This window comes from Arvicola amphibius, chromosome 2 (assembly GCF_903992535.2).
Source record: "Arvicola amphibius chromosome 2, mArvAmp1.2, whole genome shotgun sequence".
NCBI lineage: Eukaryota > Metazoa > Chordata > Mammalia > Rodentia > Cricetidae > Arvicola > Arvicola amphibius.
Genome location: NC_052048.2, coordinates 140,940,019 through 141,012,107, shown reverse-complemented (window position 1 = coordinate 141,012,107; position 72,089 = coordinate 140,940,019).

Below are 72,089 nucleotides of genomic sequence, written 5' to 3'. Positions count from 1 at the left end.
GACTGAGGCTGAGGCCTGCCCTGGAGTGGGGTTGACACCTACCCAGTGGCACGCCACTGGAGAAAGCTGGCTTGCTTTCTCCCAGCAGGTATGGGTTCCAAATAGCTTCTTGGTTAGGAGTGGGATTTGTGTCCACTCCTCCTTCTCTGGGTTGGGATTTTACTACTTTAAAAAGTTCCTCAACTTCAGTAGATTATGGCCAAGGACACAGGACCTCTGAGGCTTAAAAAAGACCTTTGGAAGATTCTACATTCCTACGTCTCTGGGCTCCACAGATGTCCATGACTCTCTAAAATAGTTATTAAGGTCTCAATAAGCAACGATTTTTCAAAAGAAAAAAACTTCTGATAAAAACTTAACCTACCTGTCAAAAAACTGTTTATATTTCATTTGTTGTTCATTATTTTAATTTCATAACTAACAGGAATGCACACTTGTCAAAGAATTCAGAGAAGTACCCAGGAGTCGGTAGTCTTCTTACACTTCCCCCAACAGTCAGTTCTACTCTCTCTGTAGGTGGCTGGACAGTCTGATCTCCCCACACCCCCACACCCACACCCAACAGTCAGCTCTCCTCTCTCTGTAGGTGGCTGGACAGTCTGATCTTCCCACAACCCCACACCCACACACACCAGTCAGCTCTCCTCCCTCTGTAGGTGGTTTGACAATCTGATACTCCCAGAACCCCCCCCCCCCCACACACACACCAGTCAGCTCTCCTCTCTCTGTAGGTGGTTGGAGTCTGATACTGACCCTTTCCCCTGCTTCTCAGAAAAGGGTACACAAGTATGCACATATATTTCCTGAGGTTTGCTGGCATTCCAGATCCTATTTTCTTTCTTTTTATTAAATGGTTTTACTAGGTTCAGTGTTTTTGGATTTTTTTGCTCTCTGAGCAGCAATATGGTACAAATACCCCCAAATTGACCCTTCCAGTTCTGCCTTCTCATGCCCATGCTTCATAACAACCACTGTTATCAAATATCATAGTGTGACTTATCACAGTTCACTCAACCATGTGCCCTGGGCTGGACATTCTGTCTTTTCCTTCTCTTTGTTCTCTGCTACAGCCTGTGGAACAAGAAGTGCTATGCTAGATCCCCCTGCAGCAGCAGGACCAGGCTCTCAGTCTCTTTGTAATCTTAGGATTTATAGGCTGCTTTTCTTTTCCAACGACTGAACTAATTTAATAGAAAATCAAAATCTCTTGTAGGAATCTCTCCCACACTCTGACTGTGTGTGTGTGTGTGTGTGTGTGTGTGTGTGTTTACATGTACCGTGCCTACACCCTTTCTTTAAGTGGTGAGGCAGTTGCTCCTTGCTGGAGGCAGGAAGTATTGGGCCCTCCACCTTGGATCGCCTTTGATCACCCGTAGCTTCTCCATGCTGGGAACAGTCCTCTCTCATGGGCAGCCTCCACAACCCTGTGTGAACTTGCACTCCTCTGTAAACATACAGATGTGCGAAGAGCCTGGACGTTCAAGTCTGCTGTGAAACTGCATCCTATTTACTCAACCGGGGAGGTGAAATTCTAGCAGAATGTTAGTGGGAGGGCAGTCCAGGGTGGAGATACCACAGAGAGATTCCTCGTGGCTGCTAACCGCCTTCTGAAGCTTCACCACCCTAGGGAGGGGTCGTGTTTCTTACCACTTGGTAGAGCTGCAAGACTTAGGAAACAAAACAAGATACCCGGTTAAATTGAATTTCAGATATGCCACAAGCAATGTTTAGGGATTTGTATATTGTTATGTTATATAGTCTTTATGAATATGACACAGGATATATTTATATTGAAGCAGAATTAGAGTTTAACTAGGAATCACATATTTTATCTGGCAACTCGACAGGACAGAAGAAATTTGCTGCCTCCCTGTCCTACTAGTTCAGAACCTTCTTTGCTTTTGATACAATCAAAGGACTGATTAGCCTTCTTCTGTCGGGGCTTCCCGCAGATGTGGGTCAACTCTTGGTGGTCCAGACTGGCCTCTGGTTCCATAGAACTTGCTCCAGCACTGAACTCAAATGTGGTTATCTTACATCTATTGTATGAACATTCTGGGTTAAAAGGTCTCCATATTCCAAATTTCCTCTCCCATTTCAACCATGAAAAATGGCCCACTCCTTGACCTGTGTCTGAACTTTCCAGACTGTAGGCTTTGCGTTCTCCTCACTCTCCTGCATCTCTTGGGGTCTTTATCTACTGAAACTTTAGAGCAATCTAAGGCTATGGCATCAGAAGATCCAAATTTTTTATCCTCACTCTATAATCAGGGAAGCTACCACCTGCACCTCAATTTCCTTTCTGTGAAATGGACGTTGAGATGTCCAAGTTCACTTCTCACTCCAAAAGCTTTGTTAAACCTCTGCCCACCCCCCCCCCGACACACACAGTTTTCCTGGCCACATCCCAAGTCTGCATATTTCTCTAGACCTAACCCTGCCATGTCCCTGCTCCATTCTCTGCGTCGCTAGATTAGTTTGCTTTCTATTGTGATAAAACATTGACTGAAAGAAGGAAAATGTGTATTTATCTAGCTTAATTTCCCTGTCACAATCCGTCACTGAGGGAAGAAGTCAGTGTTGTGAGGAGCAGCGGGCTGTGTTCCTGCCGCCCAGCTCCCGGCCGCCTGGCTAGCTTATGCCCCAAAACAACAACACACAAATTGTGTTCATTTAAACACTGCCTGGCCCATTAGTTTCAGCCTCTTATTAGCTAATTCTCACATCTTGTTTTAACCCATATTTAGTAATGTGTGTAGCACCACAAGGTGGTGTCTTACCGGGAAAGATTCAGCATGTCTGACCTAGTGGCTGGCTTCATGGCAACTGTCCCAGAGAGAAGAGGCATGGCAATTGACTAACTTCTTTTCTTCCCAGCATTCTGTTCTGTCTACTCCACCTATCTAAATCCTGCCCTAGCAAAAAGCCAAGGCAGTTTCTTTATTAACTAATGAGAGTCCTCCATCAAGTCAGGAACTGTAATAAGACCCTGAAGGCAGGAACTGAAACAGGGACCATGGAGAGACATTGTTTATTGGCCTGCTTCCTATGACTTGCTCAGCTTGCTTTCTTAAATAACGCAGGACCACCTTCCCGGGGTGGTACCACCCATAGCTAGGCCCTTCAAAATCATTCATTAGTAGAGAAAAATGTTTCACAGACATGCTCATAGGGCAATCTGATAGAAGTCATTCCTCAATTAACGTTCTGTCTTCCCTGGTGACTCTGGCTTGTGTCAAACTGACCAAAACTAAACAGCACAGTTACCCCCATGTCATCTTGACACATCACTATTTAACCTATAACCTTTCCTTTTTTGTTTATCCCCTCAAATTTCATGTTACTATCACATTATAAAACATAACCCCACAATCTTTAAAGAAGTCAAATACTTTAACAGTTTCATCCTTGCTTTAAAATATTCAAAGCCCGCTGGGCGGTGGTGGCGCACGCCTTTAATCCCAGCACTCGGGAGGCAGAGGCAGGAGGATCTCTGTGAGTTCGAGGCCAGCCTGGTCTACAAGAGCTAGTTCCAGGACAGGCTCTAGAAACTACAGGGAAACCCTGTCTCGAAAAAAAAAATATATTCAAAGCCCAAAGTCTCTCAACTGGGGGCTCCCATAAAATAGAAGATAAATCATGTTCTTATTTTTTCCAAGAGGGAAGACCCAAGAGAGTTGCGGTGGAGGCCTCAGGACAGAGTCGCTCCTGAAAGCTGGAACTCACCAGGTCTCTTGTAAGACAGCCTGTTCTGCTTCTCTAAGAACTTTACTGTCTTACACCATAAACAAGCAGCACAGCATCTGATCAAGTAACACACTCACCCGTTTGTCAGAGGCAGCCACTGAAAATGTCTGTGTGGTATGAATTACTGCGTTTTTCTACATTAGCACAATTGAGCACTGTATAACTGTACCAGCTGTAGTGTGTCCCCTACCTGAAGAGCTATCGAGAGCTGATGACGCCAGGGAAAAGGGGAGGCAGATTTTTTATTTTTAAAACATGCTTCTAAAAATGTGTGTGCGCGCCTGCTTGTCTGCATTGGCACTGTGAGCATCCGGATGCCTGTGAAAGAGGGGTTAGATCCCCTAAAACTGGAGTTACAAGAGGTTCTGAGCTGCCTGAGGGGTTCTCGGAACTGAATCTAGTTGCTCTGCAAGATCAGCAAGGCTTCTAAGTGCTGAGTATTCTCTCCAGCCTTGGAGTCAGTTTTCCTTAAAGTGTCCCTCCCGGGAGTGTGACCATGTTCCGGTGGATAGCCCCACACCTAGGAATATATGAGCAGCACAAACTGAAGTCAGTGGACTCTTTAAAAAAAAAAGAGAGAGCCACAACTGGGAGAGAGGTGGGGTGAATCTGGGAGGAGTTATGGGGACAAAGGGAATGAATATGATCAAAATACACTATATACATGTAGGAAATTCTCAAAAATGTTAAGTAAATATTGTATCTTTTAAAATCTTCTCACAAAGAAAATCCCTCACCCAGAGAGCTTCAAGGTAGTCAAACATTTAAATAACACATTTAAGGATGAAGAAATTCTGTTTTTATACAAAGCTTTGCTTAATAAATAAATATTTATTTAAAAATTGAGTTAGAAAGAATGTTGCAGTAGGTGACGAGTTCATTTCCTGACCACCTAGCAGTTCAGACTCAAAATAATCACACAGAAACTATATGATTTGTAATACTGTTTGGCCAATAGCTTAAGCACATTTCTAGCTAACTCTGTCTTAAATTAACCCATTAATCTGTGTATCACCACAAGACTGTGGCTTACCAGATGAAGTTCCAGTGTCTGTCTCTGGCAGGGCTACGTGGCTTCTTCTAACTCCATCTTCTTTCTCTCAGTGTTCAGTTTAGTTTTCCCCACCTAGCTAAGTTCTGCCCTATCAACAGGCCAAGGCAGTTTCTTTATTCACCAGTGGTATTCACAGCATACAGAGGGGAATCCCACATCACCTCTCCTTTTCTGTCTAAATGAAAAGGAAGGTTTTAACTTTAACATAGTAAAATTGCATATACCAAACAGGTATCAAGCAAGAATTATGGTTATAATATTTATATCTACTTTATCTTTTTATCATAACTAAGAAAAACTATAACTATTTATTCTTCAACTCCATCAAAGACTCCAGAAGGATGTAATATTACCTAAGTAAACAGGAAGTACATTGTAAGCAACTTCCAAAACTCAAGAATTGACAAAGAAATCTCACTGCCTGGACAGTCACCCAAAGTTCTTCTGTGTCATTGGGGGCATCAATCTTCAGCCTACAGGCCCATAGTATCCAGCAGACTTTTCCACATAGCAGGAAATTTGAAGATCTGTTCTGCCTTGTAATGGCAAAGTCCATCAGTTCCTTTTTTCTGTGTCCTGCACAATACCTGGCAAACTCTTTCATGAAGCAGGAACCCTGAAGAACAATCTCACCTTTAGGCAAGTCCAGCAGTCATTTGTCTGTGGGTCCTGCATGTCCAGTTCATATAGCATAACATCAAGCAGTACAGGCAAGAGAAGTTTCTTACCCAAATGGCTAGCAAACTCCTTAAGGAGCTTCTTCAATGCCCATTCTCCTCTTGAACGAATTGATGCTGCTGGAGCAAATGTGTCTCACTGTCCCAAAGAATCCTAAATTCTTAAATATTTAAATGCCATATTTTGAAGGTCTCTGAAAGATTTGAAGAATACTTATCTAACTGAAATATATATATGTATATATATATAGAAAATGTAACTAAGATGCCTATATAATTTATCTATTAACCTGTATTTCTTAACTATACATTACATTTTTAAATGAGATGTATAAACACAATACCTTAATCAAGAGCAGAAATATACATATAACAAACTTGATCTTGAATTTGTATCAATAAACTAAGATCCATACCAATGCAAATCTTTATAGCATACCCCCTTTAAATGTAAACAAACATTTATAAACATTCATTTAGGGAATTTGGGCATACTTCTCTCCAAACTGCTTCCTGTTTTTTGTTGAGTGAAGTATTTTTGGGTATGTTTACAGTGACCTTTTGGGGGTCTTGGTACATCAAACCACATTAGTCTGGAATTAATCCACAGGTTCTCAGTTCTCATCTTCTGTGGAAACAAAAGAAGAACCTCTTTTCCAAAGCAACAAATCCTTAGGCCCAAATTTTGAAATCAACATACCTTTAAAATATATAGGTTGGTTTAGGTTAGCAATCCATACAATGAAATGTCTCTCTGTACTTAGTTCATTCACAGTCAAAAATTCAAAGAAAACGCAATAACATACATAATCCAGACTCTCTGTATATATTCCATCTTTATGTGGCTTATTTTTCTTTCTCTATTACTTTTTCTATAAATTTAATGTTTATTTTATTATCTTTACTCCTTTAATATATGACTGTCTGTACTCTTTTATATTACATTTACTGTCTCTTTACTCTTTTTCTTCTCTCTCCCAAACCTACATACATTTTTTAAAACACACTGTGTCTCATTTAGAGGTCTTTTATGTCTGAATCTGTCTTTATTGTATATATGTAATTATTTTCTGACCAGAAGCACTTCTTAAAAAGTTAACCGGCAGCATTGTTAAGGTAAACAAGGCCCTGCCTGCTTGCTCCACCCAGTCCCACATGGTAGAAGTCTGTTCATTGTCTCTGAGAGAATTCTCTCTGCCCCAGATCCAGGGTCAGGTCGCAGAAGGTCTGTGTCACCACTAAGCATGTTGTAGCACTCTGCTCACAGACCCCCATTGAAATGATCCATAGCCAGACCTCATCAAAGTTTGTCCAGTCCAGGAAGCTGCCATTTCAAAATCACTTGGGTTTTTTTTTTTCTGATACCACTGAATCAGAAAAACCTCTCTTAAAGGAGCTGCAGCATGCCACCAGCAAGAAAAGCCCATCAAAAAAAAAAAAAAAAACGCAGCTAAACTTTGCTTTTTAGTGTCTAGAATTCCTTTCCAAGCACTCTCAGGTTTTATGTGAATTTAGCTAGCACATGTTGAAGTGCCAGTTTGTTGTAATAGGCTACTAGTTCATTTCTCAACCACCCAGCAGCTGAGACTCAAAATAATCACACAGAAATTATATTATTTGCAATACTGTTTGGAAAATGGCTTAAGTATATTTCTATCTAACTCATAGCTTAAATTAACCCATCTCCATTAATCTGTGTATTGCCACGGGGCTGTGGCTTACTGGGTAAAGTTTCAGCGTCTATCTCTGGTGGGGCTACATGGCTCCTCCTGACTCCTTCTTTCTCCCAGCATTCAGTTTAGTTTCCCCTGCCTAGCTAAATTCTGCCCTATCAACAGGCCAAGGCAGTTTCTATATTCACCAATGGTATTCACAGCATACAGAGGGGGAATCCCAGAGCAAAAGGCTTCACAACTCATCTGATTTTAGCATTATCCTGCAATTTAATTCAATACTACACTAAAAGAATATTCTATCACAACCAAGAGAAGTTTATATCAAGAGTATGGGTTTAACTCACTCACAATTAAATCAGGGGCCAGCAAGATGGCTCCATGGGTAAGAGGGATTGCTGCTAACCCTGATGACCTGAGTTTGACCACCACATGGTGGAGAGAAAGAGCTGACTCCCACAGCATGCATGCCAGATGTGCATGCATACACACATATACACACAAACACATGTACAAAATAAATGAATACATTGATATTTTAAAATGTAATTAAATCAGTACAGTTAATAACAAAAAAGTTAAAAATGAAAGTCATGTGATCATATCAGTATGTGTAAGAAACAGCATTTGACAAAAATCAAGCATCTATTCCTTACTGAAAATGAAACTCTCTCCAGGTGTGGTGGCACAGGCTTTAATACACATGCCTGGGAGACAGGAACAGAAGCATTCTGCAAGTTCATGATCACCTTGGACTATACTATACTTGGTCTACCTCAAAACATCAATAAATAAATTAAGCAAATTCTCAGTGAACTAGGAATAGAAGGAAACTTCTCAGCCATATAAAGGATATCTACAAACAACTATATATTGAATTAAAACATCATAATTCTGAAACACTAAATGCATCCCTAAGATCCAGAACTTGATAGTATATGCCCCCACTTCCATCCAACATTGTACTGGAACTCTGACACATTTAGATTAGGCAATTAGATTAAAAAGAAAGAAAAGAATTGGCCTAGTAAAATACACTAAATAAAACCATTTTTAGTCACAAAAGATATGATTATCTGATTGTAGAAAACGGAAAACACAAAAACAAAACAAGGCCTGTAGGAGATCAGGGCCATAGTTCAGGGATACAGTGTTTGCTCAGCACACACAAGTCTCTGGGTACTATCCTCTCCCTCTCTTCCTCTCTTTTTCTCCCTCTTCCTCTTTTGCTCCCTCTCCCTCTCCATGCTAGAATCAATGACTAAAATCAACAAAAGTGTAGGATACAAGAAAAACAGACAAAACTTTATTGTATTTTTATATATTGGCAGCAAACAATCAGAAATTAACATTTTTAAATGCCATTCTGAATGTATATGTATATGTGTGCTTTTTCTCATGTTTTTTCTTTTGTATACATACACACACACACGGTGGAGTATTATTTAACTACAAAGAAGGAAATCATGTTCTTTGTGAAAAATTAAATTAAATTTAAAAAAGATCTACCTGGAAACCATCATGTTGAGTAAAATATGAAATTTATGTGTTATTGTTGCTTTTTTCATATTTGAATCTAGAATATAAGAAAAGACATGAACTTTAATATAGAGAGTTTCTGGAATGTGAAAAGTGATGGAAGAAAATGAGAGAGGAGAGACAAGAGAGGAAAATTGGGGTAGTGACTGTAATCAAACTGTGTTATATACACATCTGACAACGTCACAAGAAAACCTACTCTCTGGTGCAATTATTATAAGCTGTTTAGTCGGGGTTTCTGTTACTGTGAAGAGACACCATGACTGTGGCAACTCTTATAAAGGAAACATTTAATTGGGACTGGCTTACAGTTTCAGAAGTTTAGTCCATTATTGTTATGGTGAAAAGCATGGGGCATGCAGGCAGTCAGATGCTGGAGAAGGAGCTGAGAGTTCTACATCTTGATCCATAGGCACCAGGAGACTGTGTGCCACACTGAGCATGGCTGGAGCATAAGAGACCTCAAAGCCCGCCTCCACAGTAACACACTTCCTTTGAAAAGGCCATACCAATCCAACATGTCCACATCTCTTAATAGTGCCACTCCCTGTGGACCAAGCATTCAAAAACGTGAATCTATGGGGGCCATACTTACTCAAACCACCACATAAGCTAATAAAAATATTTTCAATATTGTTTTGCTCAAGAAACACAGCAATAAAATGACCTCCAATGACATTCTGCTCTACCCATAGACCAGTGTCTCACTCAGCTGTCATCAGAGAAGCATCCATCTGCAGTAGATGAGACCAAATACAGAGACCCATAGCTGGACGTGTGCAGAGCGGGAGACCTTGGAATGCTCAGTCCTAAGTGGGATGTCGTCATCAAACTCCATCCCTCAGGATGAGAAAGCTATGGAGAAGAGGCAGAAAGATTATAAGAGCCAGAGAAAACACCAAGAAAGCAACAAATTCCAGACACAGTAAGACTGTCACACATAAACTCACAGAGACTGTGGCAGCATGCACAGGGCCTGCCCAGGTTCAAGCCAGATGTGGCCCCAGCAATGAGAGGAAGTGGACACAACCCCCATCCCTAACCAAGAAGCTACCTCCAGTTGGTAACCACTTGCATTGGAAAAAATCATTTTCTCCAACCAAGTCTTACTAGGTATACAAACCTAAAGGCAGATTCCATGTCCAGCTGCTGTGGAATAATCCTGTGTAATGTGAAAACGCATTGCTCTCATTGTTAATAAAAAGCTGATTGGCCAGTAGCCAGGCAGGAGGTATAGGCAGGACAGCTAGACTCAGAGAGAAACACTGCAGTTCAGATCCAAGATTGTTGTACACCGTACATAACCAGTCTTCTACTCTCATAGAAACAGCATAGTTTCTTCAGAAAGCAAGGCTCAGGGCTCACTGTTTTCTAATCATTCCTCAGCAGGTATGTATCTCTGGTTGTATTTCTTAAACTTTCTGTCTGAGTTGTTGGTTTGAGTTTCATATCATTATCATAATATCATTAGATGATGTGGGGCTTGGATATAAGATAAAATGTTTAAACTGGCACTAAACATACTCCTGTCCCTTTGTAATATATGTATGTATACATATATACACATACATACAAAATACATTCTCATCATTAGCACATGAAAAATCAAAATACCAGTCAACTCTGAAAAAATGCTAATGATGTTTTGTTTTGCAGTATTAAATATTCAACCAAGATTTATACTCTTCATGTAAAAATAAACAATCATATCTATCTTGTGCAAATTTGCTTTCATCTTTGATATAATGGTAAAATTATGTGGAAACCAAATGCTTTAAAATTCACTTTTAGTGCCTTTGTGTTTGCGTGTGTGCAGGTGGGTGCGTGCATGCAAACGCATGTACACACGTGAGCAGGTGCATGTGGAGGTCAGAGGACAACCCCAGGAATGAGAAAGGATCTCATTGCCCTGGAGCTCAGGCCAAGCCGGGTCCTCCTGTCTTCATCTTCTTGGTGTGGGGATTACAAGTTTGCATCACCATGCCCAGCATTTTTTTATATAATGTAATTCTTTATTGATTCTTTGAGAATTTCACATCATGCACCCCAATCTCACTCACCTCCCAGTTCCTCCATATCCACTCCTCCCTGCAACATCACCTCCAAAACACCTCCCCAAAATTAATTTAAAACAAAACAAACAAAAAATCCACCTCACCCCACCATCTTTCCTGCCTCTCCAACACCTCTTCAGTCTTTCTAGTGGCACTGGGGGCTGAGGTGTGTCACACACTGTACCCTTTGTCCAATCAGCCCCACCTACAGATGTTCATTATAATGAGTCATTGGTCTAGTTCAAGGCCTCTGGCCTCTGGCACACCATCATCACTGGACCCTCACCAAAACTTCTCTTGGATATCCTGATGATGCCTGGAGTCATAGAGCTCCTGCAGCTACAGAACCAGTCTTTTCACATGCTTGAGCGGGTCACAGATGGGGTAGATGTTAGGGTGGGTCAACCCAAAGCCCAGGATGTGGGCCTGGGTGTTAGCTGAGCTGGTCAGTCTGAGCCACTGTGACTAACCCCCTCAGGCAATGTGTTGAGCCACCTCTCCTAGACCCATGCCAAGGGGACCAGCTTTCCCATGCCTGTGGTAAGGGGCGGGGCCCTCTCTCTTGAGTGCAAGTGGGATGCTTTCCCCCATGAGGGACTGGGGCTGGTTCTTCTGCTGCAGTGTCCAGCAAGGGGTGGGCATGCCCAGCATTGTACATGGTTTTTGAGGATGGAACTTAGGCCCTCATACAAGACAAACTATTTACTGACAGAGTCATCTGCCAACCCCTAAATTAAATTGACAATTTATTATCAGTAAATCTTTAATTTGTATGTCTATCCTATATATCTATATACCCAGGGCCATATAAAAATTTCTCAGGCAAGAAAGGGTCACAAACAGAAAAGGTTTTAAAAGCCCTGTTGCCAAGAAAGATGAGTACAAACAATCATAGGTGTTATAAATATATAAGACTTAAAGTAGCTGGACTTCTGGTATGCATGCAAGCATGAAAGTTAGTGCCAATTGTCACTTTGAAGAAATATAAAACCACTCAGGAACAGGACCTCTGAGCATGCTTATTGAGGTTTGTATTGATTACATTAAGAATACCTGACCAGAGAGGGTGGCACCATTCCCTAGATCCTGAACCATGAGAGAGTGAAGAAAGCTAGCTGAGAGTAGGCACAATCCATTCGATGGTCTCTGTTTGCTTATATGGATGTGATATGAACAGCTGTCTTGCCCTTGCCACTGGGACTTCCCTGTAGTGACAGACTGTCACCTGGAACTGAAAGTTAAAATAGCCCCACCCTAAGTTACTTTTCCCAGAGTATTTTGTCAAAGCAACCAGTGAAGAAACAGACACCAACTTCTAAGCAATCTGCAAACTCTTTTCCAAAGTGGTTGTACCATTTTATGCTCCCGTCTGCAGAGTCAGAGAATTCCAGTTCCTCCATCATCCTTACCAACACTTGACAAGATCAAGCTTTTAAATATTGCTGCTCTAATAGGTGTGTGATACATCTCATTGTGGTTTTATTTTGTACTTCTTTGGTGACTAATGTTGCTGAGAACTTGTTTTTATGTGCTTACATGCTGATCCTGTTTTGTGGAGTGCTCCTGTTCATCTTTGTAAGGTGTCTGGTCAAATCTTTATTGGATTGTAATTTTTCTTATTGTTGAGTGTTCTTTATACTCTAGATATGTCCTTGATCTGATATATGCTCTGCAAATATTTTCTCCTCATTCATGGCTAAGTCCTAATGCATAGATAATTTGTTCAAACACCTATACATGTTGTTATACAGATTTTTCTTAAATGAGATTAACATTTAACCCATGGTGTCCTAGAAAAAGAGATCTGTAATGTAGGTGGGCCTCGTGCCATCAGTTGATAGCCTTCAGGAAAAGGGTAATCTCTCTGAGGAACAGAAGTTCCGCAGGAGGCTGCTTCCAGCCTGGAGCATCCACCTTAGCTCTTCCCAGGCTGGCTACGGCTGTTAGATTCAACAACCTCTGTAACAGTGTGAGCCCATTTCTTCAAGATCGCTCACTCTCCCTCCTCCTGCCACCCACACCCACTCATTCCTGCATGTACTCATGCACAAACATACATATCCTGTTGGTTCTGTTCTTTTAGGACAGAGATGACTCCCCTGGGCAAACCTGCTCCCCTATCAAATAACTATTCATCAGATCTTATTTTAAAAATCTTCCCTCTTTGTTATTTCCCCCAACCCTAAACAGTTTTCTCATGAACGGTGCCCATCTAATCAGAGACTTTAACTGATAGACCTATCTCAAACCACTTGAACTCTGACTCCAAACTCTACCTTATTCTCTCCTGAGACCCCATCATGTCCCCATCAATGTGATACTTCCCCTTCCTGGAGTAAATAACCACTCATCTTTGTGAGGGATTCTGACATCTCTTGGAAACATCAGCAGTTGATAACTAAGATGCACTCAGTGAAGATAAAATTAATGAGGAAAGTTGGGGCATTACTAAAATCAGGAATGATGAAACCCAGATACCAGTAAGAGTGGGAAACCGTCAGGAGACCTAGGGCCGAGGGAACAAGGGGAAGAACGGTGTCACCAGAAGCCAGTGTAAACAGGATCTAGAGCCATGGGTTGTCCAGCAGAGGTCACAGCTGTGGAGATGAGGTGCCAGTAGGAATTGGGGATGGGCTCTGCCTCCTGCCTCTTTTGTCTTCTGCTTGCCTGATGGTCAGATTATACTTTATGAGAGGAGCTGAAAAGGACAGCAAATTTTGAAGCACCACCAAATAAGAAGGGACCAAGCAATTCTTTTAAAAACTGTGAACTGAGAAGCATTAGTCAAAGCCAAGGAAGTTGATTACGTTTGGGGGTGATGTGCCACATGACGGGTACTCCGAGAATAAGTGTGAACAAACCATGGGTCTGCGAGAAGACACACTGGCTTTTGAACTCCACACTGGTTCCTGCAAGCTACTTGTTTCCCATGCCTCCCTCCGTGTCTTCATGTGGGAAATGGGATTATTAGTCCATGTTTCTTTTGGCTGTTATTTTGCAACCATGTTTACCTACTTGCATGTTCCAATGATCTTCCCCATTTCTCAGGGCTGTGAGCCTGGTCCATAGTCCCAGAATCCCTCCTCCCCCCTCCCTTTTCCTCCTCCCTCCTCCCCCTTCCCTTTTCCTCCTCCCTCCTCCCTCCTCCCCCCTCCCTTTTCCTCCTCCCTCCTCCCTCCTCCCCCTCCCTTTTCCTCCTCCCTCCTCCCCCCTCCCTTTTCCTCCTCCCTCCTCCCTCCTCCCCCTCCCTTTTCCTCCTCCCTCCTCCCCCTCCCTTTTCCTCCTCCCTCCTCCCCCTTCCCTTTTCCTCCTCCCTCCTCCCCCGTCCCTTTTCCTCCTCCCTCCTCCCCCTTCCCTTTTCCTCCTCCCTCCTCCCCCGTCCCTTTTCCTCCTCCCTCCTCCCTCCTCCCCCTCCCTTTTCCTCCTCCCTCCTCCCTCCTCCCCCTCCCTTTTCCTCCTCCCTCCTCCCCCCTCCCTTTTCCTCCTCCCTCCTCCCTCCTCCCCCTTCCCTTTTCCTCCCCCGTCCTCGACCCTTCCCTTTCCTCTTTCCGGTTCCCTCCGCCCCCTTCCCTTTTCCTCCTCCCTCCTCCCCCTCCCTTTTCCTCCTCCTTCCCCCCCCTTCCCTTTTCCTCCTCCCTCCTCCCCCTTCCCTTTTCCTCCTCCCCCTCCCTTTTCCTCCTCTCTCCTCCCTCCTCCCCCCTCCCTTTTTCTCCTCCCTCCTCCCCCCTTCCTTTTCCTCCTTCCTCCTCCCTCCTCCCCCTTCCCTTTTCCTCCTCCCTCCTCCCCCCTTCCTTTTCCTCCTTCCTCCTCCCTCCTCCCCCTTCCCTTTTCCTCCTCCCTCCTCCTCCTCCTCCTCCATAGTTCTTGATAAAGAACACGGCCTGCTGATTACATGCCCTGTGTGAGATCGGGGTCTCCGGGCTTCAGCAGATGCGATGTTTCTCAGCAAAGTTAAGCTTCCCTTCTCTACTTACCAGCCTGGCGCTGTGGCCATGAACAATTTCCTATGACTCTTTTTTGTCTTTTCCTAAAAATATACTTTTTTCATACAATATATTTTGATTATGGTTTCCCCACCTCTGCCCGGCTCCTTTCCACCTACCCTCCCATCTGGATCCACGCTTTTCTGTCTCTTCTTAAAAAACAAAAAGGCCTCTAAGGGATAATGATAAAATACAATAAGATAAAACAGCAACAAAATGAAAACAAATCAGAATAGGCAAAACCACCAAACAAGAAAAAGAGCCAAAGAAAAAGCTCAAGAAATCCACAGAGACACAAAACTAGGAGTCATAGTATATACGCAAAGGACCTGAATGGGTTTTATTAATGCCTTGACGTAACGTCGCGAGACAAAGACCCTCCAAAGATGCCATTGTGTGCATTTTGTGTCGAGCTATGGAAAGTAGGTCTCACAGTTAGACTGCAGTGGCCAACCTGAGCACTGGTGGTCCCCCTGAGCTTTTCTTCTCTGACCCTTTTTTAAAGAAGCAACTCATTTCTTATTAAATCCCCTTCTGCAAGAAACACCTACAGTGGTTTCTGTCTTGCTGAGAAGCAGGTACTAGAGTGTAAGGCACATTCCCAAAGGGCACCACTTTGTAGAAAGGACCCTTGAGTTGATGGTACTTGGAAGTCCTTTGGCACACGCGTGGCTGTTTGTGCACAGTCTGCGGACCAGGAAACTTCAGAGCTCTCCAGAGCAACGGTCATTAACAAATTTGTTAGTCATCACGGGGAGGCTTTAATTTAGACATTTATTTAGTTAGAATGGGTTTCTACCAAGTTAAGTATAGAATTATAGAAAACATAAACTGAGGGGTCAGTGAGAAGTCTCCACAGGTAAAGCGCTCACCATGAGCGCTTGGTGGCCTGAGTTTGATTGAGCCTTGCAAGTGGAAGGAGAAAAGTGACTCCACAGACTTGTCCTCTGGCCTCCACACACGCACCAGGGCACACTCATGCCTCTCTCACATACACATCACACACATACACATCATATGCACACACACACATACACATCATATGCACACACATACACATCATATACACACACATACACATCATATACACACACATACACATCATATACACACACATACACATCATACACACACATATCATATGCACACACACATACACATCATATGCACACACACATACACATCATATACACACACATACACATCATATACACACATACACATCATATACACACATACACATCATATACACATACATACACATCATATACACACACATAAGTTTAAAAACTTTCCCCCTTATGTTTATTTTTTGAACGTGAGTGTTTTGTCTGGATTTTTGTCTGAGGCCCAAAGAAGGTGTCAGGGTCCCTGGGACTGGAGTTCCAGATGTTTGCGAACTGCAGTGTAGACGCTGAGAATAAAATCTAGGTTCTCTGGAAGAGCTGCCCATTCTCTTAACTTCTGGGCCACATCTCCAGCCCCTACACACATAAAAAATAATTAAGTATATAAGCTGAACTAGATGTCTTAGTGTAAGGGGTTAGCTCCTTGGAGTTGGTACAGTACATACCCAGATACCAAATTTTTAGCACAGAGAAGATGTATTACCCCAGAGCAAACAAGAAAGCAGGTGTCTTTTGCGGGAGTGGGTTTTTAAGGAGAAAAGGGAGGAGTCTTGTTAGGGTGAGCTGGTAAATCCTGATTGGACATATTAGCTAAATAATGAATTTCGATTGTTGGACCTTGGTATTTTGTCTCGGGAATGAATCAGTGGCCAGATAAGAGAATGGACCTTGGGCTAGCTTTAGGAATGTAATCTAGTGGTTTTTAACAAGAGGGAGAAGGATAAAAGGCAAAACCTCTGAGTGCCATGTTTGCCGTGCATGGGCCTGCTGGAGACCTTCACTTAGCAAGAAGAGAAAAGCTTAGAAAAGCAAACACGGGGTTGTGGAGATGGCTCGGTGGTAAAAATGCTTGCTGTTTGAACATGAAGACTTAACTCCAATGCCTAGCACTCTCATATAAAGTTAGGGGTGGTGAAGCCGGGCGGTGGTGGCGCACGCCTTTAATCCCAGCACTCGGGAGGCAGAGGCAGGCGGATCTCTGTGAGTTCGAGGCCAGCCTGGTCTACAAGAGCTAGATCCAGGACAGGCTCTAGAAACTACAGGGAAACCCTGTCTCGAAAAACCAAAAAAAAAAAAAAAAAAAGTTAGGGGTGGTGGCACATGCCGGCAACCCCAGAGCCTGTGGAGGGGAGAGAGCAGAAACATACAGATCCCGGGGCTCACAGGCTGGTCAGCCTAGCTGAAGTGGTAATGTCCAGGTCCAGCAGGAGACCCTGTCTCAGATGTAAATAAGGTGAGGAAGCCACTGAAGAAGACATCCTGATCTACACATGTTTTCTCTCCTTTGCACATATGCACACACACACAGGCACACACACATGCAAGCACAAATAAATAAATGCAAACAATACATTCAGGAACTCAGTGATATTTCCCTTTTCCAAGTGTCACTAATAGTCACTTCTCAAGACAGAACCCTGAATGGCCATGGAAACGCTGGTTCTGAGAGAACAAGTCATGGCTAAGGAACAGAAAGTACGGAGGAACTTGCATTGCTTTCCACTGGAGACAGTCATTCACGTATGCTAACACAGGATAGCAGGTGGCTCCTGGCTTCCCTCAGACCAGCCTTGCTTGCAATGCCAGGGCTTTCCCCGCTTATTGTAGAAGTCACACTGCCAACCCTCCCAGAGGAGGCTGATCTCTAAGGCAAGCTCCAGGGCTCTCCTGTGGCGGAGTCTCCCCTGGGGGAATCTCCTGTGGTGTTCCACAGTTTCCAGGTAGAGGAAGCCACAGACTCTGAGAGACTCAGAGGAAAGCCACCACCCACCCCAGTCACCCCAGAGTAGCTCGCTTTCACGCCTGAGGTTTCAAGGCCAAGTCTGGGTCTGACTGCCTCACACAGCTAATTAATCTTATCTCTCAGCTAATGAAACTGATTGCAAGGCGCTTTGTAAATACCCAAGGTACTCCCCAAAAGGTAAACACTGGTAATGGTCAAGATCAAAGTCTGAGGGATGGAGTACTGATATTATGGCCCGAGGGGCATGCCTGTCTGGGAAGAACAATAAGCACCGGCTGCCTTTCATCCCAGCATTCCCAACACTGGACAGTCGGTGGTCCCACACTTCCCTCAGAAGCCCACACTTCTTGATGCAACCAGGCCCTCCCCCACGACATTACCTCCCGTCTCCACACCACAAGCAAGATCACCAGTTATATAAGCGTAGCTCATGCCTACACCAAATGGCCTTTTATCCTCAGCATCCTCCTTCTGTTCCTTCCTCTGCCTCTCAGGACCCTGCCCAGTCCGGTCTCTTGAAGGAAGCATCACGTGATGCTCCCCACCCACCCACCCACCCTAAGAACTGTTAGTGAACATGCCTTGTATTCAGATGAGCGTTAACATACAACGTAATGATTTCTCAGTCTGGTGTTGGTGTGGAAGTGGTAGGCATTCAGCAGGAACTGTGCTTTGAACTCTAATCGATCTTTATACTCCACGGTGCACTGTGCTGCTGATCGCTCAAGTTCAGTGGGCTAGGTATACTACATGCATTTCCTACCCATATTTTCCATTTACGAAGGCTCTCCCAAGCAGCAAGCCCATCACAATGGAGGAGCATCTGTATCCATCAAGCATTTGACATGCACTGCCTCACTTCATCCTTGAAGCAACTCTATGAGGCAGGATTGTGCCTCGGTTTTATGGGAGAGGAAAATGAGGCAAAAGCTGCGGTTCTTCCCACTGCGTGCATGGTTCAGTTCTCAGTTTGTATAGCTCATCCACGCTCCACAGGAAAGCATGGCTGATTTACTCCCGAAACAGCTGGGGGAAATCTGTAAGATTTCTTGAACCAAGTAATCAGTACATTTGAAGTTCACTGTAATCCTCAAATTGTACCATCTGTGACATAAAAATCCATCACAACCCATATGTACGTGAGAAGATGTTCCCCATCACTAAAGCAAAGCCACCCTGTAGTACTGCCTCACTGCTATCAGGATGCATATTATTTTTTTGAGAAAAAGAAACAAGATAATTAGAATATAGAGAAATGCAGGGCTTTGGCATAAGGTGGCAGGATGTTAGCTGGTATAGGTTCTGGGGAGCAGTGTGGAAGCTTCTGGAAAAGTTAGTCCTGACAACCATATAACCCAGCAGTGACACTTCTGGAACAGAAAATGGACTCAAAGACGTATTAGCATTATGTGTCCATAGCAACACTATTCACAGTAACCAAAGGGTAGAGACTATGCAAATGTCCAATACATCAACGAGACAAATGAGATAAAGTGCAGGCATCAAAAAACCAAATAAGCTATTCACCTTTCCAAAGAAAAGATACTGATATACACTACACAGAGGCGAACGATGAGCAAGTCATTAACGCAGTAGTAAGTCGAAATGCTAATGCACGCTCCACAGAGGTGAACCGTGAGGATGTCATGACCATAGTAGTAAGTCAAGATGCCAAGATGCCGATACATGCTCCACAGAAATGAACCATGAGCAAGTCATGAACGCAGTAGTATGTCAAGATGCTGACACACCACACAGAGGTGAACCATGAGGATGTCATGAACACAGTAGTAAGTCTATCACAAAAGAATAAATACAGAGCCGGGCGGTGGTGGCGCACGCCTTTAATCCCAGCACTCGGGAGGCAGAGGCAGGCGGATCTCTGAGTTCGAGGCCAGCCTGGTCTACAAGAGCTAGTTCCAGGACAGGCTCTAGGAACTACAGGGAAACCCTGTCTCGAAAAACCAAAAAAAAAAAAAAAAAAAAAAAAAAAAAAAAAAAAAAAAAAAAAAAAAAGAATAAATACAGTATGATGCTGTTTATATGTGAAAGCTGGGCTCACAGAGCCACAAAATGGTGATTGCAAGGGGCTAAGGGAAAGGAGCCTTGGAATGTTAGTGTGCAATAGCCGAGCTTTGCTCTGGGAAGACGGAGGTAGATGGTTGCCCAACAGTGTACATGTACTTAAATGCCCCTGAATTGTACAAGTGGAAATGTAAGCAGGAGTAAAACTGGAGGCCAATATCCTAGATGAAAAGAGGCAGACAAATTCTTTTTTGTTTGTTTGTTTGTTTTTGTTTTTCCAGACAGGATTTCTCTGTGTAGCCCTGGGTTGTCCTGGATGGAACTCATTCTGTAGACCAGAAAGGCCTCTAACTCAGGGAGCCACCTGCCTCTATCTCCTGAATGCTGGGGTTAAAACTATATGCCACCACACCTGGCTGGTAGTTTATAAATTCTTAACAAAAATCCCTGCAGTCGAATCCAAACACAAACTAAGAAATGTCGCTCATATGATCAAGTAAGAGTCATTCCAGGGACACAAGGATAGTTTGCCATTCACAAATTAATAAACACATTATACTAGATCAACAACAAAACATACGTTCATCTCAATAGATGCAGAAAATGCAGGTGATAAAATTCAAGATCTCATCATGATTTAAAAAAAAACAATATCAGTTAGATAGAAATGCATCGTGCTGGGCTAAGTTCCCAAAGTCCACTTGAAGAGGGGGAGGAGTGAAAGTATGAGCAAAGAGGTCAAGACCATGATGGGGACACCCACTGAAACAGCTTACCAGAGCTAGTGGGAGTTCACCAACTCCGGCAGGACAGGGAAAGAACCAGCATAGGACTAAGCTAGACCCTCTGAATGTGGTCAACAGTTGTATGACTAGCATAGACTGCAGGGCCACTGGCAGTGGCACCAGGATTTGTTCCTGCTGCTTGTACTGGTTTTTTGAAACCCATTCTCTTTGGATGGATGCCTTTGTTCAGCCTGTATATAGTGGGGAGGGCCTTGGTCCTTCCTCAGAGCAATGTGCCTTGCCCTCTCTGGAAAGTGGATGGGAGTGGGGTGGGGGGAAGGTGGAGGGAATGGAAGGAGAGGAGGGAGTGGGAACTGGGACTGGCATGTAAAATGATAAAATGTAGTTTGTTTTCTTTTTTTAAAAAATAAAATAAGTGAAAAAAAATAAAGAAAACAGAAAGATTAAAAAAGAAAAGAAAAAATGCATTGTGCCTCACATGGCAAAGGCTACATACTAATAAGCCAGAAGCTGACATTGTGGCAAATGGAGGAAAAGATGAAACCTTTCACTTTCTGAACATGACAGCAGTACTAAAAGTCTTAGCCTGATTCATTAGGCAAGGGACAGAAAAAGGGGCATCCATATTGGAAAACAGCAAGTCAGATTGTCACTGTCTGCTGGTGACATGACCAGGTATAGATTTTTAAAAACTCTAGCAAAAAAAAAAAAAAAAAAAAAAAAAAAAACCTATTGGGTAATTAAAATCTAATAGATGAATTCAGCAAACTTACAGGATACAAAATAAACATAAAATCAGTAAGGTTGCCATCCCATAGTTGTGAAATATCTAAATTACCTAAAAACCAAAACAAGCAATCCCTTTCACAGCACTACAACAAATAATAGTAGAATGTCTAGGAACGAACTCAGCCAAAGAGGAGAGAAGCCTCTTCATTAAACTGTAAATGTTGATTAAAGAAACGGACAAAGAAAAAATGAAATCGATACTGTGGAAATGTCTGTGTGATCCAAGGAATCCAAGACTGGAGGCAGTCCTGACCAAGATGCTAATACCGCTCTTCAGAGTACAGCAACAACAAAGCTCCTAACCTGTGTAATCCTTTGAGAATTTCGAACACTGCCTCTTGATCAACACCCCCTCCCCAGTTCTCCCAGAGCAGCACCTTCTTCCCACTCCCCTCTCCACCACATCCTCTATTTCTTCACAAGAGTTTTTCTCAGAACAGATGCCCTGGCCCCTCTGACCTTCACCGTCTTTACCAAAGCAATCTTGAGTAAAATGAACAAAGTCCTGGACTACAAAGCTACCGAAAACAGATGCTGTGGGAGGAAAACCTACATGGGGACCCAGTGGGCAGAAGGGAGAAGCCAAGAGCAAACTCAGACTTACAATCAGAGAATATTCAGAAAGGTGTCCCAGACAGTGGAGAAAACACATCTTTTAATAAATGGTGTGGGGTAATGTATACATCTTCATGCAGAAGAATAAAGCTAGACCCCTACTGTACACTAGTTACAAAAAGAAACTCAAAATAGTAAAGACTAAAATGTTACGCCTGAAACTAGGAAACCACAGGAAGAAAACAGAGAAGGGTTCAGAGTGGGCTAGTGTAGCAAGCTTTCTTGTCGGACTACCTTTGGATCACCAGCTCCCAAATGACGACATGGAGACTTCTTGATTATGAAAGCTTGGCCTTTAGTTTAGGCTTCGTTCCAAATAACTTTTATAACTTAGTAATCCATATTTCTGCCATGTGACTGGGTGATCCCTCTTCAGGACGGCAAGTCAGATTTGCTCTGAGCCGCTGGCAAAATCTGCGCACCTAGATTTCCCTCCTCTCTCCCCAGAAACCCTGCCTATCCTCTCCTAGCTATTTAGCTCTTTATTAAACCAATCAGAAGGTGCCTTAGGCAGAGACAACATTTTTACAGCGTACACAAATATTCCACAAGAAGTAGGTCTTTTTTGAACAAGATTCTAAAAACAATAAGAAACAAAGGAAGGTAGACCCAAGGGATTGTGTTAAGTCCCAAGCCTCTGTGCTGCAAAGGAAACGGTCAACACAGCAGAAAGGCAGCTTCGGGGTAGGACAAAGACTTGCAAAGCGCACATCCCACAAGCAGCTAATGTCACACACAAGGCTCTCCCATCTCAGTAGCAACGGATCAATCAATGAATAAAGAAACAAAAAACCTGTCTGAAAAAAAAAAAAAACAAAAAAAAAAAACAAAAACAAAAACAAAAACAGCAGTAGGCCTCTCAGACAGTTCTCAAAAGGAGACGAACAAAGAGCCGCCCAGTACATTTTAAAAAACGCTCCATATCACCAACCATCACAGAAATGCAAATCAAAGCCACCGGGAGATACCATCTCACTCCAGTCAGAAAGGCTGTTATCAAAAGGACAAAAGATAGCCACAGGGGGGGAGAAGGGGGGGAGCTGAGAAGGGCACCTTCTTGTCCTGTCCTGTTTGTAGATAGGAGCATAAGTGCATAAGCACAGCCATTATGATGCCAGCAAGGCAGTCTGTCAACACACTCAAAATATACCTGTGATCTCCCAGTCCACTGCTGGGTACGGACCCAAAGGAAGTAAAAGCAATGTATCAATGAAATGCCTTACTCCTCTTCTGAGTGCAGCACTGGTCACCACAGCCAAGAAGTGGAAACAACTGGCAAATAGTTAAAGAATGTACGCTATGTGTCCACAATAGAGTATTAGGCCATCAAAAGAATGAAATCCTATCACCTGCGACAACATATATGATAACAGAAATCAATATGCTAAACGGAATAAGCCAGGCACAGCGAGATAAGTGCGGCACATGTGGACTTTTTAAAAGCCAGTCTTGTAGGAATCTGAGAAAAGAATGGTAGCTACCCAGACACGAGGGAGACTTGTTAGTGGGTGTTAGATAGGGGCAGGAAGTGAGCTGCTGCAGAGGAGGGTGGCCATCCATAGCAACTGCATACCATCTATTCCAAAAATGATACCTCAGCGACATGGCTGCCTAAACATGACCTGAATAAGTACAACTCTAATAGACAGACTAACAGAGAAGGGTACAATCTCACAGGGCCCCAACCCTAGGAAAGGAACTACAGGTAGCTAAGGAACACTGAGATGGGAGAAGCAGTCTTCTGCAGGGACAAGCCCATCTGATTGATTATCCAATACCAGTGGTCAGTGCTGAGATCACATACTACAAACAACACTCAGCAGATTCTATTTAGATGTGGGTATTTCTATGTAATAATAACAATTAAAGAAAAAGAGGGAGAAGGGTGGGTATGTGGGAGGGATCAAGTGGAGTAAAAGGAAGGGGAAATAATGCAATTATTTTTAAAATATTTATTTATTATGTATACAATATTCTGTCTGTGTGTATGTCTGCAGGCCAGAAGAGGGCATCAAACCTCATTACAGATGGCTGTGAGCCACCATGTGGTTGCCAGGAATTGAACTCAGGACCTGTGGAAGAGCAGGCAATGCTCTTAACCACTGAGCCATCTCTCCAGCCCCCTGCAATTATTTTTTAATTAAAAAAAAGTTTAGCTGGGTGGCAGCTGTGCATGCCTTTAATCCTAACACTTGGGAGGCAGAGGCAGGTGGATCTCTGTGAGTTCAAGGCCAGTCTCATCTTCAATGTGAGTTCCAGGACAGCCAGAGCTACACAGAAGAACCCTGTCTCAAAAACTAAAAAAAAAAAAAAAAAAAAGAATGTTTAATAAATACATGAGTTAAAATATACCCATTTTATAGCTTACTATATACCACTTCCATGCTGAACCTGATGCCTGAGGAGGTCGGAAGATGACATCGGATTGCCTGAGACTCAAGTTACAAATGGCTGTGAGCTACCACGTGGGTGCTAGGAATCAAACTTGGGTCCTCTGCAAGAGCAATAAGCAACCCTGACTGCTGAGCCAACTCTCCAGCCCCATTGCACACTCATTTTGTGTGTTAATTTAAAATTTCAAATAGAACTATGATAAGATTATGACATAATTTACCTCAATAAAATATGAACGTTTTTTTCATCTTATGCATTTGACATCACGAATGCCTTGAAATGCCTTGTAGGGATGCAAAGGTGACACCAGCATCCCTGGTTGCTAAGATTTGGAGAGTAAGTTTTGAGAAGTCAACTGATGTGCTCTGGATCTGTGCAGCGGTCAGGTTGCGCTACAGAACACTTGGGTTTGCACAGCCAAGATTCTGTACTCTCTCTCTCACCTGGGTCACAAGGCACAGTCCTTAGTCAGGACCAGCACGAAATGGGGCTGTCACTCTACACTTGATTCCTTAATTCAATTTCACCCTAGGTTCTTGTGACTCAGGGAGTCCCTCAAAAGATGCCACTGTCCTCACAAGGAGTCAGAAAACAAGGAATAACTGAGACCACAGAGCCTCGTCATCTCCGTGGACTGACCACCTCAGAGACTGCCAGATGTCCAGGACTGAGCTCAGCTGTGTTTGTGAAGGTTCAGAACACATGGAGGGTAACTCAAGTTACGCCCTCTCTTTATCTTTCAGAGATTAATTTTTAAAGGACTTCCTGTACTTTAGCTACAACAAAACTATGATAGAAATGATTTAATTACAAACTAGTTGGACAACTTGAAGGTCTCTTTAGCAAGATTATCAGAAGTTCTGTTTCCCAGATACATACGGAAAACACCTGTGTGTTTGCTGCTTTGTTGCTTTTAAATCCCAGGGTCCTAGACTCACCCTTGCCCCAAAACGCTGGTCCGATTGCCTTGGCATGGTGCCTTGTTCTGTGTCACACAGAAGTTCTTCAAGCAGTTCTAACAGCAGTTGAGGATGAGAGCCTCTGGCCTCAGATGAGATAGTAACATAAATCTAAGATACTTAAGCCACATTTGGGGATGAACTATTGCAATCCCAGCATTCAAGAGGCTGGGGCAGGTGGGGTGCTGTGATGAGTTCAAGGCTATCCAGGGCTACATAGAAAGACCCTGTTTCCAAAAAGAAAAGAAAAGAAAGGAAGGAAGGAAGGAAGGAAGGAAGGAAGGAAGGAAGGAAGGAAGGAAGGAAGGAGACAGAAACTACGGAAAATAGAAAGAAAGAAAAAACAAAAAACAAAATCTGCTTAATAGGTGCTGGAGAGATGGCTCAACAGTTAAGAGCATTGTCTACTCTTCCAGGGGACCTGGGTTCAATTCCCAGCACCCACATGCAGCTCAAAGCTGTTCATAACTCCAGTCCTAGGGGATCTGACATTCTCTTCTGGTCTTTCTTGGCTCCCAGCATGCATGTTGTGCAGACAAGTATGCAGGTAAAACATCCATACACACAAAAGAGAGAGAGAGAGACAGAGACAGAGAAAGAGAGAATTTTTTTTAAAACTGCTTCATACATTATATTGGTCTCTATTCTTGGTTGACATTACTAGATGTCAGAAGAAAAGCTTCATCTATTCTATTTGTTAACTTCAAAGGCAAGCAGAATATTTCAGCTTACTGAACTTACTCTGGTAGCAAACTTTACCAAATAATGCAAGATTACTTACCATCTCATAGCCGTAGAAGCAAGCCCAAAGGTTACATTGAGAAACATTAAACTCCCAGTTCGAGCCCCCAGTCTTAAGAGAGTCATGTTGAGCATAGCATGCTAATTTCAATCAATACAGCTTGCCACAGTGGCTGTGTGGATTGTAACTGTCTTCTTGATCTCTGTCACTCACATTCATCCATAATTTGAATATTGCCAACCAACGCTTCCCACCAAGGACACTTCAGGATAATGTATATAAATCGTGTCTTATTGATCACAGAACATCTGCCAGTGCTCAAGTGTGCTCACATATAAACATAAGCAGAAATTTGCAAGTCTGCATTTCTAATGCTCATAAAATTGTAATTTATAACAAAACAAGCACAGTTAGGCTTTTTAAAAATCACATTCATAAAGATAAAGTGATATAACTGGGAATTTTAAATTATAAAGCCATTAAAAGAATATAAAACCCTAAAAGGTTTTCTCCATGTGATCTATGGAAAGAAAACTTCATTATTTTTCCCTGACACCTGAAACCATCTCGTTGCATTTTGCCACTCGTATAATGAAAACGGATGGCCACATTATAATTAGTGAGATCAGAAAGTACGATACAATCAGACGGGACCTTCTGAAGCTAAGTACATATGTCTCTTTATTTTAAGACTTCAGAAGGCCACAGAAGGGCCAATGTGATTGGCTTCTTAGGACGTGTGACCCAGTGATTGCTCGCCACAAGCAGCATAGAACGCTGTAAAATAAAACATATGTAAAGTCTCACCCCTGGCATGAGGCGACCGCTGTTAATATCAGTTTGTATGAAGAATCTAACAGCTGCATCTTTCCCACAAAACACAAGATAAACAAGGCAAACAGTGAGCAGGTGCCGACCTGCCCTGGTGCAGCCCTGAGTCTAGGAAAGACCAGAAAGGTCTTCAGGAAGACACCTCCCACTTCAAGAAGCAGAGGGACAATTCACTCACAGGCGAGTGGGAGAAGCTGCCATACCCTGACTTTATCCCTTGGGGACAAAGGTTATAGCCCTTGCAGTGAGCACACAGCCATCACCTATGCTAGGAGACCTGGCACACACAGTCTGCACCAGGAGTGACGCCTGAAAACATGAATGGACTGTTCTTCCCTAGTTATGTGCTCTTGGACCTTTGATGATCTTGGAGAAGAGAGAGAAGTGATACTCATCAGAGTGGAGGGTCAGTGGGGGCTGTCGCAAGCCCCTACTGCTAGCTGAGGAGCAATTGACAGTTGATGATTCTGAGAGTGAGAGAGTTGCTCTTAAGAATTTGTCCCCCATGCAGGGTGGTGATGGTGCACACCTTTAATTCCAGCACTTGGGAGGCAGAGGCAGGTGGATCTCTGTGAGTGAGTTTGAGGCCAGCCTGGTCTACACAAGTGAGTTCCAGGACAGCCAGAGCTACACAGAGAAATCCTGTCTTGAAAAAACTGAACTAAAATAAAATTAAAATTAAAATAAAAAAGAATTTGAACTCCCCCCCCCCCCGAGAATGTCAACCATGTTCCAGTAAAAAGGCCCACATCCATGAGCACATTGGTAGCTCAAACTGAGCTAGTGACTGTAGACACTGATGGGGCTTCCACTGGGACACAGCTCTTGTGTGTCATAGGAGACACCCTTCCAAGGACAGAAACCTGGAAAGTGCAGAGCAGGGGTCTCCAGGTAAGCTGCTGCCACACAACTCGTAGGACAGGGTGAGGGTGTAGGCTGTCCGCACCGAGAAGCCCCACTTCTGCCACTTGAGTGCTAAAGGCCACATAGGAACAACACTAGAGGAGACTGGCTAGTGCAGCTAGGGCCAGTGCGTGCGGCAGTCTCTGTGCCCCGCCCTCCCAGGCCTCTGCTCTGGAAACTGATGATTCATTCATTCAGGCAGGGCTTTAGACCGTAGCAGGAAGAATGTTCCAGGTTGTACTGTAGGTACTGTAGCCGAAACTGAGGCTTAGCTGGTTTTCTAAATGATTACCTCTGAGTGCGTCTGACACAATTAGCAAGTGGTCAGTGTGTCAAATGTCTGTTTCTCAGTTTGTTCCTTGGCTAGGTGCATCTCTTTTGCAATCCCATCTTAGCTTTAATGCTGCAAGGGGATGGGGAACAGGTCATCACTAGTCTGTCCCCAGACGCAGCCTCAACTCAGCCCCACCACAGCCAGACCTATGATGGTAGACTCCTGCAGGCCCCGGGTGTAAATGCAGAGCCAGCAATGGTACAGGTTTTTGGGAAACACAATCCATACCATGGCTGGCAAGATGGAGTAGCCTGAGGGTAGAAGGAGCTAACTGGTGCATTCCTGGTTGCGTTCATCCACTCAACACTGCGGGTTATTTACCATGTACCATAACCAGGCATTGCTTGACACAGGCCGTGGCGGCAACAGAAACTTCTGCATCTCATGACATAGACAGACGCAAGCAACCGACAAATGATCAACTGACATCGTGTTAGAGGATGAACGGTGTCGGGGGGGGGGGGGGGGACGGGAAGAAGAAAGGAAGGAAGGCCAGGGAGGCACAGAGCAGCTGTGGGCAGGTTGTGGTATTCAGCGAGATGAGCAGAGCCTTAGAAAAGGAAACAAGCCAGGTGCAGCTGGAAGACAGAGCCTGGGCTGGGTGGAGCTCAGGGGAGGAACTATCACCTCGTTTATGAATGGCCCTGGGCTGGATTCTTAGCACTGAACAAGAAGCTGTGCAAAATGCAGGCAAACTATCGTGATAGTCCAAGAAAGAGACGGAGGTGGCTAAAGCCAGGGTGGTCATTCCCACCAGTGTCCTCTCTGCCCCAAGTTGTTTCAGACCAAAGGAGTAATTGATGGGATCAGAGTCAACCAGAGCAGATTCTTCATGATGAGTCATTACTCGGGACACCAACTGATGGTGCAAGCAACAGAGATGTGACAAATGGCTCAGACCCACCAGTTACAAAGAAGGGGGCCCCACCGTGTAGACCACATCGCAGGCAAACACAGTGCTAACACCTGCCTTATCGAAACTCCAGTCTCTAACCTGCAGATGTCTGCATAAGTAACTTTGCCTTTAGACTGCTCTGGAACTTTCCGTAGGTGTTGGGCTAGATCCAGTCCTTTCCTTCTGGTGAAATACCTTGGTGCCCAATGAAGCCTCTCTAACTCCGTAACTCCGTATTGACAGTAACTGGGAAAACTCAGCCGCTCTTAAATAGCTACTCTAGCTGCATTTCTATAAGGTCCACTCTCCGCTGAAACAAGCAGAACGTATTTGCATTGCTGCTGCAGTTTTGCCATGACATCACTGCAAACTTTTTTTTTTTTTTTTTTGCGCTTTCTAGGTCCTGCAGCCATTTTATCTGCTTGTGCTTTGGCTATGAAATATAAAATTCATTTTAAAGCTAGTTTCGTTCATGAAATTCAACCGCCTTGTCTACTAAAGGAAAGAACGTCTAAAAGTCTTTGAAGGGAAACAGAAGTGGGTGGGGCGAGCATGAGCTGAGGACAGTACACAGGATGGAAAATGATGAGACCCAGTATTTTGTCCACTAACTACACAGCAAAATGATAAAAGAAAGGGAAGAGGCAAGCATAGGACACAGAGTATGCACGGGAAGCCCTTTCCCCTCCCGCTGCTGTGTGCACTGGCTTCTCAGGCTGAAATGACTCAGGAGTTGATTAGATCAGGCTGCCCCTCCAGGACTGAAAAGCCTGCCATCACCCATCCCTCTGAGATTCAGAGGAAATGAATAAAAGGATGATGCTGGGCTTTTGTGACCTCTGTCCTCTCTTTTCCTCTCTTTCCCTTGCCCTCTACTCAACCAAGGTAAGCCTTAGAGGGGAACGTGACTTCCACAGCCCAGGAAGTTCTTCCTCTACCCTCAGGACCCCAACATGGCAGCCCGAGAGCCCTGGGCTTATCTGTGAGAATTCCAGAGAGGAGGCTGTGACTGACTCCAAGGTGGGCCAACGACCCCCACCCGCATCCAGAGATGGAGTTTAAGGACGGTGAGCTCCCGAGCTGTGGAGAGGGAGCTCTGCCATTTGGCAACTACTCGGGAACAATCTCCCCGTGTCTGAACCCTGCCTCCTGAACTCCCTATCCCATAGCTTCAAAAGCTGCTGCAGGCCTGTCCCTCACAGTGGAGAAGACTCCTGAAGACTCTTTGAAAAACCTGACCCTGGGGCCACCCTCGATATGTGCAGCTCCCTCAATGCTGCCTAAGGACAGCTTGGAGAAACTGAGGGCACTACCATACTGTCTATACACATTGCCAAAAATAGGAGACACTTCATCATACTTTGTGGATGAGGCCTGCAGTCCATCAGTTTGGAGTCTCTTCTCAGACCTTAAGCAGGTAGCCTCGCCTCCCTGAGCCTTGGTGTGCTCCTGTGTAAAATCCAACGCTGGGGAGAGTTCAGGAATCTTCCTACCACACAGAGAGCAAGCCCAGCACAAAAGAAAGGACTAGACCATACTCACCTCCACTGTGCTGCCACAGGGTCCCAAGTGGTGTCTGAGCCCAGTGGGTTGATGGTGAAACCCGTGGCTAATCACATTATAATAAAGTGTGCAGGAATCCTGGAGCAGCCTGTGTTCTGTCTGCCTCCAGTGGGGCCACCTTCCACAGTGGGGGAGCAAATGCTGTGACAGAGAAGAGGAGACACACACAGTGGAACACACACACACACACACACACAGTGGAACACGCACACACAGTGGAACACACACACACAGTGGAACACACACACACACAGTGGAGCACACACACAGTGGAACACATACAGTGGAACACACACAGTGGAACACACACACAGTGGAACACACACACAGTGGAACACACGGCAGTGCTGCTGTCACCTGCGCTGATATGAATTAGACTTAATCTTATCCTTCAAAGAGACCTACCTGTGATCTGCCAGCCCTCAACCCTCAATGTTTTCCCCCAGTCTCTTACGTTTCCTGCCTTGCCCTAACAACCATGGCAATCAGATCACACACACACACACACACACACACACACACACTCACACACACACACACACACACACACACACACACACACACACACTCACCACCTCACTGAAAGTCCAGAGAAGTTCAGTCAGTGAGTCAGTGGCAGGAGGGAACCTCTCAAGGACAAGCTGTGAAGCCATCTGGATTTGGCAAAAATCAATGATCCACTTAACTACCTCCCTCTTGACTCTTAACTAAGGTTTTAGGCTGGTTCTAAGTGGTGACATTTGACCTCCAGAGGTAGTATGACAAGAAGGGCAAAGAAGGCTTCTGCCCAGACGGCCTGGCGTGTTCCCAGCAGTGTCTAGTGACCTCAGATCTCGCACACCACTTCTTTCCCACCACGGATAAGAGGCCATTCTTTTTGCTCGTTCTCCTGTGGCCTCTGGTTGATGTCTGGTCAATGCAGCAGGATGCTTCCCTCGTCCAGATGGGTCCAAGTCCAAGAAATGCAGTTCTGTGTTTGTCCAGGCCCAGATTGTTGAGGAAAAGGCCTGGAGCAAATGTCCAGTTTACATTTCCTCTGCTCTGTGCAGAGACGGGATCTCTGATTTCTCAGCAACAGGACAAGCCTGAGGCGAAATCCAGCCCTGCAAAGGAACGTGCTCCTCTAAACCTATGTCTCACCATCCTGGGGTCCATCCACCCTCCCTGGGTTGGTCTTCCTGATCCCATGTGTTTCCTCTCCCAAACGTGACCTGAGTGGCCCTGGGAAAACAAAATCATGCTTAGCGTGACTTTCATCTGCAGTTGGTGAGATGGCTCGGTGGATAAAGGAACTTGCCACCGGGAAACCCTGTCTCGAAAAACCAAAAAAAAAAAAAAAAAAAGGAACTTGCCACCAAGCCTGATGGATGACCTGAGTTTGATCCCCAGGACCCACGTGGTAGAAGAAGAAAGCCAATTCCCACGTGCTGTTCTCCGACCTTCACACATGCACACATATGTGCACGTGCCCCCTCCACCCCACACAATAAATCAATGAAATGCAATTTTAAAATATAAAAATCATCCACGTCACCTTGATGACAACGATAACAAGAGCAAAAATCTGGAGGGCGCAGAAGAGTCGCTTGATTACTTCCAGGGCCAAACAGAATGAATGTTTGCATAGTCAGAGCTTCTTCCTCCAGGGCCCCCACCCCAACGCCCACCTCTGGATGTTTCTTAGAGACTGTGGTGTACAGACCCGCCTTGAAGACTTCACTCTGGGTTCGCGTTGCAGTTGGTGGTTGCTTCCTCAAGCCACTGAGTTTGAATTGAATGGAGAGTATGATTCATGAACTAGGGTTTATTTAAGGGAATTGGGGTGGGGGGGTCCTTGATTTTAAATGTATGTTATGAGTTTGGGAGCATTGTGGAAACAAATATAATCATGGTGGATGTTCAGAGCAGACATCCAGAACGTATTCCAGCTGTCGGATTTCTGTTGTTGTTGGCTGGTTCTGTGCTGGGGGTGGAAGGAGTGGAGCCCACACTCCTCAAACCGTCCCTGGGAGACTGCACTTCCCACAGCATTTGGTTTGGTGGGTTTTTTTTTTTAAATCTAACAACCAATATTCCTGCGCTGAAAAGGGAGAGTTAAACACTGCCTTTGTTCCATTTTGTCAGGCGGGAGTTTAACACAACTGCCTGGTGTTTTCAGCTCTGGTCTCCTAACCTTGCTAGAAGTACAAAAAAATGCTTTGGGACTGAGAACTGCAGGATTTCCCTAGTGGAGGAGGAGAGCAAAGTCCCTTCTGACCACGCAGAAGGTGGTCTACCTGCTCCCCTTCCTGCTCAGCACACATAGGCTGGTTGGTTCGTCTGTTCTGTGTTTGCAGTTACTTTTTTTTCTTCCTTCCCTCCTCCCTTCCTTCCTTCCTTCCTTCCTTTTTCCTCCTCCTCCTCCTCCTCCTCCTCCTTCTCCTCTCTCTCTCTCTCTCTCTCTCTCTCTCTCTCTCTCTCTCTCTCTCTCTCTCTCTCTCTCTCTCTCTCTCTCTCTCTCTCTCCTTCCTTTTGCATTGGTTAGTTAGATTTGATATTGGAAATCTCTTAAACCCACATAGAGGGAGTGTCAGGTTCAGATAGGCACAAGGCAGAGACCGTGACTGATCCTGCCTTCTGTGTGTGTGTATGTGTGTGTGTGCACGCGAGTGTGTGCGTGCGTGTGCACGCGAGTGTGTGTGTGCGTGTGCATGTGAGTGTGTGCGTGCGTGCGTGTGTGTGCATGTGTGTGTGTGCGCGCGCGCGCGCGCGCGCGTGTGTGTGTGTGTGTGTGTGTGTGTGTTCATGTACATGTGCATGCACCATGAATATACTTAGTGTGTTGAAGTCAGAGGTTAATGTTAGGTGTCTTAAATCACCTCCCACCTATTTTCTGAGACAGGGTCTCTCGGGGAACCATGAGGCTAGATTTGCTGGGTAGCAAGCCCCAGAAACCCTCCTCTCCCTGCCTTTGGATTGCAGGCATGCAGGACCACAAGCAGCTTTTTAAGTGGGCATCGGGGATTAGAACTCAGGTCCTCATGCTTGCACAGCAAGGACTTGACTGACTGTGCCGCTTCCCCATCTCCCTCCATTGCTAGTGTCTGAGAGGCCACTTCAGAGACAGCAGCCTCGCAAGTGCTCAGAATCTCCCAGCAGCCTCTGCAAGGGCTCAGAATCTCCCAGCAGCCTCTGCAGGTGCTCAGAATCTCCCAGCAGCCTCTGCAAGGGCTCAGAATCTCCCAGTGCTCCCCCGGACACTGCAAGCCAAAGGAAGGGGGGCTAGAGTGTGACCAAGGAGATCAGGGTGCCCCACCCATGCCCAAGTTTGAAATCAAGTAAATTCGATATCTTTCCCAGCCCTCCCCATTCTAAAATGTCATTCAGAATTCTTTCCCTTCTGTGGATACATGAGATCGCAGAGGCCATTGATCACTTCAGAAATCAGGAACCCTGGGGAGAAGGCCTGGAGGCTGAAGGGTGCCATTGCGGAGGAGAGTACAGAACTGAGACTTCTCTTCATCTTTATATAAAGAGAAGATGATGATGCCATCTAGATTGTTCGGCCAATCATGTGAGGCAATGCACAGGATGTGTACTACAGTATCCAGCACACTGCTCTTTTTCAGATGCTTCTGTAGATGGAAGACCAGTAAATGAAAATGTCAACAAGCGACTTACTCTATGGCCTCAGTTTCTGCAGAGTGAGGCTGGGGGTTCGGCTCATCTTGTTTGTCATCCCACTGTGTCACCCTTGCCAAATTGTCTCCAAAGTCTGCCATGTCCTTGCCCGGTTTGGTTCCTGGAACCCTAAGTAGAGGCAAAGAGGGAGTGAAGGAAGGGCAGACATAGAAAAGCTGAGATCGGGTGGGCTGGACTCTCCACTGGAGAAGCCGTAGTGCCCTGGGAGCTCCGGGTGTTCATTAGATACAGTTGGTCTGGGAGGGAGAGTTATTGCAGACAGCTGAACAAGGAGGTGGGACTATTACACACAGAGAAACAAGGAGGCAGGAGTAGTTAACCTCAGTAGGAGTAGACTCTCTAGATAGAGGAGCAGCTCTCAGGCACTGAGTTTCCACAGGAAGGAAGGAAGGATGATGGTTGTTTTCTGCACACGTGGTCAACATTTTCACTTGGACCTGAGGAAGACTTTACTGTCCCTCTGAGCTCCACCCAAGCTAGGTTTTGTCACTCCCGTGGGTCTGAGGCACTGGAGTCCTTGACATGGGCCAAGTCCATGTGAAACAATACACATCAGCTCAAGACTCCATTCCCTCCTTAGAAAAGTTGGCAGCCAATAGCTAATTGTGGTTATTTTGGCGCCGAGAATTTTCTGCTTGGACATTTATTCCAAATTATCTGGCTCATGTTGAGGAATTTGGTCTCAGTGCTAGCCTCTCTCAGGTGAGTGATGAGAAGCTATTAAGTCCAAACTGTACGCAAGCCACTCGCACTTCCCATCTGTATTAGACAGAGCATCTATGCCTTCACGCCTCCCCATTAAATATTTATTGAGAGTTTCATTTCAGTATATGCTCTAAGGATGTTAAATTTTTCATCAAGTTCCATTAAAGAAATATACAGCAGGGTTTGCAGGCATCTGGAGGAATGAGCCAGACAGATGCACATAAGAATTAAGAAGCATCACAAACATGCAAAGGACCGAAGAGAATCCTGCAGATGAGCACCATGCGGTGAAACAGAAGAAGAGGGACTCCGTGGCAGCTGAGAGGTGCACTGCAGCTGTTCCGGAAGGATTTTCCTGGAAAGAAAGACGTTATAGCATGGGGCAGAGAACAGTCTACATTACACACAGAAATTTTGCTCACCACAGGGTGCTGATGCTGGGGATTTTCTGGCATTATCAGCATCCTCTCATGTGGTAGCTCTCAGTCTGTGGCCACAGGCACCGAAGTCACCTGGGAGTTGTAGTCTAGAAAAAGTGTCTTTGGTTTTTGTCCTGGTTCCAGAACAGAATAACTAAAACTCTGGGAGCCTCCTGAGTAATAAGAGCATCTTCTTTGCTGATTTGTTGTTTTTATGCTGTGCACATGTGCACATACATACATGTTTGTGTGTGCGTGCATCTGTGTGTGTGTGTGTACATGTGCCTGCGCACGCAGTGGGCCTGATATGGATACTTGGAACAGAACTCAGGTCCTCAGGAAGTGCAACAAGTGCTCTTAACAACTGAATCATCTTCTTCAGCCCCAGGAGCATTTTTTTGTGATATATAAGAGTGCTTTATGGCATCTGAGGAGATAGGTCCATCAGTAAAGCGCTTGCTACACAAACTTGAGAACCTGGATTCAGATCCCAAACACTCACATAAAACACAAGCTAGTAGCAGAAATGGCAGGATCCCCAGGGCTTGTTGGCCAGCCAGTCTAACCACCTGAAGATGTCTGGGATCAGTGAGAGACCTGTCAAAACATAAGACATCTAGCATCCACCTGTAGCCTACACACATACACGTGTGTACACAGGAATGAATACACATAACACGCATATACACAAATAGCTCCTTACAAAACATAACAGCTAGCCAGGCGGCCCTTAGCAGGTGCTATGATTTAAATGTATGTGTCCCTTAGAAACTCAGATGTTAAAATCTGAGACGCAGTGTGTCAGTGTTAAAAGGCAGAGCTGTCATGACTAAGTGGGATGCTCATGAGTAAAATTAGCACCCCGACTAAAGGACTCGAGGAATGAGCCAGGTCAGGACACGGTTGGTCCCATCCAGAAGTTAGAGCAGCAGGAAGCTCTCTAGAAAGCAAAGAGTGGTCTCAGCAGCCCTGGCTCTGTACCAGTCTGGACCCTGGACTTTCCAACCTCCAGAACTCTCAGGAATAAATCCCTCTTCCTATAAACACTCACATCTACAGCATTTAGTCATAGCAAAATGAAATGAAGAGGTAGGCCCTTGTTTTAAAGGAAGGACTGGCCACAACAGAAAGGCTAGCCATGTCACTAGGGGATTGGAATGTCCAGCCAACTCCTGACTTCCAGAAGGGAAACCATGCTGGGCACTGAGCTCGGTCACCAGTGGTTGATGATTTGATTAATCTTACGTACAGAAGACTGATAAAAACTTCTGAATGAAGGTCAGGAAGGTTCTGTGCATTGATGTTCCGGATAGAGATGACCCAGAAAGGGCACAGAAGTTTTGCATCCCATCCCTCCCCTCAATCTCTAGATCTCTTCGATACGGCTGTTCTTACGTGATATTATTAAGAGTAAACCAATAACTCTAAGAAAGGAGCTCTCCAGACCTCTGTGAGTCTTCCTAATAAGTTGTCAGACCTGAGGGGCATGCATCCAAAAAGCCAAGCGGGGCAGCGATGCAGACTGCTGAATAGATGTTGGAAAACAACGTAGGGGCAGTCGTCAACCTTCCCATGCCTAACCCAGACATGGGGTGCACACATGTAACCCAAGCATTCATCAGCTAAAGCAGGAGGACAGTGAACTTAAGGACAGCCTGGGCTACACAGAGAGACCCTGTCTCTGCCAAAAAATAAAATAAAATAAAATAAAAATAAAATTCTGATTCCTGGTCAGACTGTGGGCGGGCCCAGTGGACTATGAGACCACCAATAGAACTTCTCTGACAGACTCTGCCTCAAAGCCAGAGGTCAGGTTGCCCAAGGCACTAGCCCAAGACTCGGCAGAGCCCAACTTGCCATCTTGTCTTGGGACCATGTCACACAGGAGACACAAGACAACAGCTGGTCCTAGAACGTAGGCGCCGTTTCTTCAAGCATGGTGTCAGGCCGTCCACCTGCCCTTATCTAACTTCAGGGACAGTTCTGTGGTGCCAACAGGAAGAGGTAAGACCCATTAGTTCAACTCCTCCTCAAGCGCTCTTGGGGTTCGGGAGATGTTCATCGATCCCGAGTTCTAAGTTTCTAATGACTCTGAGCCATGTCTGCAGTCTGGAAGATGGCTGCTTGTCTTGGGACAACATCCAAGGATGAACCACGAACACAGATACCCCCATCCTCCTGCGGACAGAAAAGGCTTGCCTTGGGCCCCAAGCCCTCCCCAGATTCTCAGAGCTTTCCTCCATCCACAAGCACCCAGGTGCATGTTTTTAATACGGTAAAGAAATAAAAGCAAATGTCCCGAGCAACCCCACCCCAAGAGGCACTGCTTGGATTTTAGCCCCTCCAGGCTTTCACTTCTCCCTGTAAAGACACAGGGAGGTCTGTGTTCGTGTTAATGCTTAGTTTCTGCAACAGTAAAGTGCACAGGCTGCATTTGGTGGCCGGTGCCATGGAATCTCACCCTCCAAAGAAAGGCATTTTATTTGATTCCTAATCTTGGTATTACCAGAGTAAGACATCTGCATGTATGTGTGTGTGCATGTGTACACATACATGAATGCACATGTATAAAGCATTTGATTCTAGATTCTTCTCATAGAAAACATTTACCACATATACCTCTGCTGTTTCTTCATGTACAAAAAAAAAATGGAATTGTAATGTAGACCCTATGTGAATCTTGCTTGCCTTTTTGACTTACCAACATAGTGTGGATACCATAGATGTTTTCAGTAAGAAAAATAAGAAAGAAGAGCTGGGCTCGAAAGTGAAAACAGCCTCTTTAATCTAGATGCCAGGAAGAAAGTATGTACTGAGTTTGCTATGCTAATTGAAACCACAGTCCAAGACGAGTATATACTTTGGTATTGAGAAATGTAACTATGTGTGTTGCCGTTTCTTAAAGCATCCAGAATAAATACCAAATGTATGGAAAAGTCGCCCAAGGAAAGGTTGGCATAAGTCTTAATCACATGCCATCTGAGGCAAAGCAAGTGGCATCTGCTTGACATTTTGCTTTCTAAAAAATAGACCATGATGATACTAAAAAATAGTAAACACTAAAACATATAGATCTATATTTTCCCTTGAAAAAATAAAAAAGCAACCCAATGTAGAAAACAGTAATAAGTTCACAGGATCGTGCCTGCTACACTGTGGGGAAGAACAGCCTTGCAGGGACCAGTTGGTACAGCAGAGCAGGGACCGGACTCACTGTGAAATGTGGGTGATGGGAGGAGGGTTCCACGGAGGACACGACCTTCCGAGAAGCAGCATTCAGGGAAAGTCTTGAAAAAGGTGAGGGAGAAGGTCAAATATAGTATGGTAGGAGAAAAACTGCCCTAGGTGTTGACTGTGTTTTAAGCTCCCCCTCCCAGAGATATGTCCAAGTCCTAACCCCCAGCACTTGTGAACACGGACTTATTGGGGAAGAGGGTCTTTGCCAATATAATCATGTCAAAATGAGGTCAGTTAGCAGGTACTGCAGTGGTTTGCATGAGGATGGACTTCATAGGCTCGTGTATTTGAATACCTGGTTCCCGGCGGATAACACTATTTGACAGATTTAGGGGGTGTGGCCTTGTCAGAGGAAGTAGGTCACCGGAGGTGATGGATTCTAACCCTCTGAAACCATAAACCAAAATAAACTATTTCTTCTCTAACTTTCTCGGCCAATGGTGTTTTATCACAGCAACAGAAATACAGGCCCTAAACCCATGAGTGGTGTCTTTAGAAAAAGAGCTAAGTTTGGACAACTTAGGGAGAACAACATAGGCCCTAGGGAGAAGGGCCTATGAAGACATTCACGGTCACAGCGGGAAGAGGCTTTTGTGGTGTTCTTGTGGATCAGAAATAAAGGCAAAAAAGCAGGAAAGTCTGGGCAACCAGAATTCTGGGCAATTGAATGAGGCAAAGAAAGACCCTCCTACAGAGATTCCCCAAGAGTAAGTGGTGGAGAGAGCCCTGAAGATATTCTCCTTCTGACTTCCCGCCTCTGTGGGTGAGCAAATCCCTTCCTGTTGTTAACACCTGTCAGTTTGTAGTAAGGGGCTACAGCAGCAGCCCTAGGGGACTAGCCCAGGATTCAGGACACAGAAAGGGTTAGGGTAGCCTTGAGGTGAGCATTCAGGAGGTGAGGTCAGGAGGAAAGGCCAAAACTGGGGGAGGGGGGAAGGGGGCAGGAGTGCCCTGTAGGCCTGTTTTTTCCAACAGGTAGACTGTATGCAATCATTCTTTGTGATGGTTTGAATAGACTTCCGCCCCATACCAGCAAATGGTTCTTGGGACCAGGACCTGCAGGGAGTGAGAGAAGAGGACTCCCAGTGCTGCGTTCAGTCAAGTTCTGTTTCTGTGCTCTCTTCACGTCTGCACAGCAGAATCAGGGTAGCCCCTTCTTGCTGGTCCTCCCTTTTCCCAAGTCCTTCCCACGTCTGTGCAGAACTGTCTCCTGCCATAAACAAGTGGTTTCAGGGTCTGTGCCTGTGCGTTTGGACACTCCTCCTTCAAGCCTTGAATCAATCAGATGCATTTTCTCCCTGCATGAACACAGCTGGATTGGCCCTACTTCCAGCACCTAAGGGAACTTAACAGTCCAAAGGGCCACAGCTCTGAGTATCAGCTCATCAAAACCTTTGAAATTTACTAACAATCCCAGTCTCCAACTGAGGTTTATCCTGGTGAATTGGACATCTACAACCCATTAGAAAAAAAAATATCCTTAAATAATAATTTGCAATGAAATGAATGCTGGATTTTTATCTCAACATACATAACCATATTTATATTCTAATTTTAAACTAAACTATTCTGTGATGGTTTTAGCTATAGTGTGTGTGTTGAAACAAGTCAGTCAGTATAAAAGTGACTGGGAGGGTCTGTAGACCTGTGCACGGTTGTTCATGCTGCACAGGTCTGCATACTTCTGCACGAGTGGTCCCACAGAGACTGTTCAACCGTGGTGGGAACTAGATTGTGGTATTCCTGGAATGATCATCTGCTTGAATGTATTCACAGTCTTAAAACTCTGGGTGCAAATTGTCTGCTCACTTTGCTGTGCACTTGAGGACCACAGGAAGCATTGTGCGGCTCACAAGGGATTGACAGGGAACCGTAGTGTGAAGGAGACAAATGCCAGGTAGAAAAAGGTGACAGTGGCCAGCACCAGAGGATGCTAGGAAAATCCCCACACTAGAAAAAGGCACTGAGGAGATACTAGGTTGCAAATCTTAATTTTAGAAATGAACCAATAGGTAAAGCAAAGCAATTGCACAAGATGCACTTCTCAGAATGGAGCTTCTGGAAACTTCTAAAAGAGCTCTCTAGATTGATTAATTGATTGATTGATTGATTGATTCTTTACTAATATTATTCTTGAGTAGTCAGAAATGCTGAATTCTGCATGTCAAACAAATCTCGGGGCCCCAATTCAAGAGCATCTGCTTTCGTCCTGCCTTGCTTCCCAGCCCTCCTTGGTTTCATCCTTCCTTCCTTCTTAGTTCTCCTTTAAGTGGTCCCTTCCTTGGGGTTTCCTGAAAAATAGCATTTTACTTCTTCTTCTTCTTCATTGTCCTGAAGCAGAAACACGGTTCCAACGGAACCCCAAAGGGATCCTGAGAAATGCTGAGTAGCGCATGATACTGAGCAATAACTATTAGCAGGGCTGGGAGTGTAACTCCGCTGTAGACACCTGTTAGACCGTTGAGGCCCTAGGTTCCCTTCCTAGCACTGGGATTAGAGATGCACGCCTGTCAACAATTAGTACTAGAGACCATTTCTTTTTTTTTTTTTTTTTTTTTGGTTTTTTGAGACAGGGTTTCCCTGTAGTTTCTAGAGCCTGTCCTGGAACTAGCTCTTGTAGACCAGGCTGGCCTCGAACTCAGAGATCCTCCTGCCTCTGCCTCCCGAGTGCTGGGATTAAAGGTGTGCGCCACTGCCGCCCGACTAAAAACCATTTCTTGAGAAAGAAAAAATAATTCAAGGATAAGTATGATCAAAATACATTATATTCATGTATGGAAATATCATAATGAAACTCATTGTCTATAATTAATATATGCTAATAAAAATATTCTTAAAAATCAGGGGTACACTAGTGAAGAGCATAGACAAGGAAACATTGTTGGGGACAATGAGAGAGGGGTGCCCAGAGTACAAAAAGCACAGAGGAAGGAGCACTGCCTTGCCATGGGAAGGAGCACTGCCTTGCCATGAGGAGGAGCACTGCCTTGTCATGGGGAGGAGCACTGCCTTGTCATGGGAAGGAGCACTGCCTTGTCATGGGGAGGAGCACTGCCTTGTCCTGGGGAGGAGCACTGCCTTGCCATGGGGAGGAGCACTGCCTTGCCATGGGGAGGAGCAGGAAGAGAGTTTCTGATGTCATACTGTTTCTAGAGTTTTCAGATGAGTAGTGATGGCAATTTAGCGGGGAGCTATACACTTGATGAAGAATTCAGATGACTTTCTGTTTAGGCACAGATGCTGGAATACTTACAGATGAAGGGACGCAATGCCAACACCTTGTCTGCACATCACTGGGACTAAATGGGACAGGGCTGTGATTAGAAGCTGGTGGCAGGATGATGAGGCCACCTTCTTATCACTGCTACTTTCAGCTGAGTTTGAAAATTATCCTGAGGTCCTTTTCCTTCTCACTTTGTTCGCTTGTGATAGATTGACCTCAAATTCATGATCCTCCTGCCTCAGCCTCCTAAGAGCTAGAATTAGAGGCAAGGACGCAGCTTCCATACTAATCCTTACAATCACACCACAGTTGTTTAGGGCACATTATAAAATATCTTGCTTTGAACTGTGCTGATGTGACCTCAGTTTTAACTTACATAGCTGCCTTGGCTCCCTCCTAGCCCCTTCTCAGACCTCAGCGACTCCCTCCTTGGCCAGCTGGCGGACTGGTCCTGATCCATCTCTGCCTTACTCTCTCACTAGGGAGCTCTGCCCTGCTTCTGCCATGCTTTGAATTAAGTCCTGACAGCTTCTGTCTGGAAGAATCTGCTCACTACCGATGATGGGACGACCTACTCTGGTGAAAGCCTGCTACAGTCCCTGCACCGACACTGGCGTTCAAGCGGAGGCAACTTCCTGTTCAGGAAAGTAAAGAGCTGGCCTCAGACTCAACATAGGCTGCGTCTTCTCCAACTCATGCAATCGTCTGATTCTTCTCCAGCCCAGATGTCCAGGCCAGCACAAACCCTTGGCAGAGAGGAGCTGAGGACGTTCTGTGGCACTCCGTCCGTCCTCTCCGCCCTTCCCTTCTCAGAGTTACTCCCTGCTCACTTCTTGCCTGGCCACCATGTCAGTCACACACGTCTCAAATGCTCCGTTGCTGCCAGACACCGTCCAATAGACATCCACCTTATCATGCTCCCGCAGCTGCCCACTTTCCTGGGTCCCCAGGCATCTGTCACACAGAGACACCCTCAGCTTGCTGCCACATCGTCTGGGGTTTTTTCCTCACAAAAGGGCTTCTTTCTTCCTTGGGTCATTATTTTAGCATCTTACTATTTTAAATGCCTTCCATTTTAAGAATAGCAACTATGGCCAGCTTCTTCTTCCTGAAGTCCTGAGGTCTGTGTCCACTTTGCAGTAGAATCGGTCTGGCCCATCAGGAGGTCCTAAGATGGGGGGGGGGTCTCCTGAGCTCTCCACACCTCTGTTGGACTCCCCTTTGCAGTCTGGAGGGCACCTCTACCTGGACAAACATCTGGAATTCATCTTTTGTGTTGTAGAAAGAGGTTTAGTGCTCATTTGTAACTTTGCCTTTCCCTCCCCATGACCCATAAAAACTTTAGCCAGCTCACTTTTTTTAGTCCATTTGGATTTTAAAAATTAATAAGAATAAATAAGCTTTGCTGGGAATGAGAGCAGATTCAATTTATTCTTAATTTGTCTTGTCTTTAAAAGTATAATAATAATAACCAAAAACAGAAAACATACTATTCTGGCATTCTAAGAGGTTTATGTTTTTCTTTTTAGCTTATCTGTATTTTCAATTTTTCCATAAGGATCATGTATTATTTTGTAATGTTTAAAACGTACTTGTTATTTATTGTTCTTTTTAGCTAAGGTTCTCAGCTTCGGCACTGGTGACATTTGAACGTCAGATTTTGTTAGGACAGAGATGGAGGGCAGTCTGTTGGGTACATCGTGGGATGTCCAACAGCATGCCAGTTTTTACCAGCCCCATACCAGAGGCAGCCACAGCAACCCAATAAAAATGTCTTCAGATTTTGCTAGAGGCTCCTTGTGGTTGAGGGAGCAAAAGGCACTCTTATTTTAAACCGGCTATGTTGGATGGTGAGGAGCAGAGGTTCAGTGGGGGATTCAGAGTCTTATTTAGGCAAAGAAGCTTGCTAGGGCCACCAGGCTGCTGAAATAGAGGAAGAGACACATCTAAACAACAAAGCTCAATGATACCACGCAAAGGTTCTGTGAGCCTGGCAGGATGGGGTAGGGGCAGGAGGGGGGGACAACAGACGGACAGTTTGGTGCAACTTTGAAAGCCATAAAGCCCACCAGGGCCCAGCCATGTTCCAGAAGCTATAAAACTGGGCCTCTGTGGCCACCAGTCAGCGACTCTGGCTCCCCAGGAAGATAAGCAGAGGAGAGAAAGGGATCTGGTTTTGTGCGAGAGAAACAATTAAAGCAATAACATTGTAAAACTGTCGTCATCATTGTCGGAGGGAGGGAGAAGGAGGGTGGTGGCATGCTCTGCCCTTGGCCCAAGGTCTTCTGCAACCCTTTTTCTTCTGATTCATTGGTCTTCACCGCTCTCTAAGCACAGCCCCGTTCCCGACTCAAATTGTTCAGTGGTAAAAAGCCCTTGTCCCAATTTTTGAATGAATACAGGATGCTGGATGAGTCAGAAAGAGAGAGTCATCTCCCACCTCTCAACCCAGGGGAGTAAGCCTGGGAGTTTCCATAGGAACCTTAAGAGATTTGCTGGCAGGGGAAAGGTGAAAGATGCTTGGAACAGGCTGAAGACAGAGCAGTGTTTGCTGTGCCTGGGAAGGGGGTGGGATGGCCCCTTAGGGGGAAGAGCAGATGCCAGCCTTACTCAGCAGCCCAACCTTAAAGCATTACCTGGAATCTGGGCCTTGGGCTCTAAGCTCAGCTAAAGTCTCTCTTAGCTAGTGAGCAACAGGAAAACTCCTTGCCTTTAAGCAAGTGTTGTAGTGGGGACCAGCAAGGACTAAAGATCCCCAAAGTTGGGGACAAGCCTTAGAAAGGTTAGAGATTTGAGATTTGAGACTGGGCAGGGAAACAAAACAAAACAAAGCCTTTGTCTGAGCATTGTGGCGTGACTTCTGAGCTATATTATGCAGCTTGGCAGTCACAGAAAATGGGTAGTGCTCCAGGTCAATTAACTTGTCCCCCTCTCCCCACAAAAATACGATGAAGTCATTTTAGCCAGGACCTCCCAAAGTAACCTTATTTGGAAATGGAGTCACTGCAGGTATCATGAGTTACCATGAGGTCACACAGAAATATAATAGTGTCCCTTGTCTAAAGCTCCAAGACCCTTGTGCGTGTGGGTGGCAATTATCCACTGGAGGAAGGCTGGGCCAGCTTTGGAAGCTGTAACCCCATCAGCAGATTTACACGCTTCCCAGTGTTTTCTTCCCTTCTCTTCAGTGTCCTAGCTCTGTGGAAGACAGTTCCAGGGCTCAGTCTACCCCTCAGGAATCCAGCAGTGCTAATAACTTTGTCATCTCTTTCCTCAAAATAAAAAAAGACATTATATTTTATGTATATGAGTGTTTTGCTTGCATGTGTGTAGATTAATGTATCGCAGGTGTGCCCAGTGATCCATGGGACACATGACCCTGCATTCACACGAATGAACACACATGTTCACACAAGAACATGAAACACCACCCTGCTCCACTAATGGAGGATATGATATCTGAACTCCCTGTCTTGACCCCACAGGCCCTCTTGTCTTTCAGGCCCTGATGAACTCTGCTCCAGGTAATTTTTCTTTCAGTTCCCTGAATAAGACAAGCTTGCCCTCCCTCAGGGCCTTTGTACTGGCTCGTCCCTTGGCCCGGAAAGATCTTACCTGTATTTGCCACATGGCTGGCTTCCTCGTGTCCTTGGAGCATCACTCCAGTGAAGTCTCTACTGAGGCCAGGGTCCCTTCTCTACAGTTCTTTGCCATACTACATTGCCAGTGTCTTCTTCACAGGTGGCACCATCTTGCCTCCTGTGGTGGCCTACTCACCCGATATCACCTCCTCACGCACTCCACCCTCCAGGAAGCCCTCCCCGGAATTTGAGCTCTAAGAAAGGACGCCGCTCATCTTGTCCTGCATAGCATCTTGGTGTATATTAAGAACACAGAACATGTTTAATGAACGCTTACTTAGTGGATGAGATTCCAGGAGGGAAGGTGTGTGAGAGAAATCCTTCTCAAGGCCTTTTACACACCTGTCTCTGCAGCCCATGAGGAAGCGCAGTCAGACACACGAGAAGAGAGATTTCAATGATGATTTCCAAGTAAAGGTTACCTTAGAAGCGAGCAGGAAAGAAAACACACCAGCAAGCCTTCTGGGAAACAGACAGGAAATCGTGCAGGAAGTGCGACAAGAAGTGACTGCAGTCCCTGCTCTGGAGAGGAGCGATAGGCCATCGTGATGGCCTTACTCCTCGGAGAGAGGAGAGAGAGCAGCCAGGTGCTTCTCGGGCTGCACCAAAGGAAAGAGTTTAAAAAGGACTTGTCGGCCAAGGTGCTAGATAGTTGTATGCCAACGTGACACAATCTCTCAATTTAAAAAATTCCTTCATAAGCCAGCAAACCTGAAGAGCGTTTTCTTAATTAGTAATGGATGTGGGAGGGCCTAGGCCATGGTGGGTGGTTCCATCCCTGGAATGGTGGTTCTGGGTTCTGTAAGAAAACAGGCTGAGCAAACCATGAGGAGCAAGCCAGTAAGCAGCTCCCCTCCAGGGCCTCTGCATCGGCTCCGGCCTCCAGATTCCTGCCCTGTGTGAGTTTCTGCACTGACTCCCCTCAGGGGTGAACTGTGGATGTGGTGGCGTAAACCAAACAAACCCTTTCTTCTCTACTTGATTTTGGTCATGGTGTTTCATCACAGTTCCAGCAACCCTAACTGAGACAGGCAGCCTGAGCTCCTTTCCGTGTTCTTTACTGACGGACCTAAAGGAGGATGTCGGACAGACCGACAAGCAATGCCAGCACCCACCAGTGCAAAGAGCAGTCAGGACTTGCTTGGCTCAAGAGTTACACTAGGTTGTTAAGGCCGTGGGGCCGGCAGCTTGAACGCTGAAATTTCTCCAGAGGGACAATGAAAGTGTAGGTGAGACAGGACGATCCTGTCTGTCACAAATGCAGAGAGAGCACGGCAGCCTACACACGCATCCTTAGCCGGCTGATTGTTGTGCTGTAAAAATCACCCAGATGATGGAAAAGCAAACCCAGCAGTTTCTGCTTCGGCCTAAAGAGAGGGGTGGAACAGTGTTATTTCTAATAATCTGGCGGAAATAAACAACTCAAACCATGACCCACCGGTGTGGCAGGATGGCAAGGTTCACTTGTCTCGAGAAAAGTCAGTGATTCCATGACAGTTCCCTTCAGCACTGCGCTGTCTGTGAAAGACAGTGCTCTGACTAAGGACGTGCCCACAGAGCCAATCATACTCAGATGTTGTGATGAAGAAACTCACTGACAGCCTCAAACCTCTATGAAAGTCACCTCACTGTCGAAAGATATGAACCGAGATTTGCCGGCAAAGACTTACAAAGTACAGCCAGAAGCTGTTCAAAATCGTGGCAGTATGAGAATGTGAAGTGTGTCTCTGGGCTTGGAGCTGGGCACTGTGGAACCACAGCAACTTTGAGGGCTATCCTGGGCCCAGTCTCTGCTCTGTGACTTACTGTCTGGCCTGGGCCACCACATGCCAGCCGCCAGTATTCCTAACATTATGCCGTAGTGTAAAAATTCAAGAATTCAAGGCTATGTCTTTATGTGATCAAATCTAGCACACAGCAGGGATGCAGCAATCTTCTTCCTTCTTGGAGTTTAGAACTGTGCCTACATTTAAAGATGCAAAGTGAGGCCAATGATAGAGTGGTGTGGGAGGTCCTTCTGTATATGTGTTGCTTTTATTGGTTAATGAATAAAGCTGCTTCGACCTACTACTGGACAGAATAAAATAAGGTGGGAATTCCAAGCAGATAGAGGAGAAAAGAAGGCAGAGTCAGGAAGACACCATGTAGTTGCCAAAGGAGACAGTTACCCTGGAAACTTACCCATAAACCACAATCTCATGGTAAGATACATAGATAAACAGAAATGGGTTGATTTAAGACATGAGTTACTTAATAAGAAGCTTAAGCTATTGACCAAGCAGTGTTGTAATTAATACAGTTTCTGTGTGATTATTTTGGGTCTGGGCAGCCAGGAAGTGAATGAGCAGCCTCCACCTACAGTAGAGGCGTCTGGTTCCTCATATACCAAAGTCATAGATGGACTTGACAGTGATATCCTGGGGCTCCAGAAGAAGACAAGAATCAGGTTGTCAGGTTATGCCAAGGTAGTTCTTGCTGGGAGGGCTTCCTTGGAGGTCTGGCCACGTGCTTAGCCCAATTCTGTCTTAGTGTTGTACAATAAACTAGTGTTGTGTAATAGTTTCCTCTGAGATTAAAACCTTCCATCCTCACAGGGAAGCTCCTTAATCATGAAGATAAATGACTCAAAGAGCTCCAGGAAGTCCCTGAAACCAACCAGTTTCACTAAACCCCCTCCCTGCCAGAGTACCCAATAAAAGCCGAGAGCCCCTCTCAGAAGAGCCAAGTCAAGCTGCAAAGAAGACTCTTAGGCAAGCAAAACTGCCCAGGAGAAGCAGAAACCAATCAAGCTGCCTGGAAGAGGTTTAGACCAACTGAGGCACTTGAAAAAGTCACTCTCCAAGCTGCTGAGCCGCCTGCAGGCTGTGCAGTGAGCGCCAAGTTCGTAGCTTTCTGAGCTGTCACCTGTGCTGGGGTGGGCTTTGGTGATGCAGCTGTCTTTGAGTCATTTCTGCTCCTGTGAGTAACTTCTCATTCAAATTCCTGTAGATAACTTCGCTAAATCCGTTGGTTCACCAAATACTTTGGTCTGCCACGGGTTCCCTGTCTGGGGTGAGTAGACACGTGTGTTGCATCTCCCCAGCAAAAATTTTGTCACATAGCAACTAGCTATGCCAAAGCTGCTATTCTGGCTAAAGCTGACCTGCCAGCAGCATCTCCCCTAAAGCCTCTTCTCCATGCAGATGGGAGTCTCAGCATGTTGCTTCATCTAACACTCACCACAGGTCCACCTGCCGGGGTGCCTCTTCACTGCTTTACAAATGAAGAAACTGAGGCACAAAGAGATTAAGTCCCATGTATCTGTGCCTAACCTCCACTCACCACTTGTTTCTAGAATCCAGTTTAATAATGAAGCCGGGCGGTGGTGGTGCATGCCTTTAATCCCAGCACTTGGGAGGCAGAGGCAGGCGGATCTCTGTGAGTTCGAGACCAGCCTGGTCTACAAGAGCTAGCTCCAGGACAGGCTCTAAAGCTGCAGAGAAACCCTGTCTCGAAAAAAAAATAATGAATATTTACTGTCATTTGTTTTGAAATAGAGTGTCTTTATGCTGCCCTTGCCATCCTCAGACTCACCCTACAGACCAGGCTGGCCTCAAAATCACAGAGATCCATCTACCTCTGCCTCCCCAGTGCTGGGATTACGGGTGTGTGCCACCAACAACAACCAGCATTTTTTTTTTGTGAGGTCCACATTTTAAACTATTTCTCCAAGTTAGCAATGCCCTTCAAAATGTAGATATCTTTGACCCAGTAATTTCTTTCCAGGAAATACACATGAGTATGCATCTGATATGCAGGAAATATCCCAGTGCAGCACTATTTATACAGGACTGTTTAAAAAACGGAACGACTAGACACACGCTTAAATGGCTACCACTGTGAGATTGGTTAAATAGTTTATAGCACGCCCATGCATATTGGGTCACATGGAAACATGAAAAATATTGCAACAGCTTTCTCTGCACTAACCTGGAAAGATGTCAACGCAGGGAAGACCAGAGGCAAGATAAAATGACAGACACAGGACCAGTGAGACAACTCTGAGGGTAAAGGCACTTGTGGCCGTGCCTGACTGCCTGAGTTTAAATGAGTTTAATCTAAGACACCTGCATGGGAGAAGGAGCGAACCAACTCTTGCAAAGTGTCCTCTGACCATGAGCATCATGGCATGCAGGAGGCCCCTACACACACTAAATAGTTAAATTTACAGGATGTAGAATGAACTTGAGTGTTATACTTTTGTATAGTAAGAAAAAAATCGAGAAAGTTAAAAAATAAATAAATACTTAGCTATTTATAGAAATGTTGCTTTTCATTGCATTTTGTACATTATTTTTTATAATGGACATGTGTTGACTTTTATATCAGAAACAAGTGAGGTTATATATCTTCATGCTGGTCTTTCTTGTCTTACCTGGTCCCGTGAGAACCCTGCAAGGTATGTGAAGCAGTAGGCACTAATGCTCAAAGGAGATCGGGTACTCAGGAAGTCACCTGATCAAACAGTGTGCATGTTCCACACACTCCCCTGCAGTATGCTGCAGCTCTGAAGGAAATGTCTGACAGCTGCTGCAGCAAATCAGCAGCAATGCATCCTTACCTGGGAAACTGCATCAGAGTTCTGCAGTTAGACCTCAAGAGAAATGGCAAAGATGGCAACATGGTTGGGGACGGTGCCATTGCTATACACGGACAGATCCAGAGGGCTGAGATGTCGACCCTGACTGCCGTTCTGTGGAGCTCATCCCGTTCTCTGCACTGTGTTACTCCACATCCTCTGAAGCTGTGACTTCCAGGCTGGACCTTCCCCCAAGTGGCTTCATAAGATAGCAATTTGCTCCATTCGGAGTGCAGATGCTGAAGCAGAATGGATATCTCATTGTGCAGGTGAGCAACCACCCCACCCCCATGGACCACAGGGCATACTATAGCTTATTCTTGCTCACCAAAAGATACCATCTATGAATTTGCCAAAGTAAACTGGAATATGTGATCACATAGGCACACCAAAGTCATACCAGAAAAATTCAGCTGGTGAACTTACCAAACACATCACAGCCCAAGACTGAGGCATGGTGGTGCACTGGCCCGCAACCTGGTCACTCATCATGAGCCTCCTTGCCATAGTGATAGAACTCTGGCTTAGCCCAAGCATCTTAGGGTTTCTATTGCTGTGAAGAGACACCATGACCACAGCAACTCTTAGAAAGGAAAACATCTAATTGGCGTGGCTTACTGTTTCAGAGGTTTAGTCCATTGTCATCATGGCAGGACATGGCAGCATGCATGCGGACATTGTTCTGGAGAAGGAGCTGAGAGTTCTCCATCTTGATCTGCAAACAACAGGAAGTGAACTGTGTCACAGGGCATAGCTTGAGCATAGGAAACCTCAAAACCCACCCCCGAAGTGACACATTTCCTCCAGAAAAGCCACACCTCCTAATAGTGTCACTCCCTTTCGGAGCCATTTTCTTTCAAACCACCTCGTGCAAAACCCTGGGTTCAAAGCTCAGCACCGGCCCCAAATCTGCCTCAGTCTCCAGGTTCCAGTGCAGGGAAGTACCTACTGCATTCAGCACCACATACTTCAAACTGCCCCTCAGACGGCCTTTCTGCCATCCAGATCTGCTTTTGACAATTGTGTCTGCCTTATAGCTTCATAAACCCTTTTATCTACTTTTCTGCAGGACTTTTCTGACCAATGAACACCGCCAGCACTGGTTCTCTGTCCTCATCTCCAGCATAGCCTCTCTGAACTCTGTAAACTCTGTAGTCTGTTTATCCCTTTTATAGCCACTGTAACATGCACATGCACGCGCATGTGCATACACACACAGGCACACACACACACACACACACACACACACACGGAGTGTATATAAAGAGTAATCTTAAAGGTGTTTGCTGCCATGCCTGAAAACCTGTGTTCAGTCTCCAGAATACACAAGGTGAGAACCCACTCCCTGACCTCTATATCATGATTGGCTTGTGTATACCTGTGTGTGCATGCACTCACAGACACACAAAGCTAAACACATAAATGTAAAACATCCATGCATACATACATATATACATACATATCTTTTCAATAGGACTGGAGAGATTGCTCAGTGGCAGTGCATAAGGCACGTCCTCCAGCCTCCCACCCCGACATGGTGGAAGCAGATCCCTGCTGTTGTTCTCTGACCTCCACTGCATGCCATGGCACATTCGCCTATGCATACACAAAAGCACAATAACTAAATGAATGTAATGAGGAAACGTTGAACTACAAGAAACTGTGGTTGCCAGTGGTCATGTTACCAGGTGAATTAGGATTATTTGGTGTATCACAGGCAGCAAAGTAGAGGTATATCATAAACATGTATGTGTAAGCATATAACATAGCTGCTTTTCTCACTGCTTTGACAAAAAGCCCTAAAAAGGCAGCTTAAGGAAGGAAGGCTTGCTTTGGCTCACAGATTAAAGGTCTAGTCTATCCTGGTGGTGATAGCATGGTAGCTAGAACCTGAGGCAACCACTTACATCATGTTTGCAGTCAGAAGAGAGAGAGAAACCCAGCCAGCTCTCTCTGTCATCCGGTCCAGAAGCCCCGCCTATGGGATGAAGCCACCACACATCAAAGGAGGCTTTCCCTCCTCAGTTAAGCCTCTCTGGAAACTGCTTCATAGACACACCCACAGGCGTGTTTCCATGGTGATTCTACACCCAGTCCCATTGACAACAAAGATTAACCATCGCAGCTCTGCCTCTGTCACCACTTTAAATCAGAACACTCTACCCCGAAAAATCTCAGCTTCATTTCATAACACAAATGTAAAATGTATTTAATCCATGTCCTGGTTTTGATTTCTGTGGCTTTAAAAGTCTTCATCATTCCAACTCTTGGGGGAAAATATAACTCTGTGTAAAATGTTTATAATTAGCTAGAAGAGCCAAAGGGGGTGAGAAAGTTCATTAATAAACCCAACTAAGTGTCAGGATCTGAGATGGCCAAGGCATACAGATTGAATGTGACAAAGATTCTACATCTTTGGACAGGGTGAGCAGATGATAGGCTGTGAGCTTGGGATAGAGCTGGGCTCCCAGGCAATCCTCACCTCCTATAGGTTGGTGTTCAAGTCTCTCGACCTATGTGGCTCGTTCCACCACCTCAAAGAAATTTTGAAAAACTAGTTTTCATGTCTATTGGCACAATTTGAAGAAATGTGTATAGCCCTGCAGTGGTGCCAGTCATGAAGCAGGTATCATAATGGCTAGTGTTTTAAAGCCAAACTCTTGAGACCTGGGGAGTTCTGAAGTAGAAAGGTTTATTGAACTGTTACAAACACAAGTCAGATAAGGACAAAGTCCTGGGACAAGTTTCACAACCACCGCAGCAGAGCCAGACAGTGGTCGACTAGATGACATGTCTCTCCTGTTTACCAAAACCTGGAGAAGGAAAACTTAAGTCTTTTACCTTGGGCTATACCAGAGGGTCAGAAAAGAGAAAGCAGGGAGAGTCTGGGGGCAGAATGGCAGCTCCTAAAGAGATACACTAGCTGCTCTTGGGACTACAGGGGAGTCTTCATTAGGGTTTCTATTGCTGTGAAGAGACACCATGACCAGCAACTCTTATAAAGGGAAATATTTAATTGAGGGGGTGGGCTTACAGTTTCAGAGGTTTAGTCCATTTCGTCATGGCAGAGAACATGGCAGTGTGCAGAAGGGCAGCATGCAGGCAGACACGGTGCTGGAGGAGCTGCTACATGTTGATGTGCAGGCAACAGGAAGTAGACTGTGACACTGGGAGCAGCTTGAGCATAGGAGAACTCAGTGCCCACCCCCACAAGGGACACACTTCTAATAGTGCCACTCCCTTTTCTTTCAAGCCCCCACAAGGGATGAGAGGCCTGAAAGTCTGTGTGTGAAGCAGAGGCTATGGCATCCAGATTTCCCACCAGGGGTTCTAGAACACGTTCAGGACTAGGGTCAGTTTTTGTTGGTTTTACCCACAGCTGTTAACTGACTAACTTCACCATTCCACTCTCTCCAACTTCTTAATTATATTCAGAAAATGTGTAATTGTTTGTTTTATCAATAGTATAAAATGGGGCCAGAGAGAAGGCTCAAAGCAGGATGTTCTTGCTGAGGACAAAACCACCTGTGGCTCTGGCAAACAAAAGTAATATCATCAGGGACTGGAGAGATGGCTCACCAGTGGGGAAGTAGAGACAGGCAGAAATGATATAAGAATGAAAATACCAGGAGATAGCATCCTGGGAACCACCTTACAGCCCAATACCATATTGTGATAGCTAATCTGGACTGTTAGCTTGACTGGGACTTAGAATCGCCGTGAGAACCAATCCCTGGGCATCTCTGTGAGGGGGCTTCTAGACAGGCTCAGCTCAAGTGGGAAGGCTTCCCCTAAATGGGTGATACCACACCACAGGCTAGATGGAGTTCCAGACTGGAGAGAAAAGAGAAAGCAAACTGAGCAGCCACGAGCCATCTCTTTCCATTTCTTGACTGTGGACACATCTGACGAGCCACCTCCCGCTACCGCCACCAGTTTTCCCCATCAGAACAGACTGAGCCAAAGTAAATCCTTCCACCACTGAACTGCTTTGTCGGGCGTTTTGTCACGGCAAAGAGAGAAGTGAGGGATGCTTACTCTGTGTGAGGTGGGCGGGTACCCACAGCACCTCTCAGAACTGGCTTGGAAGACAATAGGCCCATCAATTGCTTGAGAGCCCTAGAACCTAGCTCAGTCACCCTCGCACTAGATGAGGCAAGAACAAGTGTTTGTGAGTGACAAATACTGACATTCAGGAGGGGAAACATCTGGACACCCCCAAAGAGAAAAAGATAGTGTTTGACACAGAATAAAACCAAGAAACACAACTGCCAAATCTCAACAGCAGTGATACTACAGACCTCCGAGCAGAGCTGGAACGGCAAAAGCCACCGCGTTAATGTCTCGCCAAGCCCCTGCAGGAGGCTCTGAATGTCAAGGGCACTGGGAGGAGGGATGAAGATCTAATTCAGGAAGCTCCCCCAATCCTATATTCACACACGATAAATAGGTTGCAAGAGAGAATAAACCAACTGTTGCTAATAACTGGGAAAGAAACCATTGGAACTGAGTCCTGCAGAAACGCCTCTCATCCAAGACCCTGGACAGCTTCAAGAGCAATAGATCCTTTAAAAAAAAGGCGGGGGGGCGGGATGTCCTTCAGCAAAAGTAGCACCTAATGCTCTCACAGACAAGGAAGTGAAACCCAGATGGTGCTATTATTCTTTTGGAAGAACATTTCACGATTCTTTCTAAGGTTCGAACTCTATGATTAGCTGAGTCTAAGGAAACACAGGGTATGGGTGCCTTTCCTTCTATGTGTCCAAAAGAAGTAGCAGTTTTCACCCCGCTGGAGAATGTGGAGCGGATGCTTACAACCCAGCCTGAAGGAAAACCACCATGGGTAACGAACGGCAATTGCTGACGCGACGCATAGGGCTTTAGCACAGAGACAATCATCCTGGGTAAGTCTTGGGCTGTACATAGGTTTGTGGGGACAGTAAGGAGCCAGCAGCTCACTGCAGCACAAATGATGGGCAAGGAAGGGGGTGCAGACCTTGAAAACAATGGCAACAGTGTGCAGGAGACAGGTGTTTGGCAACAGATAAAGCAATCAGCAATCAGCAAAGTTGATTGCTCTTTGTTTTCTGTTTAATGAGATTCTGTGCCAAGACGTGGTTCTAAAGTCACACGGCCCAGGGAACAGGGTCGAAGTGTGATGACAGTTTGGTTCGTTTGTCACTGCAGAGCCTCAGTCAGCGGCTAGACAGGGGCAATAAGCCATCTATAAAGTCTTGGCACAAGAAGGCGACATTCAGAAAATTCGTGAAGTGTCCCATAGAAGTCTAGACCTTTTCTGCGGTCACATGCTGCTGTTGGGGAGCCCGCGTCTTCAAGGCTCTCTGCTTACTTGTTATCGCCAAGTCCAAGACAAACAGGCTCCTTGTAAATATGAGATGGGTGTGTCTTCCTGGCTGGCGGTCTCATCAGGCCCTTTCCTACCTTTCTTACCTTCTTGACATTTTATGTAAAAATAGATTCCTTACGGCACTGTGAAACTCCTCCAACTTGGTTGTGCCCACGGGAACCTGTGCCCCACAGGGACAACAGCTTCCTAGGATCCTGGTATTCAGAAGTTTTACCCCACCCCCCCCCCCAGGCCATTCCATTTTCTCACTTCTCTTTTCCTCCTCCAACAAGATTTGGCAGCATTTTCCTCAGCAGCTGAAAATGGGAACACTATTCAGTCCTCAGTTTCCCTCAAAGCACACATGAGTCATGGAGAGAGAGTCAGCGCCCGGAGCTCGTTCCCCCAGCATGGGGCTGTGTCACATCTGTCAAAGGATCCGTGTGAGTCTGGGTGGCCACTGCCGTGTGTGTAAGAAGAACCCCCAGGGGAGGAAAACGCACACCATTTGTCCATTCATTTCCGCCAAAAGTGACCTCTGAGCTGGCAGGTATGCCGGTCCCAAAGAAATATCACTGAAGATTGGACAGAGGGTTATGAATGGGGAAGAGGATGAGGGCCATCAAACTGGTTTCTCTTGTATTCAGCTCCGGGCCAGTGGCTTCTCCGCATGCTTAAACCCTATTTGTCACCCAGGATCTGCCTCCCAGAGACAGTTCTATAGTTGTCTCCCACACCATGTCATATGCCCCTCCCTGCAGAAAACCAGCTCAGTATCTAATATATATATGTAGATATCAGCACCATACATACAAGTAATGTCTCCTCACTATCTTGAGTAACTCAAGTATTTAAGTTCTGTGCCTTGCACATAGTAGGTGCTCAGTAAACCCTGTGGGAACTGAATAACCTGCCATTTAATACTGTGTGTATGCACATAGGTATATACATGTGTGTGTGCATGCGGAGGTCAGAGATCAACCATGGGTTCTTCTCTCTTCACTCTTCACCTTATTTGTTGGATACAGGCTCTCTCACTGAACCTGGAGCCCGCTGGTTCAGCTAGACTAGCTTGTCAGCAAACCCCACAGCCCCCCTGGTCTGCCCCTCCCCAGTTTTGGAGTTGCCACCACAACCAGATTTTGTATGGATACTGGAGATTTGAACTCAGATCCCCCTGCTTGCAGAGCAAGTACTTTATCCATTGAGCCACCTCTCCATTCCCCAGTGTATTATTTAAAATGCTCTGGCAGAGCAGTGCCCTTGTGCTCAGGAGAGCTACCACGCTGCTAAATACCTTGAGGAATACTGTGGTGTTCTTTCTAGAGATCAACTATACCCAAATCTCAGTCCATTTCACTTTTGAAAATGAGATTGTTTGGTGGCAGCTCCTCCCTGAAGGAGATAAGTCCAGGTCACGGTATTGCACTGTCCCTCTCTAGCGTCCCACACCTCTCCTGAGTGTGCAGGATCCTCCATGTGTTTTCCTAAGTCCTCTGAGATGGGACCTGAGGTTCTGTTACCTGTGTATCCTTCCTGGCAAAGATCTCCACAAACACTGGACACGTGTATTCATCACTGACTGTGCACACCATCTGTCTGCCCCGAAGCCCTCCATTCCAGGGAATCCTTTTAATCAGTGCCTGCTGTTTGTCCCCAGACTCAACACACGCCTTGGCCTGCTTCTTCGACTCATCCAAACCACCAGGATCATTTTCTCTTGCCTAGAATAATTAGTCCTTTTCTATCAGAAAGAAAGAAAAATATCTGGGACGGCTGGTTCACAGTTTGGAACATAAACTTTCAATGATTGTGCCTTTCGATGCACCCTGGTGGTGCCTGGCTCTAGCTCCACTGTACAGAGCAACACACTCAGACCTGAGAGGCGGCCTTCCACACCCAGCTCCTCTGCCCCAGCCTCTGTAAGAGGCCATTCACTGTGGTTCGCTCACAGAGGGTTACTGTGGTTTTTCCAGGAAACTGTTGCCTGACCAGGGAGGCAAATTTTCCTGGGTACAGAATTAAGGAGCATTTATACAGAAATAGACATGAGTAACAGTGTATAAGCCATATTAATGGCCTAACGACGATACCTGGACCTTCCCAACAACCGCCGAGTGTTGCCAGACTAAGGTTGCTTTGTGTTGGCCCAGCATGGGCTGTAGATATAGCTCTTTTTGTCCTGGCAGTGAGGCTGGCACGCCTGCCAGACTTACCCTAAAGGAGAGGGCCAAGAGACAATAAGGCCATTCAAATACACTAGCAATTTCTTCCAGTGGGGACTTTTCAATTTCTAAATTGATACAAATTTTAAAACCACCCTATTTTGAGGGGTGTATATATTTTCCAAAAGAAGTTATATTTAGCAACATAATATTGCCAGATTATTGTTGTTGGAAAGAGGGGAAAAGGGGGCGAGAGCAACTCCCTTTCTAGTGGGTAAATACACACGTAGCTGACTGGCCTCATTCAGTCAGCTGCTCCATTCTGCACGGCTTAAGCGCTGACGCAAAGCTTCCGCGCTGCGACCTTGTCCCACCCACATTTGACTTCTGTTGCTGTCTTTGAGTGGAGGTTCTACAGCAAACCTTACACCCTGCCGCGACCAGAACCAAAAAGTCCTTGTAGGACCACCTGTAACAAGCGAAACGTGCCTGTTAACAAAAAGTTCCATATTTGCCTGGGGTGGCATAGCCGAAATAGAAGAAGGTGGGGATTTCTCGCGGACGAGGAAGAATTTCAGGTGACCCACTAGGCAATGCTCGGCTGCTCTTCCGAATTGAAAGAGCCCCCTGCTGGCCGGAGGAGGAACAGGCTGGAGGGCAGGGAGGCAGTCATCTTGAGCCTTCCCACTTCCCTGGTCCAGCGTGCAGACGTGCGCCAGTGGCTGGGGCTTGTGGTGTGTGTGCCAGGCAGTGTTCTAGCTCTGGAGATAATATGTTAAACAATGGAATTACACTGGGGAAAAAAAAAAAACAGAGAATTAAAATAGGATGCCATGCATAGGTGGAACCTGTGAGGAGCGCTGAGAAAGAAGAAAACAGAGGATAGGAGGAGAAGGCTTCCTGAGCCAGAAGGCTGGACTTTGGAACCGAAAGAAGGCCCAGGACGATCTGTGGGCGTGGCTTGTGGGCAAGGGGCGGGGCCAGTGTGAGATCCCTGAAGCAGGTGGGAGGTGGGAGCCTCCCCGAAATAACAGTAGGTTTGATTGTTTACGTGAATCCAGGGCAAAGCTTGACCCAGGAAGTGACTAAATCTCTTAGATTGTAAAAGGCCATGCTGTGTGCCACAGGGAACACTAACTGTCAACGGCAATCCGAGAGATCCGAGAGATCCGTTAGGAGATCCGTTAGGAAGCTATATTGATATGGTGTTTTAAACAGTTCATTAATGAGTCTTACCAGAAGTTCAGAGAAGAGGAAGGCAGGCCCTGGAGAGATTTCAGGCAACATGAGGAAACAGGGTAGATTCACCTGAAATTAAACTTTCAAGAGAGGGACTGGAAAACTGGCTCAACACTTAAGATCGCCTGCGGCTCTTTCAGAGGCTTTGAGTTCGGGTCCAGACACCCATGGGCAGTTCACAACCACTTATAACTCCAGCTTCAGAGGGTCCTCGACCCTCTTCTGAGATTCCAAAAACATCTGTACTCCTAAGCACAGACCCCCTTCTACACATATACATAACTAAGTATAAAATAGATCTTTTAAAAACGTTTGGATTGATTCATTTTGTGTATGACTATTTTGCCTGCACATATGTATATGCACCATACGCATGCTCGATGCTGGCAGAAGAGGTCAGAGGAGGGTGTAGGATCCCCCGGAACAGGAGTTAGGGAATGGTTTGGATAGTTATGAGCCACCATATGGGTGATGAGAATTGAACCTGGGTCCTCTACAGCAACACAATTTCTAAACCACTGAGCCACCTCTCCAGGCCCTGAAAGTAAATAAAAAAAAAAAAAACAACTTTGGAGTAGATGGATACTCCAACATGCCAGATGGAGACACAGAGAGAGAAGGGGGAGGGATTTGCAGATAGACTGGGAAGCCTTCCCCCTGGTACTCTCCCCGGAGGACGGTGATGACTGGGAGAACCATCGAAAAGGGACTGAAGGAAGCTGTGTATGTGGCCCAGGGTGGAGTACTTGCCTACCATGTGGCAGCCCCTGGATTTGATCTCCTGTACCAAAATGGGGAGAAGAAAGAAGGAAAGCCAAAAAAAGAAGACTTGGGGTGTTGGGAAGATGGAGAAACCACTGCTTTGCAAAGTCAGGGGTGAAGTCTGAGGATAGGTCACAAATACAGCTCATCTCCAGAGCCTCTGCTAAATGTCCGTCATGGTGCTGTTTTGTGCCACCCAGATTTCTCCATTCGGACTCAGGTTCAGTTCCAACCCCCAGGGAAGGTTGTAAGACCTCAGTCCCCTAGTGCCTACCTGGGTAAAAACCACCTTGCACTAGGCCACTCCTCCTTCCCAGCAGGGAGCCCACAGTAATGACTGGCTGGCTTGCTGATAAAGACCTACCTCTTTGCTTCAAATAAGGCCCACTCAGAAGGGCTGCCCAGTTCCAGTGATAGCCCAGTCAGAAGGGCTGCTCAGTTCCAGTGATAGCCCAGTCAGAAGGGCTGCCCAGTTCCAGTGATAGCCCACTCAGAAGGGCTGCCCAGTTCCAGTGATAGCCCAGTCAGAAGGGCTGCCCAGTTCCAGTGATAGCCCAGTCAGAAGGGCTGCCCAGTTCCAGTGATAGCCCAGTCAGAAGGGCTGCCCAGTTCCAGTGATAGCCCACTCAGAAGGGCTACCCAGTTCCAGTGATAGCCCTCCTGATAGTGTGACAGCAACATAGCCACCCTCAGGCGGCTCATCCTGTTCCTTTCCCTTCCCCGCTCACACATTGATGCCGATAGGAAGAAAAGAACCCTGGGGAAAAGTCCAAGCAGGAGTCCACGTCCCCAGGAACCCAGTAGCTCCAGGGCATTTACATAAAAGTCAATGAAAACAAAAATGATAATCCCACAAAGATTCAATATAAAAGCTGCCTATAACAGATGAATAAAAATGGCCTTATAAATGGCAATTCTGAAATTTAAAAGAGTGGGAAGGGAGGAAAGTCAGTAGGGATGGATTTTTCCACAGGACCTAAACCCATCAGACTCACGAGGCTGAGACGGGCCATTTACCTTTGTAGAGAGCGTGGTGCTGGGTTTCATAACCCGATGGATGGTTGCTGTCACCCATATAACCTCACAATCTCTTTTAATCTCCACACTTGTGTCACTTTGCTGCCACCTGGAGAGAGGATTAATTCCATTTGTCTCCCAAGGAGATGAATGCATCCAATCAGATCCCAGCACACAAAGGGACACCATTCTCTTGCCCATCCACTCAGGCTAGCTTCAGCGGCCACCTCAGGTCCTCCCTTGTCCTTCATCTCAGAGGTGACCAGCCATCCCCTGGCATCACCTGCCCTCTCCTCCCAACCGAGGGATGCAGGCAGAGGGCTAAAGTAGCTCCGTTTACAAGAAGAAAACGAAACTGTGAGGGTCCGGAGACACTGTGGAAAAAAAATGCTTAAAAACATGTTTCCCCATCCCATAGGGCTGTGCTCTTCCTAGGGAGGGAAGCTTCTCCACAAGCGTGGAGCGTCTGTTCATGAACACTAGGGAGGGGATGTGCCCTTCTTGGAAAAGGGATTTATTCTGTACTGTGACTGACTCTGCCCTAAGTCTTAGATACTCAGAGCAGTGGTTCAGACCTGTTCAAGCACCACGGCCCCAAGAGCACAGCAAAGCCCGATGGCTGAGTGAATGGCGGGAAAACTGGTACAAGGCGGGTCACCAATGAGGTAATTAAGACAAACAGAAAATAGAGATTAGGACGGTTGCTAGTTTCTGTCTGGCCCTATGTAAGTTTTTTATTACTATTACTTTTTAAAGTTAGCATACAAATGAGTGGGTTTTATTATAGGGTTTCATCATTTTTTGTTACATTTGGGGTGTGTGTGTGTGTGTGAGTGTGTGTGAGTGTGTGTGTGACATACATGCACACATGCGCGGTAAAAGGATGACTTGTAAGAGTCAGTTGTCTTCCTTCAGCTGAGGTTGTCAGGTTTGATGGAAAGTGCCTTCATCCACCAGCCGTCATTACGGTGATTCCAAACACATAAATCATTACACTTTGTCCTAATCTACCCCACCCAGAGTGCCCTCCCCTGCGCTCTGTATAATTGACTAAATTAGCCTCTCCCTACCATCTTCGCGATGTCTGTCTCCATGGCTCCCTCTGTGATCCAGTTGTCATGGCGAAGGTGGAATAAACATGCTCTGATCCAAGTTAACTTACAAAAAAAAAACCTTACTGGTGGAGTAGCAAGCGCCAGGAGTCTCATGAAAAGGCATCACCAGCGATATGAGTGCCTCCAAAGAATTACCAGCACATGGGATGGGAGTTACAGGAGAACAAAGGCAGCCTCGGCTTCTCACGATGAGAAGAAAGACATCCAAAGGTCAGGATTCTAGGGGAAATGATCAACGTCCCACATTAATGAAACTATTCATTTGAAGGTGTCAAGAGTTAGCCTGGGGGACTCTGTGAAATCTTCTATCTCAATCAGAGGAGGGAAAATTGAGTTAGCTTTTCTGGCCATTCTATTCCCATCTGATCCTCTTAGCAGCTTCATATGGTTTCCTAGCATGGCTAGTAGGCTGGAGAGATGGCTTGGTGGTTGAGAGAGTGTGTGTGTATTGCTCTTGCAGAGGACCTGAGTTCAGTTCCCAGCACCCATCTCAGATGGCTCATAGCCAGGCTAATTTGGAACATGTAGCCCCACCTGAACTCAAGCCTACAGCAAGCCTCCTGCCTCAGCCTTTTCAGAGCTGGCATTGTAGGCAGGAGCCACCACACCCAGTTGTGGTTTTGATGGCTTTGAGCCAGGATCTCAGTATGTTCTAACTGACCTCAAATTCACCATCCTCCTACCTCAACCTCCCAAATCTTGAGATTATGGGTGTATGTCATCATGCCCAGTCTGGGAACTTTGACTGTTACCAGTGGGATCAGCCAAAATACAGGCTAGAAATTCAACATGACCAAGTTTACCATGTGTCATTAGGAGGCGCGGCATTGCTACCACTATCTCAAATACCTAAGGTAACTGGCTAGTGAGAAAGGGGCTCTAACGTGCACAGGTCTACAGAACAAAGGATCTAGAACCCTGAGACACAAAACCACAGTTAAGACTCAACTAGCCAGAAGTCCAATCTTAGATTCAAATTTCTATAACGCCCCAGCTTGGAAGTATATGACAGTGGACACGGGGCTATAAAACCTCAAACCGTGCGTGTGGAGAGGCCCTGAGCTTTGTGGTTTGACAGCTTCTGAACTCTCACCCAGAGCTTAAGGATTAGGTGGTGAGCTGCTTGTACTCACCTGTGGAGGCCGGAATAGGCTGTAAGAGTCCTCAGAATTAGAGTGACAGATGGTTGCGAGCCACCACATGAGTGATGAAAATTGAAGCTGTGACACTGAGCCACCTCTCTTCCCAGGAATCATATTTTTTATATGATGGGACAGAAAACAGGCTATAGAATAAATTTTTACTGCTTTGCTCACTTGCTAAATACCAAGGCTAAGTAAGAACAGTGTCTAGCCAGGCGGTGGTGGCGCACGCCTTTAATCCCAGCATTCGGGAGTCAGAGGCAGGCAGATCTCTGTGAGTTTGAGGCCAGCCTGGTCTACAAGAGCATGGTAAACACTCAAAAGTGTTTGTCAAGCTGTGGTTGAACCAAAATGCGATAGACCACACCCCCTTCGTGGGTATCATAAGAACTTCATAGCACAATTAAGATGCCTCCTGGGAAGACACAAATTGCTTTTTATACTGAACTTGCTTTGTGAGGTCACATGGCAGCTTTGCAACCATTCAGGAATGTCTCCCAGTCCCACAGCTTGCCAGGGCAAACACTGCATCCACCTAGGACACAGAAGGATTTGCATCAGGCTTAGCAAGCACATGCATAGCCAGTTACTTCTCTAGCCCAGGGAAGCCAGTAGCAAGAGTTCCTTTGACAATGGTTTATCCACAGACTTATTTGCACATTCGGGCAGAACTGCCTTGCGGTGAAGAGGTTCGGACTATCGGTCAGGCTTGGAAATGTTTACCTCAAATGGAGAACATGTCCCATGTCTTTCAGATCCATCAAGAAAGAAGAAACCAAGCATGGAATTTCAAAGGCAGGGATTCAGTACAGACATGGAAAAGGACCGAACGGGCTTGTGAATGCGCGTGGTGTCTTAGTTACTTTTCTATGGCTGTGATAGAGCACCAGGACCATGGAAATTTACAGAAACAAGGATTTGTGCTTACAGTTCCTCAGGATAAGAAGAGTCCATTATGACAGGAAATCATAGCAGCAGGCAGCAGGTGTGGTGAGAGAGAGCAGCACACTCAGAGTGGAGAGTGGTCTTGAAACTTCAAAGTCCACCCCCAGTGGCGTGCTTTCTCTAAACCTACCCAAACAGCATCACTCACTGGGGACCAAGTGTTCAAATGCCATCGACCACGGGGGATATTTCTCATTCAGACCATCACACATGGTGATTAGTTCCTTCAGGAAGCCTTTAGTTCCGCAGGGTTTGAGACACAGCCATAGCAGGCAGGCTGGGAAGAGTGGCACTCAGAGGAAGGAGACTCAGCTGCACCCACAGCTAAGGCTGCACTGGAACAAGGAAGGGGTCCGCAAAAATCTCCTCTTCCTCCCGGAGCCTCAGGACAGCAGGAAAGAGCCAGAGAAGGGCCTGCAGTAAAATTACCGGTGCTATATGGAGCCACCCTTGCAGTTTAACTAGGTTATCCCCTAGAGTGCCTAGCACTGCCCCCCCCCTTTTGTTATCACACTTGACAAAAGCTGCCATTGTTCTTATACATAAGAGGCCCTAGGCAAGGCGTGGGTAATAAAAACACAGACTCTGATCCAAATAGCAGACGGTTCAGGGGTGGCAGCTTTCCAGGGCTTCTGAAGTGCCATCTTCTAGCAAGATTTACCCTACCACGTGTGTCCCGCCAGCAAGCTCCCAAATAATGACATGGAGATTTACTATTAATTATGACAACTTGATCTTAGCTAAGGCTTGTTTTTAACTAGCGCTTACAACTTAATTAACCCATTTCTATTAATCTACGTTATGTCACGTGGTGTTACCTCTCTTCCGTCTTACACATCCTGTTTCCTCCCCATGTCTTCTGGCCTCTCCTAAGTGCCTAAATTCCTCTTCCTTTCTTTCCCCAGAAATTTCGCCTATACCTCCTGCCTAGCTATTGGCCATTCGGCTTTTTATTACACCAATCACAGCAACATATCTCCACACAGTGTACAGATATCCCACAACACACATGGATCCAGATGGTTAACATGGAAATATAACTGCCATCCCATCAGGCATCCACGATTACAGAGAAGAGTGGGCTAATGTCGGTTATAAATGTTCTATCCTCCAAGAATAAACGGGTCATTAAAAGCCAGGTGTGGAGATGCATGCCTTTAATCACCACACTGAGAAGCAGAGGCAGGCAGATATCTGGGAGCCCAAAGTATCTACAGAGCAAGTTGCAGACCAGCCAGAGCTGCATAGTGAGATCCCATCTCAAACAAAACAAAAATGTTGTTAAAAATCTTTTTTCTTTTTTTAACGTGAGATACAAAATATTTCAACCATCTTAGCTCTTGGGACTGGAGAGTTGACTCAGTAGTTTAAAAATGTATATTCTTTCAGCAGTCCTGAGTTCAGTTCCTAGCATCCATATTGGGTGACTCACAACTGCCTGTAACTCAGCTTCAGGAGAATATGACACATCTGGCTTCAGAGGCACCAGCTTTCACATGCACACATGCGTGCACACACAGACACACACACACACATGCTTATGCATACATACAAAATGGTATTTTTAAGGGCTGATTTGGTGAGTATTGCTTGTACAGCTGACAAGTGTCTGGAGTCAAACGTTTTTGATATTTTTCTGCCTATGGAAAGCAAATGCTATAACTGCGCACTCATTTGAAGAAAGGACTTTTCTAGATGGGCACAGCAGTGCCTGCCTATAATTCCAGTACCCAAAAGACTGAGGTTAATATATATAAGGCCAGCCCTGGCTACAGAAGGAGGATGGCGCATGAGTTCATAGACACTGCCAATCGGAAGCCAGGAAATCTCGTCTCCACTTTGGTCTTTACCACCGGCTTTGGCATCGCAGACTCTTAGTGCTAACACTCAAAAAACACATTCACATACTCAACTGATACCCAACATCTGCTCCGAAACACCAAGGCCAAGTCCTCCTAAGACTCCTGGTCAAAAGAAAGATGGAGTAGAAGGTGAGATACTGAGTTGACTGTGGCCATGACCCCAGATGCCCTGAAGGCACCTCTTGCTTTCTGTCTTCATGCTGTCTCTATCTACTCAGGGACAGGTAGAAAATCATGCAGGGGAAGATTTATCCTCTGTGTCTCTGAAGTCATACCACCATCTCCCGTACTGGAGGCTTTAATTAGGTGGGAAGACACCAGAGGTATGATCTCTACCAGCTTTGGGGTGATTAAACGAAGGCGCTGAGAGCTTTAATTTCATCTTTAAAGAATGGGAGTGAAAATAATATTTTATACAGAGAAAGAAAAGGGAGAGGTGGTATGAGTTTCCACAAATTATCGGTAAAATTGAGCGGGATGGATGGCCTCTTTCCCATACAAAGTGAATCGGCTTGACACCTCAATGAGTCAGAAGTCCCCGACGCTGTAAGACAATAGAAAGACTTTGTCAATGTAATGCCGGTCAAAGCCTTTCAGAATGCAGAGTTCCTGGACACAGCAAATTTCCTTCCAATATTGCTTCCTAGTTCTGACTTTTGGATCCTCGTTATAAATGATGTCACACTTCCCATTAGTTAGGCACGAGGCACTGCCAGCCCGTAATTACAGATACCTTCCCTCAGCATTCCGTGACACGGTGCTGTCAGCGAGTTTCATCTCCAAATTGTAATGGCGCCATTCGCTTTATTTGGTCTTCGGTGATAGAGGACGGCTGCCTTTCCAGAAAAGCATGTGCATTTAAGATGGCAACATGGGGATGATTTATATGGGGAATAACTCCTCCAGCTGTCAAAGACCTGGCAGGATCTCTCTGGGAGACTAATCACAGCCGGTTCCCTTCATAGCTCTTGAGATGAACTCTCTGCGCCCGGCTTCCATCAGAAGACGTAATCTACGCACACGCACGGTAAGAGAGCGAAGCTGCCCTTCAGCCTCCGTGTTAGTCCCGAGGATGCAAAATTGTTCGGAGCCAGTGACTGAGATTTGAATGTCTCCTTCGCAAACGTTCACTGTTTTCCCTTCCGTCCCCACGAGCCATTTGTAACACATGTAAAAATTACTCTTATACTGAAACCATGGTGACGCGGTGCTGTAAACGCCAGGTCTTGTGATGTCCTTGTGTTTTCAGAAAGGGTCTAGGGTAAGCCGCCACGTCACCTGAGAAGGGCAAGAAAAACTTCCCAAACATCAAAAGCATTTGTCGGCAATTCAGACCTTCCCTGTTTGTGGAAAGACTCCCAACTGTCTTTATCCTGGCTCCCAGCATGCTCTCCCAGACCAATGAACACTGGAAACACACGGGGTCCACTACCAGCAATGCCAGAAAAAAGGGGTAGAGAGAGCACAGGCCCGAAGCCCACCCAATCCTATCTCATTATTGGCATTAGGAGTCACCAGCAGTGGGAGGGGGTTGCCCCCCTCACACCGTAGTCATTTTGGGTTGTTAAAACTGGGGTTGAGGAGCGTTACCAGCATTTAATGGGCGGCCTGGCATGCTGCTTATCATCCTACTGTGCCCAGAGCAGCTGGTAACAAAGAATTGTATAAGCCAAAAAGTCAACAGTACCTGGCTGAGAAGCCCCAATCCAGATCTGTATCAAAATGAGCAAATGAGAGGACGGTTCTGCCGGGGGTTCCCAGTGGCACGCATTCCCAATGGGAGCCACACCCCGGTTGGGAGCTCTGTTCAGGCCCTACATCTGCCTGATTCAGCAGATCACACTTTAATAATGTAATCCAATTTTTCCTCATTTTTAATGTTATTTGGACCCTTTAATATAATTTGGAAAGCTATTATAGTTGTTACAGCTGCTAGTTCTGCCCTCAATACTGATTTCACTTATGACCTCAGCCAGAATAAGATTTAAAGTTTGAGATGATGTAAGTGAATAGGGATTATTAGATTTATCCATATGGCAATTTAAATAAGAAACTGCCTGGCTTAGAATAAGTGGTAAATGAAAAATGCTAGTGATTTATAGACCTGTCCGTTTTAAAGATTTATATGATGTGTGGGATGATTAAGTAAGAGACAGGCCTGATTATATGAAATATGTAATTTTTGTAAATGCAATATTGGAAGCAAGCAGCTAAACACTGCTGCACAGTGGCTCTCAGCTAAGCAATTTTTATTCCACGATTATTGTACACCAGTTGCAGATTCGTGTGCAAATCACACGCCGGGTCCTCGCTCTAATCCCTTTTAGCTGGATGGCAGCATAGACATAGAAAATACATCTACAGCCTTGACATCAGTCACATCGGTGTCCCCAAAGAGCAGAGCGGCTGGAGACATTCAGTCCTAAATCTCTGACCACAGGCCTGAGCCTCTGTTTTATTCTGGTCTTGGCACCCAAACTTAGGAAACGGAGATGAGACGGGTGTCATGTTTTAGTGACACACTTGGAGGAGATGCTCGGGATTCCAAGGCATAGGCAACAACTGTAAAAACAAACGCAGCTCTCCCATCATCTCCGCTCCCCAGCGCGAGACCACACAAAGCCTGAATTTACAGAGGTCCCACGGTGTCTCATCCATCCATATCTCGGGTTGCATACCCCATTTCCCCGAGCCTCCCAATTCCATATGGAGAGCTGGTACCTCCTTAAGAGGATGTACACAGCACCAAAGTCGGCAGGGCTCGTTTCCTAGAAATGAGCGGCCACTCAGCATCTTATCTTCAGGAGACTGGAATGTGTGGGAACTGTTGCTGGCTGTTTTAGCTATTTTTAAAACCATTATATGTACTAAGAGTCTGGCACCAGCTTTTATATAACAAGATACCAGGCCTGCCACTCAGTTTGTTTGTGATAACTCTCAAGATAAAGCTGTTAAAAACAAAACCAAAAAGTTCTGCTAGTTGGGGTTTTCTTTTCTTTTCTTTTCCTTTCTTTTCTTTCTTTTTTTTTTTTTTTTGTTATTTTGACAGCTGCTTTGTGTGGGGGGGGGGGGGAAATCACCTTCAAAAAACAAAGCAATCTATGTTGTATTTGTATTTCTTCCACAAACTGAATGTAAGCCCTCTGTGGAGGTGGTTGGCATTCTTCTGCCATGCTTGGTAGGAGACACTGAAGGATCCTTGAGTGGAAAGCCAGTATACACAGATGACCACACAAATGCAAGACAAGCAAGGTTCAGAAGGTAAAACACAGGGCAAAGTGGAAACAGGAAAGATCTGCAGCTAGAACCATGGCCCTGAACCCTGTTGGGCCTTAGGACTTCTGAGACCACAAGCTGTAAGTCCCGGGCTGGGAGTGACAGTGATCTAAACTGCAAACCTGTCTACCCAGCAGATGAAGTTCTGGGGTTAGGCTTATTGAAGTCAAAAACTCAACATAAGAAATAACATTTACCTGGGTTCTCCCAGAAGATGAAGTTGGTCGAGAAAGACCTCTAATCCACCTGAACATGTGGCAGAGCTGTCCCTGAGTCCACCGTGAGGACATCAGGAACAAGGAGCATACAGAAAGAACTTCGTGGAAGGCACTGACACAATACTCTGAAGTTCTAGAAACTTCCAAGGCCAGCAGAGAGCAGGAGCTTATTTTGAGACAAAGGTCACTAACCCAGGCAGGCCTTTCACTGTGGCAATCCTCTGGCCTCAGTTTCTCAAGCACTGGGATTACAAGCATGTACCACACTACCCAGAAATTTTGATTTTTTTTAAATACAAAAATATATGTGATCTTTTAGCACGGTATTTCTTTTTAATAACCTCTTTTTAAAAAAACCTTATATTTAGTTTCTCTAAGATGGAGAAATAACAACAAAAGCAATCCAGACTGCCACATTGTGGCTCTCAGCACTCAGATATATGGTTAGCTGCTAACTGAAGATACCACCTTGGAGCGAAAGTATAGGTTAAGAGGCAGAAAAACAAATTAAATAACAAGATGCATTTTTGTGTGCTTGAACTTTATCCCCATTCCTACCTCCCAAAATACCTACTTATCCAACGAAATGGCTTTTAAGATTTATTTTCTAACTATCGCATTACCAGGCCCCCTAACAATCTACTGATCAACTTTATGAGTTGATTAATACGGCAATCATGGTTGGGAAAGCTTTTATACGCCAGCTGATATTGATGTCATCTATAAAAAGATGACCAACTGAGCACCTGATAGCTGGGAAAGCGGGTTCAAAAATTACTGTCTCGGAAAGATAATGCAGTGACCATGACCTCAAGTGCTTTGAGCCAAATAAGAACTGTCAAGTCCTGATAGCAGGATTTGACCCACAGAGGCAGGTGACAGACAGCAGCCTGAAACAGCCATTTTCTCAAATTCTGTTAAAGAAAGTGGAGAGGGGGGGAAGGGGATCATCCACCCCCTGAGGAAGCCACCCATCATCCTGGACCCAGACACATACCCCGGGCTTCAAACGGTCGAGGCATCGCTGGACAGTGAAGGCTCACCAGGTTCTGACAGGATTTGTTTTATGTTATTGTTTTGCTTTGTTTTAAGGTTTCTTCTGAAAGACTTCAAACGTATACTAAAGTAGGCATCACAATGCAGTAAATTCCACCCACCCACCAGTAGAGCTGCCCTTGCTTCATCTTGCTTCAGACATCATATCACCTCAGCCACAGATGTTAAATAAATATTTAATTAAGACATATCATAACTCTGTGATACTTAAGCACACCTTTCTTTCTTTTTTTTTTTTTTTTTTTCTTTCTTTCTTTCTTTCTTTCTTTCTTTCTTTCTTTCTTTCTTTCTTTCTTTCTTCTTTCTTTCTTCTTTCTTTCTTTCTTTCTTTCTTTCTTCCTGTCTGTCTGTCTGTCTGTCTGAGACAGTTTCTCTGTGTAGCCCTGACTGTCCTGCAGACCAGGCTGACCTCAAACTCACAGAGATCGCCTACTTCTGTCTCGCACGTGCTGGAATTAAAGGCGTGCACAGCCATAGCCTGGCCACATTTCTTTTTTAAAATACTTTTGAAAACACCAACTCAAAATAATTATTATCTCTATAAAATTCTTTCATTTCACCAAATGTGTAGTCATTGGCCACTCCTGCCAATCATCTCCTAAATGTTCATCACAAATAAGGTTCAGATGAGGCTCACAGACTGCCTTTGGTTGCCACATCTCTTGAGCCTATTTTTAGCCTATGGGTTCCCTGCAGCATGCTTTTCCAGGCGGGTCACATGTCGAAGCCATGGAGGCATTTGGTCTGTGGTTTCCCACATTCTGGGTTTTGTCTTCTCTCCTGTTCATGTCTGAGAAGCTGAAGTAGGAGATCAGAAGACTCAGGTTTACTGCTTGACGAGAGGACTACAAACACCACACGCTTCTGTCAGAAGGGCCGTGGCTTCTGTTTGTCTCTTTTTTCTGTTTTGTTTGTTTGTTTTACTTTTTTCAGACAGAGTCTCACTCTGTAGCCCAGGCTGACCTTGAATTTATGTGATTCTCCTGCCTCAGCTTCCCTAGTGCTGAGATTATAGGCAGAACCCACCCTAAGTGGTTGCCTGTTTCTTCTTATAATGTTAGTGGGCCGTTGACCAGCCATAAATTCTGTTAGCATAGACAGATTAGAGAAACCTTAGAACATTTTTTTTAATTTTATATAGATGGGTGCATATACCACATGCATGCCTTGTCTCTGTGGAGGCCAAAAGAGGGCATAGAATCCTCTGGAACTGGAGTTACTTAAAATTGTGAGCCTTGTAGGTGTCAGGACTCAAACCAGGATCTTCTGCAAAAGCAGCCAGTGTTCTTAACTGCTGAGCCATCTCTCTAGCCCCAACAAAAACATTCATAAAATTATGTTAAAATAATTAAAACATTTTCCTCTATGTTTTGTAGCACACAGGTCCTATCTCAAGGAAAGAAAAAATGTGGGGCCAGCAAAATGGCTCAGCAGGTAAGGGGCCTGTCTTCAAGTCTGACAGCCTGAATTGGATGCTCACAATGTCTCTAAGGTTGTCCTCCGAGCTCAATACATGCACCATGGTTGAGTGTTGTGTTTGTGACACACATAGATAAATAGATGGATAGATGGATGGATGGATGGATGGATGGATGGATGGATGGATAGATAGATAGATAGATAGATAGATAGATAGATAGATAGATAGATAGATCAAAGAAAAAATTTAAGGAGAAAATAATTGCCTTGAATGTCGTGTGGGCTACACTGGAAAAACCCTTTGACTTAAGTAGCATGAGTAATTAAAAGGGTAGAGATGAAATTGTAGCTTTGTTTTGTTTTTAAGGTTGACTCTTTTGTATCTGTGTATGTGTGTGCACACTGGTGCATGTGTGTGCAATGAAGGACAGAGGCTGATGTTAGATATCTACCTCAGTTGCTCTCCACATTATTGCTTGAGACAACAGCCCTCACTTCACCTGGACCTCACCAATTCGGTTAGACTGGCTGGCCATTAATCCTGCCTAAAGCCCAGCCCTGAGGTTATAGACCCACAGTGCCATATCTGGCTTTTCCATGAGCACTGG